This window comes from Apodemus sylvaticus, chromosome 13, assembly GCF_947179515.1.
Source record: "Apodemus sylvaticus chromosome 13, mApoSyl1.1, whole genome shotgun sequence".
In the NCBI taxonomy this organism is placed as follows: Eukaryota; Metazoa; Chordata; class Mammalia; order Rodentia; family Muridae; genus Apodemus; species Apodemus sylvaticus.
Genome location: NC_067484.1, coordinates 46,351,070 through 46,423,158, shown reverse-complemented (window position 1 = coordinate 46,423,158; position 72,089 = coordinate 46,351,070). Strand labels below are relative to the sequence as shown.

General features: G+C 37.2%; 1 protein-coding gene across 1 annotated transcript; it reads left to right on the top strand.

Moving 5' to 3' along the window:
• The first annotated feature begins 31,385 nt into the window (after positions 1-31,385).
• On the top strand, positions 31,386-33,127 carry LOC127663642 (E3 ubiquitin-protein ligase Jade-2-like). Its single transcript, XM_052155295.1, is given in 3 exon segments — positions 31,386-31,502; positions 31,975-32,838; positions 32,840-33,127. Coding segments are annotated over 3 exon segments (1,194 nt in total). The 3' UTR covers positions 33,053-33,127.
• The last annotated feature ends 38,962 nt before the right edge of the window (positions 33,128-72,089 follow it).

The window sequence follows — 72,089 nt, the reverse complement described above, 5'->3', positions numbered from 1 at the left end:
GATAAAATTCTTTCCTATCAAATAAAACTTTGCTACTTTTATTCAAAAGACATTTCATTATATTTAGCTTTGTTAACCTTTAATTTTGCTTTATGATAGCCACTTTTAAGTGAGACCCAAAATTCATCAGATTTTTTTGTTCTCTGTAATTGAGGGTTCAATTAGGTCACATAAAAATTACTTTTCCTCTATTTTTAATTAAAAATATTTTTTCAGACAATATATTTGATTACACATTTCCCTCCCCTATCGCATTCAAAATCTTCCCCACCTCTCCTCTTATTGTCTATTCTTAGGGGGAAAAACAAAAGAGACATCTATAGAAGACCAAAACAAACATACCAGACTAGGACAAAACAAGCAAAGAGAAAAAGCATGTGAAATGCACATAGATACAGAGACTTTCATGCACATCTACACAGGAATCCCTTAAAACATAAAACTAGAAGCCTTAATATGTAAACAAAAGACATGTGAGGTAAAAGAAACAAGCAAAAAACAAAAACAGAACAAACCAACCAACCAACCAAGCAAACAAACAAAACAAAACAATATCCTAACAAAAGAAAACCACTAGAGAGATGGCTCAGTGATGAAGAGCACTGACTGCTCTCCCAGAGGTCCTGAGTTCAATTCCCAGGAGCCACATGGTGGCTCAGGACCATCTATAATGGGACCAGATATCCTCTTCTGTTGTGTCTGAAGAGAGTGACTGTCCACTCACTTACATTAAATAAATAAATAAATAAATAAATAAATAAATCTCTTCAAAGGAAAGAAAGAAATAACCAAACAAACAACAATTTTGAGGCAAAGAATCACAAAAGATGCCACTGAGTTAGTTTTCTGTTGGCCATCTATACTGGGAATAGAGACTCGAATTAGGAGTGTTTTGTATCCTAGGAGAGACACTTCAATAGAAAATGCTAATTTTTCATTTGCTGGTGGAGGCAGCTTCTGGGTTAGGGATGGGGCTTTCGTATACTTCTCTTTTCAGTGCTGGACCCCATCTGGAACATCAACACAGGGGTCCTGTGAAAGTTGCCACAGTCTTTCTAAATTCATATGTGTGTCATTCATGCTGTGCACTGCAAGATAGTTCTTAAAATACTCATCTAAGTTCATACAATCCCCATCATAAAGTCCATGTATCATACAATTACAAATTAGTCACCAGTAATCACTTCCTGGTGATTTTAACATTAGCTAATTTTTTTCTCTCATTAGACAAAATATATATTCTTCATTTTCTACTCAAGGAAATTCACTCCTCACTATCTAAAACTATATTCAATCACCGTATTTTCTATGTAGTAAACATGTACTTAGCTATATCTATTATTCCTGTATCTACAAAACTCTGTTCCAATGTTTAAAAGGTTTTAGGATAGTATAGATAGCATTAGGATAGTACCTTGTACCACTACTCCCTATGTATAGTTTCAGGAAACTCTTCTGCTATCAGAAATTATTAGCACAATTTATTGAGCAGTCCTCAGTTTTCATATCTCCAAACTCTTCTGTTCTCACAAGCTTGCTTCTAATTGACTTACTCTTCAAGCAATTCAGCTTAATTTGTCTCTCTATTCTAACCATATGACTGCCTTAGAAATTGGTGGTGTTGCGAATTGGTACAACCACTCTGGAAATCAGTCTGGCGGTTCCTCCGAAAACTGGGCACCTCACTTCCAGAAGATCCTGCTATACCACTCCTGGGCATATACCCAGAGGATTCCCCACCATGTAATAAGGATACATGCTCTACTATGTTCATATCAGCCCTATTTATAATTGCCAGATGCTGGAAAGATCCCAGGTATCCCTCAACAGAAGAGTGGATGCAAAAAATGTGGTATATCTACACAATGGAGTACTATTCAGCCATTAGAAACAATGAATTCATGAAATTCTTAGGCAAATGGATGGAGCTAGAGAACATCATACTAAGTGAGGTAATCCAGACTCAAAAGGTAAATCATGGTATGCACTCACTAATAAGTGGTTATTAACCTAGAAAACTGGAATACCCAAAACATAATCCACACATCAAATGAGGTACAAGAAGAAAGGAGGAGTGGCCCCTTGTTTTGGAAAGACTCAGTGAAGCAGTATTCGGCAAAACCAGAACGGGGAAGTGGCAAGGGGTGGATGGGAGGACTGGGGGAGAGAAGGGGGCTTACGGGACTTTCGGGGAGTGGGGGGCTAGAAAAGGGGAAATCATTTGAAATGTAAATAAAAATATATCGAATAAAAATACAGAAAAGAAAAAAGAAGAAATGAACTTGATATCTTTTATTTTCTATTACTGAATTTTTTCCTACCCTTGTTACTTCTATCACAATAAAACATGTATGTAATGGTTCCATTTCTACTCAGTTATCATCACAATGATTGTATATCATATAAACACATGTGTTTATAGTTAAAATGTTTTGATTTTTGTCTGTTTTTGTTTTCCTACATGCCAAATATATAGAAGGCAGTGATCTATCACTCAATATGTTCTTGCTCCATACTAATCCCCTAGCTATCGTTTTATATCTGTGCTCAAATACTTCAATTATATTAATTCTTATCATGGCTTCATACAATATGTAACAATGTTAGAAAAGAACATAACATCTGTATTTCCATCTAACTCTGAGGTTATAATGTACTTGTTTTGTCCAGATGCCTTCAGAATAACATTTTAGGTTAAAATTGTTTACTTAAATAATGGGAACATGTCATAAAATCATGCAATGTGTAATTAGATGTCATGTTTCAAGTGCAATGAATCGCAATATTTAGGAGTAGCAATGTTTGTGAAAGAAGTGTTGTTAAAGAAAATTTGTGATGAAAGGTATTTAATAATCATGTTACTTAAATTTCTTTATATGGAGTAAACGAATTCAGTGTGGCTGGAAACATTTCACTGTAAATTAGCTTAGAATGAATAAACTGTATGTTTTAATATGCTCAACATATTTATACCCAGTGATATCAAGTGAAGATTATATTTGGGGGCTCAATACCCGTTCATGCACAACAAGATGCAGAAATTGTTTCTATTCTTAAAGGTGAGGTGGTACATGCAAATGATGTAAGAAAGTTCAATCACAGGTATACTCGAATCCGTGGTAAATGCTTATAACAAAAATACAACCATCATTTTCTCCTCTTCTTGAAGGAAAACACTAGAGTAACAGACACAGTAGGAGTCATTGTCATGAGTTGATACCCATGTTTAATTTTCAGATCACACTGTAGAACTTGCCAGAACGGCTGGAGACCTACCTTTTCATGATATAACTTAAATGCAATTGTCATTATTTAAATCTGAGTAAGCTGAAGATCTTTCTAGTGATTAAACTTTGATTTTATTTATTGAATATGAGAAAAATTATTTTCTTGTTTGTTGACATTGTGAACAAAACCTATTTTCTTCTTATAGCTTTTAACAATTGTATGAAGGGACAACAGCTGTCTTTATGATTCATAATCTACACCAGTAAGTCAAATGAAGGTTCATGAAATAGTAAAACTGTTTTGTTTCATGTTAATTTAAATGTAACCTCTACTTTCTACTATAATAGGTTGTATTTCTGATGTTTGTAAAGGAAGAAGGAATAATCAGCTATGATAGACAATAGTTTTTAGCTAATACCAGAGCTGTAGTTTAACAAGGATTACAGAAAAATAACTCGAGCCTCTCTTCTGTTGGTAAACCCAAATTTTCCAGTTCCACAATCATGAGATGTATATATAATTCTTTGGTGGAGATGTTCAGTTTAATCTAAGTCTGTTTTGTAATGTGCACTTCCTAAGAACTAGTGGTTATTCTTCCTTCAGTAACATCAATGGTACATGTCTCAGACATCTCCTGGTATAATTTTCACTCAGTACCAGGGAGGGTGAGATTCCTTGGTGTAGTCAATGCTTATCACACATGCCTGTACTTCTGCTACTTCATGGAAACTGTAGAAATTTCTGGAGTATTCTGAGCACTAAAATAGAATTTATTTTACAAGAACATCATAAATGCATCCTGCTTCTTACAGCCTAGGCTTTCTCCATGGATTTTAAGTCTTTAGAAATGTATAGAGCAGACATGGAGATATGGATTTTTATATATACATATATTATAGAGTTTATGAGCCAAGTGCTTTAAGAGATAGCTCTCTGTGACTGATTACATTCTAATGGTTGCATGACGACAGAATTCAGTAGTCTATATATTATGCCTTATCTATGCAGGAAATGAAGTTACTGCTTCTTTTAGCTATTATCTCTGCTTATTGACGGTGATTAACTTATAATTTAAAGGAAAGCAATAAATGCACATATTTTTGTTTTTTGAATATTTGCTTGCATATGAAGTAGAAAGATTTTTTTACTTTTCTGTTAGATGGATATAAGATGTGAGATTATAATGGGAAGTAGAAAAGAAGAATTATATTTAATTATTGTCTCTTATTAAGAGTCAATACAAATGGTTATTCATTCAATTATCATTGTTACTTTATAGAGATGAAATAATTAATTGTATGTTGAGTTCAATCTTTGAGCTCTGCTAAAAATATTTTATAATTTTAATATTTGTTGGTAAAAGACTGCAGTAAGTAGACCATCTTGTCATGTGCATATGTAAATATATTTTGATTGGAGAAGAACTGCATTAATTTAATTAGTGTTTAAGAGTACTTATTGTTCACAAAATACAATAGTTTTGAAATTAACTGCACATTACACAACTCAATAAATTTATTATCTGAACTTCTTTTAAATATTTGGTTATTGTGGTAGGAAGATAGCTTATTGGGTAAGAATGTTTGCTATGAAAGCAAGGTGGCTGAGTTTAAATACACAGTACTCACATGCCTTTACTTCTATCACACACACACACACACACACACACACACACACATGTATATGCATATGTACATGCACATGCACACACACAAATTAAAATTTAAAAAAGAATGACATAAGATCTGTGATGTGAGCTATGTGAAGAACTGGATAATGATGGCAAAAAAAAACTTAGTGGAGAAAAATATCAACCACTTGACAGATGATGAATGACTGAGCAGACATTCTATCTCAGTGGTAATTTGACAACCCAAAGTGCACAAGAATGCATTAAAATACATTATTCAGTATCTATTTTTCTATCTACAATCATTTCAAATTTATACATAACTGTACATTGTTATATTTTAAAGCCAGATGATATGATTTTTGTTTAAAATATTACTCCCATATTGATAATCAATATTTGGACATTAGGATTAATTTTGAAATGTGAAAGTCAAAATAGGTACAATGAAATAGTTCCTATTCTCCGTCAATATAACAGATGAAATTAAAAACTTAAATACAATAATGTTACCCTGTTTGTGTTAATGACAACCTTGGTATTAATAGTGAAACAGTTAAGTGAATGATGAAACATTGTAGTATTTATTCTGTGTCATAATGACATGGATAATATCATTTACAATGACAATAAGTAGGTGAAACCTTATGAAAATATTGTAAGAAAGAATCATTAATAATGACAGGCAACTCAGAAGTGCTGAGAGATACAGAAACTGTTTTCCCCCAGGTAAGAAAACACACAGATTGGCTATTCAATACCAAATGTGCATTCCTAGAAACACACAATCAAATAACACTGTATACATTTAGCAGGCTGCCCTTAAGTATTGAGAGTCCGTACATTTGAAAATAAAAAACCAAGGGGCATATGGTTCCCCAAGTTCCTTACATATTTGGCTATGGATTTCTACCTTTGTTTCAATCAGCTGCTGGGTGAATCCTGTCAGAGAACAGTTATACTAGGGCCCTATCTGCAAGTATAGGAGAATATCATTAATAGTGTCAGGGATGAACCCTCTCTCATGGCCTGGGTCTCAACTTAGGCCAGTAATTTATTGGTCATTTCTTCAAATTCTGCTCCATCTTTTGTATACCTTGTAGGCAGGACAGATTGTGGGTAAAAGGTTTTGTGGATGAGTTGATGTCCCCGTCCCTCCATTGGAATTCTTGTTTGGCCATTTCAAGTTTCATATCCTCTATTGCTAGGATTCTTAGCTAGGGCCACTCTCATATGTTCCTTGGGAGCTTCCCTTATCCTAAGTTTCTAGCTCATTCCAGAGATGCCCTTCTTACTAATTCCAGTTTTCTCTCCTAGTTCTCCCTCCATCCTCCTCAGACTGCATACTTGATGCCTCTTCTTACCCTCCCCACCACCTTTACCACCATTTCTCTCTATCCATCCACCAAGATGTCTATTTTATGTCCTTTTCTCTGGGGGATTCAAGTATCCTCCCTTAGGTCTTCTTTATTATTTAGCTTCTTTGGGTCTATGTATTTCAGCATGGTTATCCTGGAGGAAGAATTAAAGGAGCCACAGGGGTTAAGAACATGACAAGAAAACCTACAGAATCAACTAACCTGGACATATAGAAGCTCATAGAGACGGAACTACCAACTAAAAAGGATGCATGGGGTAAACTAACCCCTTGCACATATGTAACAGATATGCAGCTTGGTATTTATGTGGGACCCCCTAACAACTCGAGCAGAGACTGTCTCTGACTCTGTTGCCTGCTTTTGGACCCTTGCCTCTAACTGGGCTACCATGTATAGCCTCAATAGGTGAAGATATACCTAGTTCTGCTGAAACTTGACATACCAAGGAAAGTTTATATTCATGGAGGGCCTCCTATTCTCTGAAGAGAAGGGGATGTGGGATGGAAGAAGAAGGTGAGTGGAGGGACCAGGAGGAGAGGTGTGAGGAGAAACTGCAACTGTAATATAAAATAAATAAACTAATTGATTAATTAATTAAAAAGGAAATACTATCAGGGTAACTGTAACTCCAGCAACACAGACATTGATATTTTTATTTGATAAAATATTGAGAAGAAGAGGGCATATGGGAGAGTTTGGAGAGGAAAAAGGGAAGGAGAAGATGACACAATTTATTATAACCTAACAAAATCAAAAAATATTGTTTTAAAACCCAAAGTATTTGTATCTTTTTTTAAATTTGAAATTTTCTAATAATTTGCAATTCAAAGCAATGATAGGGAGAATAGAAGAAAAAAGTCATATTGGGTAAATGTTAACAGAAACTATACAATGAAGCCCATCATTTTGTAACCTAATGGGAAAGCTAATTTCAAAGTCTAAGCATATATGTATGTATATATATCAGTTAATACAGCCTATTATTGAAATTCCCAAAGATATAGATCTATGCTCAGCATCTGGTGACCACAGAGTGACTACTCGCCCTTAGCAATGTGGTTCAGATAACATTCTAGCTTTGCCCATGCCACACCTCTATTATGCCTAGGACCTGCCATGGGTTTGCAATTTGTTTTCACTCCCATTTTCAGTTTTCTTCTCCTATCGTGATGACAAGAATGATCGGCTGAACCTTTTCACTGGGGCCAGATAAGCAGATCATCAAATTAGTATATGGAGCCTCAGTACTGGTAATGCCTGATATGTATGTCATTCAAAAACTGCTTAAATGATTGAACAATGGTGGTCCAGTTAGAGCTCATAGCAGATATCATTTTGGTTCTTAATGTTCTATTGGCCATAGCTAAACTACTACAGACCATTTCTGCCTGGAAATGAGACCATGATGTATCAAAAAGCTCACTTTAAGGCCAGGAGCTAAGTACTCCCTGACAGACCCATACTAGCTTTAATTCATTCCTCATTGCAGGCTTATGTTTCCATAGGAGCCATTGGGTCTTAAGGTGTTTGCCAGAAATTTAAGACATTCCACTTGACACGGTCTTTAATATTTTATGTTATATCTAAATGTGAAGCCTGTGTTGCACAGCAGGGTGAAAAAGAATACCCAGGTTTAGATAAATATGTGTGAGCCCTCAATAGATGAGTGTAAATCACATAAGTTCTATGAGCCTTGCTTTCTTCTTCTGTAATATAAAATAGGAAACTCATGTTGTTCTTATATTTAAGAAATGAGTCATGATATAATTGCATAAAGCATCGAGCACTGTATCAGCATGTCAGTATATTATGTCACTCTGTCCCACTGGGAAGGCAATGAAGCTTCAGAAGTAAAGAAGCTATACATTGGTGTTTTCAGATTTTAAAGAACAGACAAACCTGATAAGTTTGTGTACTGAAAAAATGCTTTTACAATTTTGGGACTTCCTTAGACTTTAAATGTAAAATTGTATCTAATTTGTAAAAAATCTTGTTAAAGTCCCATCTGGTGAATTTAATGGTAGTCCACTGGGCACAGCGACATGTCATGAAAGGTTGTTTTAATGGAATGGATGAATGATGAATATAGTAGCTTTGGATAAATGCAGCTGGGCAATATATGGGTGATTTGTTCAGGCTTGTGCCTATATTTCATGGACTCCAATGGCCTTAAATTAGCCAGACTCACTTACAGGGTGTTAGAAAAAGGAATGGTATTCTAAGAAGATAGAAGAGTCAGGTTAGATGCTGATAACACTGATTCATTACAGAAGCACTTGTCAAGATCACACCTTACACATTCGGGACACTTCTCAGCATAAGCGGGACCTCATAAATACTGTAGCAAGTCAATTTACTTTTAGAAAAGTAGATTGCAATAGGATATTATGAAATATTAGAATTGGTGGTGAATAAAGAATATTTATTTACAAGTCTGTGGTCTCAGGAAATTCTGTGATGCTTCTGATCAGTTATCCCACCAGAGTTCACTGCCACATCAAAGCAAATATCCTTTCCTGTAGCAAATTGCCAATTAAGAGAACATAATAAGCAACCCTGGTCACAGTTTTCTTTTGTAATGAAAGTTTAGGATTTATCAATAAGTAGGGTATAAAACAGATAATGTTAACCTTGTGTGTATGATATCAATAACTTTATTTTCATGAACCATATTTACAGGTAAAGACTATTCAGAAATAAATCTACAAGTTAATTTGGTGTGTGATATTCATGATATCTCATAAAAGAAACTAAATACAAATATCTACAAATGTATTTATATGTCTCTATCAATCTACCATCTAATACACACACATAAATACACACACACACACACACACATAACGTATTAGAAAGAGAGACACACAGAGAGAAACAGGCAGACAGACAGACAGACAGACAGACAGACAGACAGACAGACAGAAAGACAGAAAGACAGAAAGACAAAAAGACAGAAAGGCAGAAGTTGAGAGGCAAATGTGCCAGGTCTGTCACAAAGTTATTAGTAAATTCTTTAAGAACAGAAACTGTGAGTTATACATTTTCATCCTTGTGCTGAGTTGTCTCAGAGTTTCCCTTCTGCTAAGAAAGTATACTCCCCCTGAGCTATTCTCTTCATTTCCTTGAAATATCACTCAATTTGCAGAAAATGCTTGTGGTTGGAACTGACCCAGTTGTTTCATGAATTAGGAGAGTACTAAATACTTTATGTCTTTATGTGCAGATGATAAGTCTGAGAACACTCTATCACAAGACCTACTACTGTACTGACTATGTTGGTCAGGACTAAGTTCTCAGATATAAGATTGGCTTATTGTAGACCTGTGACAAATAACACTAATCACCATGAAAACGGGATCAATCTGTCTGGGTAATGGAAAGATTGTTTAGGCTGTGAGAGAGGATAAGGATAAAGAGACAACAGAGGAGTCTATGTAATTTCAAGGACAAATAGATATAAGCGCCATACTTTCTATGTATTTTTCATTGCCAGAAATATTTAGCGAAGCTCACAATATATTCTGTGAGAGGTTCATGAACACTTACATTAGAACAAATAAGACAGAACATAATATAAAGACCAAAACATGTAAAACAATAAAAAAGAGATATGGGAAGTATTCTCTGGGATTAGCAGAAATCAGTGAGCCTTCTTCTTCTTGTTGTTGTTTTTTATTTTAATCACATGACTCTTATTTTATTTCTGAAAGCAGAAGGGGCTCTAGAGAACTGTAAGGTGACACATGTACATGCATAACTACTGAAGAAGTGTTTGCTTTTGGAGTGGTCTGTACAAGGAACAGGGTAGGCTTGACTTCTGAGAGTTACTGAACCAGCACCATACACAGTTACTAGTCTCTGCATCTCTATAAGATGAGCATAGATGTGACTCAGCAGTGATTTAATGACCACCTCTCTGGCCTCAAGAGAATTTATGTGATTCTCTAATGCCACCTTCTGCTATGGACATCAGCAGTGGACTGGAATTTCAGGGGAATTGCTTGCACTTTTGAAAGAGAAGGAAAGTGAAATGGATTAGATTTCAGAAAGAATTGCAGGATTTTTTGTTTTTTGTTTGTTTCTGCGTGTGTGGTCTATTTTCTAATAGAGCCCAGAGCTTTTGTTTTTATAGTGTATTTTCAACAAAATAGTTATCCAACAACCAAGACTGTACAGTGTGTTATTCACATTCATAATACACACACACACACACACACACACACACACACACTTCATATTGATCCTCTATGGTTTCTTACCTCTGAGCTCAGGGGTGCTGAACCCAATTCCATTTAATCTACTCTCTGCACTTTGGACAACTTTCTAGGTTTTTAGTTCCTGTCAATGCCTAATAGGTTTATAGCATTTCTAGTCTACTGAATTCAGAAATACTCTATGATTTTGAAAGACATTAAAATTTATTTTTCTTATAAAGCAAATTAAGGTATATTTGATGGTTTATTATAAATTAGAGCATCCAACATTTGGTTAATTTCCTTTCCATACTGCTAATTCTCTTTCTTTCACATAGTTCTTATACATAACTCCCTCAAGGCAGAGATGTCTCATACTGCTTGGTATGCGGAGTTGAACTGGCAGGAGATGACTCTTTGCTGAAGTGAATGGCATAGTGAAGTTGTTTGTGTTGCTACTGGGTATTTCTTTATTATTTTTTATAGCCTTCTTTCTGTGATGTGACAGAAAACACAGGTATAATCTCATATCTCTATAGTAAGGCCCTGTTGCATATATTAAACATACATGAATCTATATTTAAACAGACTTCCCACAAAATATTATAACTTAAATAATAAATCTTGCTTCCTTCCAGGTGTGGATGTGGGTGTGGCCTATGCCACAGCCTAACACAACATTTCTATGCTCAGTGTGAATTCAGGATGCTACTGGTAATTTTCTCACTAAAACAAACAAAAATGTTGTCCAGTCTTATTTGGTTCTCAGTTAAAGAGATACAGAGTTATTACAACAGGGAGGGGATGAATTGTCAAATAATTAACAAAGATAGGTAGATAGATTTTATTGAAAATAAACTTTCAAAAGTATAATCTATTTTAATAATGGCTTGCTCTCCTGTGACCCCCTCCTGTATCCCCTGCTCGTCTTTACCCACACAAATTCACACTCTTTCTCTCTCATTGAAATACAAAGAAGAATCTAAAATACTACTACTGTAATAATAGAAAATAAATGAAGGTATGATAAAAACTAACAAACAAGAAAAAAATCCAAAAATTTGCATAAGAAACATGTGGATGCAGAGACATGTACTTCATGCCTAGAGAAATCCCATAAAATCTCAAAGTTGGAGACCATAAAGTATACACAAAAGATCTTTAAGGAAAAAAAGTCATTGGCAAAACCTAATGGGACAAAACAAACAAACAAACAAAAAAGAAACAAACAAAAAATACTTGAAAATGGCATAGAGTTAGTTTTGTGTTGGTTATCTACTGCTGGGTATGGAGCCTGGTCTTAAGAAGTGGCTTGTATAGTAGTGAGACTCCCTTGGATAGAACTAATTTTCTTTGTGAGTGGTTATCAGTTGGAGATAATTTGGGGGTAACTCAGATGAGCCGTGTCCACTCTTTCTCTTGCTCCTGAGATCTATCTGGCACAGGCCTGTTCAGTCCTTGTTCATGCTGCCATTGTCTCTGTGAGGTCATACATGCTTTGGTTCTCTGTGTCCAGAAGACCTTGTCTTTGTATCCTCTTACCTCTGTTTTCCTAAGAATCTTTCTTCAGAGTTCCTTGAGCCCTGAATGGTGCGATTTGACAGAGACATGTCAGATAGGGCTGACTATTACAAGGTCTCTCTCACTCTTTGCACATTGTCTGACTGTGGGTCTCTTTATTTGTTTCCATGAAATACAGAAGGAAGCTTCTCTGGTGATGGCTGAGTAAGCTACTAGTTTCATATAACAGAATGATGTTATGAGCCATTTTATGGCTATATTCTTTAGCAGAACAGTAGGTTCTAGGACTATTTAGTCCCAGGTTCTTGGTCATACAAGCAGTGTCATGGATGGACTCCATCTCATCTATATTGGATTTAGATATTTTCATAGGCTTTGTATTATTACTAGACTAGATCAACTGACAGGTAGATCACCATTGTAGATTGAAGAGTTGTATCTGGTTTGGTGTTTACATTCCTCATCTGATAGTATGCAGAGAACATTCTGGTACTATGAACACTAGTCGTTAGTGGTGAAGGCTCTAGGTAGGCACCCACTCAATTTCTCATATAAAATAATTTATGTAAGTATGGAGTTTAAATGTGTCAATTTGTAAAGATTTTCAAAGCCCTTTGGTTTGCAGTGAATTATGTGAATACGAACCCCCCTCCCCCCAAAAAACTAAGACTTTATTTAATCTCTCATTAGGTTTCTATTTGTGACTATATGCAAAAGAAATAATCAAGTGTGTATTTGTGGTGACACATAAATTTGTATAGATTATACATGTAGTTATATTGATATTATGCAGCTATGCTCAGTTCAATTCATCATGCAAATTGTAGGGGAGGGAAAATTCACAAATGCTTCAAACATATTTTGAAAAAGTGAAATACTAAAACATTACCTGAAACTCCTTCCTAGACTTGTATATATAGATGTATTGGTGAGACAATATAACATGCTGGTGTTTGTGAGTGGACATTAATTTTTAGAATTCAATACATCTTAGGGATCCTCTAAGCTTAGGAAATGTGGGTAGACTTCACCTGACACTGTAACTCCCTGAACTGTATAGGCTTAACATTTTCCTACAGACTTTTTATTTAGGACAGATTATTATAACCTTTAGGTTCTGTCCACTGCAGGAAGAATTCTCAAGACATATTTAAACAATGCCTTTTCTGATCATTTTGCTGAAGGTTAGTGACTATCAATGGTCTGATCCCTTAATCTCCTATACAGCACATCCCTAGGATCCCTGGGCTCAGATGCATCCCTTCTCTCTTGGAGCTACAGAGGTCTAGACCACTCATTTCATACTCTAGATCTTGGCTGAGAGCAGTCAGGCTTACAGCTCTATTTTTGTTTATTTTTTAAAACTATACTATTATTGTTACTTTTGTCTGTGTGTACCTGTATGTACATGGGCATGTAGGTGATATTAGAAGCCAGAAGAAGGTTTTACCACCCCTGAAATTGAAGTCACAAGTGCTGTGAGCTGCCTGATGTGGGTGTTGAGAACTGAACTCTGGTCCTTTGCAAGAGTAGCAAGTGCTACTAACCTCTGAGCCATCTCTTCAGCCTTCATAATCTTAATGTTTTCTTATAATAACTAAAGGATATTTTCTTCAAGCATCCTTGATATCACTTGCAAGCCTTTTTGTGCTTGGTGTCCTATCACATACAGGTATGTGACAAATCAGAGAGAAGTTATACGCATGTCCTGTCATCCTAGATTAAAAGCCCAGAGCATCACAAAGTATGGATATCATCAAAGTCAAATTTAGTTGGCCATTGAGTTTTTAGGTTACCATCAGTTAAGTGGTTATTTACAGAGGCAAAAATAACTCACAGAAAGTTGCATTTGTGACAGCTCACAAAAGCTTGGAAGCAGATCAAATTGTATAGTCTAAAGGCAGATCAAATTTGGTGACTGCCCTTTCCAAGTGATCTGGTTTAAACCTGTTTGAGACAGCTCTGCTGGTTTCTGCTTCATCCCAAGCCACTGGTCTGGTCTTAGAGTCTTCTTTGCAACTTGGATTGTCTGAAACTCTTAGCTTTTATTATTCGATGGCAAGGAGGAGCCTGGTGAATCTCATCAGTATCTGGAACTTCTTGAAGATATTTGAGTTGTTTATTTTCCTATTTAAGGAGAGTCTATGGGATGGAATATTTCAATTGTGGAGGAAACTTTTAAGCAGCACACACATACACATACACATACACATACACACACACATGCACACACAGAGACAGAGATAAACAGAGAGAGACAAAGAGACAGAGACAAAGAGACAGAATCAGATAGGCAGAGAGACAGACAGGCCGATAGACAATTTGCAGAAAACTTAGGATTGCAAGAATACTAAGCAGAAGGTGCAGAGATGCTTCATAATTCCTTCTGTGTTGCAAATGTCACTTGTCTAATATTAGAACCTTTTAGTAAAGTGCTACATGAGTTATAGATGATTAATCTATATGGATAATCTACTATCTAGAGCTTGCAGTTTGTATCAGAGGTGATTCTTAAGTTGCCCAGCCTGTGGGTGTGCACAAATATGACACATGACCACCATTACAGAATCAAGAATAGTTGTATGGCACGTAGAAAGTATGTGAAGCTCTGCCTCTTCATTCATTTCTTAAACCATAAATCTTTCTAAATTAGTAATTAGACCTTCTCTGGAATGGCATATCTTTCACTCAATCAGTCTGGGACTTTATCATACCATTCTTTCTATTAGTGTGCATTAAAATTCCATCCATGTCTTTTCTTGTCACATTTTATCTGCAACCTCTCTTTCCTTTGTTAGAAGTTATCATAAGACAAATATCCCTAGTTAAATAAGGCTAACAATGTGATATTGTTTCAAGATTTGTCTTAAATATCATCATTATTATAAATTTTCTACTTAATAGAAATATATAACATCTAGTGTACCTATCTGTCACTAGGTAAATTGTAATCTACTCAGTGTAGTCTATAACATTGGGGTTTCAAGTCAGGCTCTCTTACACTGCATGTATCTTAGATGAACTACTCTGTGAACACTATTTCCATGTTAAAATCAGAATCAAAGTCAATGACTTTCCACTGGGATGTCATAATCGTTAACTCTAAAATGTATAAAATGTCCCAAATTTTACACCCCACATTGCACGGTTTTAAGATCACTTCATGAGTTAAAAGCATATGAATAAAATTTCTTATTCAATGAGTGACTTAGGAAATAATTACTAAATCAAAATAACCTTTCATTTTGAATTTAAGAATTAAAAAATGTAGTATATTTGCTTTACTGAAAGTTATGTAGCATCAGTATCCAAAGCAAACCAACAATTTATTTCTATAGTTTATATCAACCCCAGATCTCCAGGAAAAAATGTATGCCTTGAACAAATGCTTTTGCTCTTGGTCTGCTGAACACCAGTGGGAAAGTACTTAATGTTCAAGTATGAGCACCAGACTTTGTACCTCCAGAACCCATGTAAAACGAAGGGGGTGTGGTGACTCATATACAATTCTAGCATGAGGTAGGAAGAGGCAGAGTTTCTTTAACAATTTGACTATTCAACTTTGCTGAAATTGTAAGCTCTGGCTTCAGTAACTAAGGTGGAGAGAAATTGAAGAAAACACATGCATCAACTTTGGAACACTAAATATATACACATGCATATGACCCTAACACATAAAAACATGCATACATCCATGTATATACGTATGAAAAATTGATTTCTGCATCTTTTGGAAGTAATTGCAGAGCTGAAGTTTCAAATATCTTAGAATACATCCATGCAACCACAATATACCTACCCAAATAAATACAATTTATATTGATTCATTGCTACATTTAATCCTCAAATCCTATTCAAGCTATACCAGTGGTTTCTATGGAAACCTCTTATCATTGAGAGGTTCCAATTCAAACTCAAGCATTGCAGAGAGTTGTATTGTTTTGTTAGTCAAAATCAATTTGGAAGAATTTTAAAGCTTTCTTTTACTCTTATAACTTCGGGTTTTTAAACATATTATAGGCCAGGCCCACATGTATTTGGAATTTCCTCTCTTCTATAATGATTTAAAATTTGCATGTTTCTGAGTTTTATTCAGCATCAATTACAGTTTAGGCAACTTTGGTCAGGACAGGATAAATGGATGATTTACTATTCTCAATTCAATTTTCAATTATACATTTATTCATTGGTATCCATTTTCATTTACTACTGAAAATAACATGTATTAGTAAATTTCTTGTTCTCAGAGAAAATACTTTATAAGGGAAACATAAGAGAAGACAGATTAATTGATGCTCATAGTTCAGAAATTTCTGCCTTTAATCCTTGGCTTTCTTGATTGTGGGTCCAAGATGAAAAGGAGCATCATGGCAACAGAAGCGTGAGGTAGAGGCTGCTCTCATACTGGTGTGCAGAAAGGGATGAAGGGCCAAGGATAATTCCCAATTGCCTAGTTTATTACTAACTTTGCAACTTCTCAAGATTCATTGCCTGCGCAAATAGTTTCAGAAGCTAGTAACCAAGCCCTCAAGGATGTAACCGCCCTATCACGTTGGGCAAATACTTTTTTACTCCAGACATATAATACATGCACTGCTTAGATTTTTTTCTGTCTCTTCTTTGGCACTGGATCCAAGGCTTTAAGAGGGAATAAAATATAAATGTCCCATTTAGAGTTAAGCATCCTGTAGTTTCTTATTATTTACAAAGTGAACCATTGTGGTTCTCTGTATTAAGCATCATTTCCTGGAAAAAGAAGTTTCTATGATATGAGATTCACTCTTTATATGTACAAAGGTAATAACTTAAAAGACAGACTATATACATACATATATATATATACATATATACATATACATACATATATATATACATATATACATATACATACACACACACACACACACACACACACACACACACACACACATATATATATATAGTCGTGTGTATGTGTATTTGTATACATATATATCTTAACAATAAATTTACCCCTAGGGTCTATAGTCTTGGCAGACACTGTTTTTGGTCCTGTTAATAGTACATTTCATGCTTTAAATCCAATTATAAAGTAGATGTTTTGTACCATAACATTTGTGTCAGAAGTGGAAGGCAAGTTTGGGGCCAGTCTTGTCTATTTTATAAGTTTTAGGTTAACCAGCTAACCAGGAATAGATGAAACCTTGTCAGCATCATTACACACACACACACACACACACTCACACCCACATGCACAGGCACACACACAGACACACAGACACACACACACACACACACACACAAACACACATACACACAGAGTGACAGAGACAGAAACACAGAGAGACAGGAACAGGGACAGAGACAAGAGAAACAGACACTAGATTATAAGATTCGACTGAGAAAAACTGAGTGAAAAATAGAACAGATAATTTTCATGTCATTGCATGTAGATGCACATTAGTAGCATTAGTAGGATATTCGCAGGTTATAACATTGGGTGTTTATTCCTTCCCACAGCTGCCTTGTTATCTGAAATTCTATTTAGGTCATCTTCAAAGATGTATAGACTTTAGGAAACTCCCACTTTATTAGGCTTGCATACAACCTCTTAAATGGCCCTTAGTTGTAGCTGCCACTGCCTTTCTTTTCTCTCCTCCTCTTTATTTGTACCTCACATTCCTGTCCTGCCCTGTCCCTCACTTCCCTTGTACAATCATAACTATCTATTCAGTTTTTATTTCCTATGAATATGAGGTTTTGATCTTTTTTTCATTTCAAGTTGTATGTATAATTAATATAGCTATGGCACTAATGATTCCAAAATGTCTCGTGATATTTCAAATATTTAGCTTGAATTTCAAAACAATGATACTATGCAATAGATCATTGCTTTAAACATAATACATAATATGGTCACTGTTGCAATGCCCAATGGTCTTGTACCTCTGGGTTACTGGTACTAGTTTCTTAATTCTTCTCATTCTGTTCATTTTAAAAAGAAATTTATTGAGAAATATTTTAAAATATATATCTTAGTAACTTTGTACTTGTGTGTGTATTATGGAATCATAAACATCCATATTGATAAACAAAATTTAAACCTGCAACATGATAAATAAATATTCCTGTTCTGTATTCTAGACACAAATCTAACTTAAGCATATCCTATAAACCAAAGGCATATATCAGATGAAATACCAAATGGCACATAATCAAAAATCAAAATGAATATAGAGATGCAAATAATTCAAAAATAAATTGGAGCAGGTAGCAAGCAAAAATATAGAAAATTAATGCTAAGATAGCAGCTTTCAGTCTGCCATTTTTGTATATATTATAAATATAAGTTGTGCAGATTAAATAATTGAATAAAATAAAAATAAGAGTAAATTCTTATAAAGTCTAAGTGTAATTATGCTTTTTAAGGAAAATACATAATCTTTGATTCAGGTTAATCTGACTTCATGTCAATTTAATAAGATTTATTTCTATTTTATGTGGATATGATTTTTGTGTGTGTGTCTGTCATTATATGTGTTCCTGATGTCCATGGAGGCCAGAAGAGGGCAAATTACCTAGGACTGGAGTTATAAACAGTTATAAGCTTCTTGTGGCCACTAGGAATCAGAACCTGAACCTAGTCCTCTGGAAGAGCATCCAGTGTCCTTAACTGCTGTACCATCTTCCCATCTCATTGTTTTAATATTTATAAATTCAGGGTGTTGTGCTTATATTTTAGTAAGAAATGGAGAATTCAATGTGAAATAAAATAAGCACTATCAGAATGCAGAAGCTTCCAAGAAGAAGAATCTGTAGGGGATTAAGCTTAAATCTATGCAGTGTTTTAAGGAGGTAAAATGGTGGTGACCTTTCAAGTCAGAAATGTAGTTTGTCCTAATTTCTCACCCAACTTTGTCAGAATTTGCTGGTGATTAGTTGATGGTTTGCTTTCCCTTTTACCTCACGGGCCTACTTCCCTAATTCTCTTTTTTATAATTAAGATTTATTTGTAAGGTCTACCTTTTAACAAGTCAGATGAATCACTTATAAATCAAAAACAATTGCCCACTTTTTGTTTCTCCTTTTCAATAAAAACAACTTTTCTGAACACATCAAAAAATTCATAACAATTTAGGGCGTGGGAAGTCTAAAAGTGTTAGCATATTGGTTTTAACCTGAGCTCATAGCTCAGTCTGTGTGGTACTTGCCTAGTATGGCTGGCTTCCAGTAGATCCTCAGCATTCCATGATCAGGCATGATAGTATATCTACAATCTCAGCATCCGGGATGGGAAGATTGGATGAATGGAAGTTCTATGTTTTCCTTAGCTCTACAAGGTGCTTGAAGTCAGCCTGAACTACAAAACAAGCATAATAAAAACAAAACACCCATAGTTTCATGGGGAACCCCCCAAAACACACACTCGTAACATTTTTAGTGCATCATTGGAAGCATTTGTGATGTCAGGCTACCTGATTTCATGTCTTCTGTCTCCTGCTCATCTATGACTGATTCTTCTGGATAATGCTCATTACCTGAAATTGGTGTTCTTTCTGATCCATTGCTGTTCTTTGAGTTTTGATCCAAATGACTTTCTTTTACACAATTGCTGTGTTATATTCATATAAGACACCTCTTGGAAACCCTACTTGAATAGCTGAAACTTGTGAATCACCCGAGGCATTTACATATTTCTTTAGCCCATGCCTAATGCTTCGAGTATAAAATGACTCCGACTTTCTGCTCCCCAGGAGGGTAAAACTGAACACAATGTTTAGTTCATTCAATTTTTTGTAAAAACTCACATGCTTAGTCTTTTCAATAAATTGAACATGAAAGGAGCAGTCCTCCTAATGCTGCAGACGTCCTTTTCAGCAAGCATTTTGCCACTGCACATTTTGTGAAAACACAGTACTTCCTGCTAACTCTACTCAGCCTGACTGGGAGAAGAGTTTAAAAGCCACCAAGAGGATTGTCTGAGAGTAGGTGATTGGTCATTAAGACATCATTGATTTTAAAAGCTAAAGAATAACTGCTGTGCCTCCTCTTTACTTTTTGCCTTCAAAGGAAACCCACATTCTGTTTTTTTCTGGATATAAACTAAGGCATCAGAAGGTAATAAACTGAGATTATAGTGGCCTTAGTATTACCAAAGATTTAAAGAAGTCTTTGGGGGAATTATGCCCAGTGGGGGCCTCCAAGTCATGTTTAGACTGGCTGTCTAGACAGTAGGAAATGAAAATTTGGCAGTGCAGCTGTGTAATAGACTGTTTATGCATGCTGGGTTATGGTGCAGTTATAACCTGAGAAAGTCTCCATGGGAGCTAAGATAGATGTAGTTTGTTCCTCCTTTGCAGTGCTGACTCCCATTACGGCATACATCTAATGTATAGAATGGCAAGTATGTTCTGTGCCCCACACAATGTAAATGCTTATTTTGTGAAAGCTTTACACAAGGGCCAAATATGTTATCAAACATATCCACCAGAAACATTTATTTTCTTCTCTTATCTTTAGAAAATAGAACATATAAAAATACACATATCTGTTATTGGTTGTCAAATACTTTTAGTGGAGAAATATTTCTTTTAAAAAAATTTTTAGATTAAAATAGTTACACCACTTGTTCCTTCCAGTTCTTTCTTCCAAGCCTCCCTACTCTTTTTCAGATTCATCACTTTTTTTATTACATGTTCTTGCATGCATATATATTATATAATATATATGTAGTATGTAATATATTTTAAACATAAATACACTATGTGTAAACATATAACATGATATGTTAAATATTACTTCATATGTAATATGTACTTTATAAATATATTCCTGAATATATCCTGCTTAGACTATATGTTACTTGCATTTATTGATTCATTTATAAAATACTATTACACTTAAAAGTTCAGGGAGCGTTATGGAAGAAGGGGAAGAATGACTATAAAAGCCCAAGGATCAAGGAGTTTGCTGTGAAATTTTGTCTCCTAGTAATATCAAGCCACACCCATAACTTCTCACAAAGATGTCTGAACAAGGTCAAAACTGACAGACATGCCAATAATGATGGAGAGAAGCTCACCAGGCCTCATCCCTACACAAAGAGCTTCTGGCAACTAATGGGAGCTAGGAGCAGAAGAGGTTGTCTTTCCCAGAAGAGAGCACATCAATTGGTTGTCAAGTTGCTCAGCCCTGAAAATGTTCATTTATAACATAGGTTTCACTTCAAAGCAACTTGGCCTAGCTAGTGTAATCTATTGCAAAATTCTTAAAGAATAAACTATCATCATTTTGACTTGATTTGGGGCATATAATGATTGTTAACACTATAATATTAAATTTTTTTAAAATAATGAAATTTCATCTTTACTGACCACATAGATTTTGTCTCAGTTTTGTACATATAGCATATAATTTATGCCTAGCTGATCAATAAATATTAATGTTCCTGGAATGTATTTAAATTGTCATTTGATTATGAAATTACCCAGATGTTCAGAAATATTCTAGTTACTGATATCAACAATCAAACAGAAAATGATATAATTAAACATTACAGGATATGAATCTATTTAAGAAATGCTGATGAATAGTTACTTTTGTAATGTTTTTTTAAACTAATTTGTCCTCTCACATATACATCACAATACAGTTTCCCCCTCCATCCTCTCCTCCCATTTCCTTCTCCCACCTTCTCCCTCCCTATCCTTGCCTCCTCCATATCCCTTTAGAAATGGGCAGTTCTCTCAAGGATCTCAATCTAACATGATTTATTAAGTTGCAAAAAGACTAGCCACCCAATAGAAGGGTGGACAAGGCAACCCAGTAGAAGGACAAGCAACCAAAAGCATCAGAAACAACCCTGTTCACTCCATTTGTAGCCCTACAAAGACACCAAACTACATAACTATAACATATATGCAGAGGGCTTAACTTAGACCTATGCAGGCTCCCTGAGTGTCAGTTTAGTGTCAGTGAGCCTCTGAGTCCAAGACTGTGTATCTTGACTCTTCTGGCTCTTACAATCCTTTCTCTCCTGCTTCAGGGTTCACTGAGTTCTTCCTAATGCTTGCCTGTGAAGGTCTCTGTTTCTCTTTCCACCAGTTGCTGGACAGAGCTTCTGTGATGGATTTTGCCAGGCTCCTATCTATGAGTATAGTAGGATTTCATTAGGAAAGGAGGAATCAGTGTGTGGATTCATTTCTGGATCTTCAATTCTATTCCATTGGTCCACTTGTCTGTCACTGTGCCAATACCATGCAGTTTTTAACACTATTGCTCTGTAGTATTGCTTGAAGTCAGGGATACTGATTCCCCCAGAATTTCTTTTGTTGTTGAGAATAGTTTTAGCTATCCTGGGTTTTTTGTTATTCCAGATGAATTTGAGAATTGCTTTTTTTAACTCTGTGAAGAACTGAGTTGGGATTTTGATGGGGATTGCATTGAATCTGTAGATTGCTTTTGGCAAGATGGCCATTTTAACTATATTTATTAATCCTGCTGATCCACGAGCATGGCAGATTTTTCCATTTTCTGAGGTTTTCTTCGATTTCCTCCTTCAGAGACCTGAAGTTCTTGTCATATAGATCTTTCACTTGTTTGGTTAGAGTCACACCAAGATACTTTATATTATTTGTGGCTATTGTGAAAGGTGCCATTTCCAAACTTCTTTCTCAGCCTGCTTATCCTTTGAGTATAGGAAGGCAACTGATTTGCTTGAGTTGATTTTATAACCAGCCACTTTGCTGAAGTTGTTTATCAGCTGTAGGAGTTCTCTGGTGGAGGTTTTTGGGTCAATTAAGTAGACTATCATGTCATCTGCAAATAGTGATAATTTGACTTCTTCCTTTCCAATTTGTATCCCCTTGACCTTCTTATGTTGTCTAATTGCTCTAGCTAGAACTTCAAGTACTATATTGAACAGATATGGGGAAAAGGAAGAATCATTTCTTTACTTTTAAAATTTTATTTATTTATTTGTTTTTGGGCAGGCATGTCAGGCAAAACAAACAGAATTCAAAGAAACCTAGGGCCATCCAGCCTCTGGTTTCTTGTCCTCCAGGCCGTGGCCAGAGGTAGGTTCCTTCTCGTGGCATGAGTCTCAAACTGGACCAATGAATCGTTATTTTTAAATTTGGTGGCTATGAGTACCTTTTTAAACTAACATTAAAAATTAATTGATTTTCTTTTATTTATTGATTTACTCAATATATTTTTTATTTACAGTTCAAATGATTTCCCCTTTTCTGGCTCCCCACTCCAAATTAGAAATAAATGTAATCAAGGTAAAATTTGTTTAAACTCAGATATTTGACTTTAAATAACTGGCAAGGAGTATTCATATTGTTGGTCCTCCTATGGGGTTGCAAACTCCTTCAGCTCCTTGGGTCCTTTCTCTATCTCCTCCATTGAGGACCCGGTGCTCAGTCCATTGATTGGCTGTGAGCATCCACTACTGTATTTGTCATGCACTGGCAGAGCCTCTCAAGAGACAGCTATATCAGGCTCCTATCAACAAGTACTTGTTGGTATCCACAAGAATGTCTGGGTTCGGTAACTGTTTATGGGATGGATCCCTAGGTGGGGCAATCCCTAAATGGCCTATCCTTCAGTCTCTGGTCCACGCTTTAACTCTGTATCTCCTCCCATGAGTATTATGATGGCCCTTCTATGAAGAACCAATGTATCCACAACTGGGTATTCATTCTTCTTGAGCTTCATGTGGTCTGTGAATTGTATCTTGGTTATTCCAGGCTTCTGGGCTAATATTCATTTATCAGTGAGTACATGCCATGTGTGTTCTTTTGTGATTGGGTTACCTCATCAATTAGGATAATATTTTCTATTTATAGCCATTTGCCTAAGAATTTCATAAGTTCATTGTTTTTAATAGATGAATAATAGTATTCCATTGTGTAAACATACCACATTTTCTATATCTATTCCTCTCTTGAGGGACATATAGGTTCTTACTGTGTATTATAAATAAGGCTGCTATGAACATAGTGGAGCATGTATTCTTACACATGTTAGAGCATCTTCTGTGTATATGCTCAGAAGGGGTAAGAGCTGGGTCCTCAGAAAGTACTATGTCCAGTTTTCTGAAGAACCACCAAACTGATTTCCAGAGTGGTTTCACCAGCTTGCAATCCAACCAGCAATGGAGGAGTGTTCCTCTTTCTCCACATCCTCACCAGCATCTGCGGTCACCTGAATTTTTGATCTTAGCCATTCTGAGTAGTATGAGATAGAACCTCAGGGTTGTTTTGATTTGCATTTCCCTGATGATTAAGGATGTTTAACATTTCTTTAGATGCTTCCCAGCTATTCGGTATTCCTCAGTTGAAATTTCTTTGTTTAGCTCTGTTCCCCATTCTTTAATAGGGTTATTTGTTTCTCTGGAGTTTAACTTCTTGAGTTCTTTGTATATATTGGAAATTAGCCTTCTATCAGATATAGGATTGGTAAAGATTTTTTCCCAATCTGTTGGTTGCTGTTTTGTCCTATTGACAGTGTTCTTTGCCTAACAGAAGCTTTGCAATTTTATGAGGTCCCATTTGTCAGTTCTTGATCTTAGAACATAAGCTATTGGTGTTCTGTTCAGGAAATTTCCCTCTGTGCCCATGTGCCTGAGGTTCTTCCCCACTTTCTTTTCTATTAGTTCCAGTGTATCTTGTTTTATGTAGAGGTCCTTGATCCGCTTGCACTTGAGATCTGTAGATAAGAATGGCTGGGATTCCACTTCAAGAAACAATTTGCACACAGGGAATTTCATGAACGCACAGAAGCTTTATGGTGCTCCACATCTTCAAACCTACCAGGACTGTGGACTGGAAGCCTGCAGTAGTATTGAAAAATTATGTTCTCTTTTATTTTATAATTGCTATACTTGTGTTTTATTATCTTTACTTTGTAATTTTTGATAAGGTTATACATGTATGTAATGTATTTTGATCATATTGATGTCCACTACTATCCTGTTCCACTTTACTGTCCTACTGAAACATTAGTATCTCTCCTACTTTTATGGCTTTAATTTTCTGTGGGTGAGACTCACTGTACTTAATCAGGGCTTCATGTATGATAGTGAGCTGAGGACTATTCATTGATATTTGAGAAACTTACCAGTGGATATATACTGAAGCAAGCGATCCTCATTCCCCAGCAAGTCATTGAGTTTCTCCTCAAATCGCAATGGAATATCAACAGGTCCCTTCTAGTGTTGATTTGTACAGGCAACTTAAATACTATGGGTATGTTTGAATTAGCATTGTTAATTCATCAAATAAAAATACAAGGGTATTGTTATTGTCATTTGCACTTTATAGTAATTATTGATGCCAAAGTTATTTTTATATAGCTGTTGTCAATTTTCATGTCTTCTTTTGAAAAATGTCCAAACAAGTCCTCAGCTTATTTTTAAAATAATGTTATTAAGAAATGTGTCCTTCACTAGGAAAATAAGGCCCACTAAAATAACTGAGCAAAAGTCATATAAACTCACAGATACTGAAGCAGCAATCACACAATCTATATGGGTCTACTAGGTCCCCTGCCTATGTACTATAGCCTTCAGTTTATTATTATGGGACATCTGAATATGAGAATGAATGGGCGTCCAATTCTTGTGCCTATTTTGGTTGTTCTTTTATTTTTCAGTTGAATTATCTTGCCCAGCTTCCATATGACGTTTTTGCTTTATCTTAATCTTTTTCAACTTCATGTAAATATCCATTTTTCTCAGTATAGTTATCAAAAAATATTTTTCTGGAATGTATTTTATATCAACTTTATTGATCAAAAGGTAGATTTGTATATGTAGATTTATTTTTAAGCCCACTAACTGTTTTCTTAGTCTATGTGTTCATTTTTATTTCAATAATAGGGTTTTTACATGCATTACTATGATTTTGTAATGTGTATTAGAATCAGGTAGCATGATATCTTCAGGTTTTTGTTTTTATACTAAAAATTGTGGTTATTTTTGAATATTTTTGTGCTTTCATGTATATTTTTAAGACTGTTCTACATAGTCAAGAGTATCATTGTAATCTTACTGTAATTTCATTTAATATCAAATTTTGAGAGAGTTTAGATATTTTTACTATGAATCCAAGGACACAGACCATTTATTCTACTTCATTTTGACTTCTTTCTCCCATATTTTATAGTTTTTGTTGAAGACATTTTAGTCTTTTCATTGTCTTTGCTGTTTATTTTTTTATTGTGACTATAACTAAAGTTTCCCCATTTTTTCTTAAAACCCCATGTTGGATAGAGGTTAAACAATACTCTACTCAATAATACTTTGGCCAAAGAAGAAAGAAAGAAAGAAAGAAAGAAAGAAAGAAAGAAAGAAAGAAAGAAAGAAAGAAAGAAAGAAAGAAAGAAAGAAAGGAGGGAAGGAAGGAAGGAAGGAAGGAAGGAAGGAAGAAAGAAAGAAAGAAAGAAAGAAAGAAAGAAAGAAAGAAAGAAAGAAAGAAAGAAAGAAAGAAAGAAAGAAAGAAAGAAAGAAAGAAATCGAAGACTTTTTAGAATTTAACGAAAATGAAGGCACAACATACCCAAATCTATGGGACACAATGAAAGCAGTGCTAAGAGGAAAACTCATATTCCTGAGTGCCTTCAAAAGAATCTGGAGAGAGCATACACTAGCAGAGTAACAGCACACATGAAAGTTCTGGAACAAAAAGAAGCTAATTCACCCAGGAGGAGTAGAAGGCAGGAAATCATCAAACTCAGGGCTGAAATCAATCAAGTGGAAATAAGGAGAACGATACAAAGAATCAATGAATCAAGGAGCTGGATCTTTGAGAAAATCAACAAGATAGATAAACCCTTAGTCAGACTAACCAAAGGGCACAGAGACAGTATCCAAATTTACAAAATTAGAAATTAAAAGCGGGATATAACAACAGAATCTGAGGAAATTCAAAAAATCATCAGATCCTACTACAAAAGCCTATACTCAACACAACTGGAGAATCTGGTGAAATGGACAATTTCCTAGACAGATACCAAATACCAAAATTAAATAAGGATCAAATAGATCATCTAAATAGTCCCATAACCCCTAAAGAAATAGAAGGGGTCATAGAAAGTCTTCCAACCAAAAAAGGCACAGGACCAGATGGTTTCATTGTAGAATACTATCAGACCTTCAAAGAAGACCTAACACCAATACTCTTCACGATATTCCACAAAATAGAAAGAGAAGGAACACTACCCAACTCATTCTACGAAGCCACAATTATGCTGATACCAAAACCACACAAAGATTCAACAAAGAAAGAGAACTTCAGACCAATTTCCCTTATGAACATTGATGCAAAAATACTCAATAAAATTCTTGCCAACCGAATCTAAGAACACATCAAAACGATCATTCACCCTGATCAAATAGGCTTCATCCCAGGGATGCAGGGATGGTTCAATATATGGAAATACATTAATTCAATCCACTACATAAACAAACTCAAAGAAAAAAAACACATGGTCATTTCATTGGATGTTGAAAAGCATTTGAAAAAATTCAGCATCCTTAAAGTCTTGGAAAGAACAGGAATTCAAGGCCCATACCTAAACATAGTAAAAGCAATATACAGCAGGCCAGTAGCCAACATCAAACTAAATGGAGAGAAACTTGAAGCAATCCCACTAAAATCAGGGACTCGACAAGGCTTCCCCCTCTCTCCATATTTTTTCAATATAGTACTTGGTACTAGCAATTAGACAACATAAGGAGGTCAAAGGAATACAAATTGAAAAGGAAGAGGTCAAACTATCTCTATTTGCAGATGATATGATAGTCTACTTAAGTGACCCAAAAAAATTCCACCAGAGAACTCCTACAGCTGATAAACAACTTCAGCAAAGTGGCAGGTTATAAAATCAAGTCAGGCAAATCAGTAGCATTCCTATACTCAAAGGATAAGCAGGCTGAGAAAGGAATTAGGGAAATGACACCCTTTACAATAGTCACAAACAACATAAAGTACCTTGGTGTGACTCTGACCAAACAAGTGAAAGATCTGTATGACAATAATTCCAAGTCTCTGAAGAAGGAAATGGAAGAAGACCTCAGAAAATAGGAAAATCTTCCATTAATATAGATAAAATGGCCATCTTGCCAAAAGCAATCTACAGATTCAATGCAATACCCATCAAAATCCTAACTCAGTTCTTCATAGAGTTAGAAAGAACAATTCTCAAATTCATCTGGAATAACAAAAAACCCAGGATAGCTAAAACTATTCTCAACAACAAAAGAAATTCTGGGGGAATCAGTATCCCAGACCTCAAGCAGTACTACAGAACAATAGTGTTAAAAACTGCATGGTATTGGTACAGTGACAGGCAGGCAGATCAATGGAATAGGATTGAAGATCCAGAAATGAAACCACTCACCTATGGCCATTTGATCTTCAACAAAGGAGCTGAAAACATCCAGTGGGGAAAAACAGCCTTTTCAACAAATGGTGCTGGTTCAATTGGAGGTCAACATGAAGAAGAATGCGAATTGATCCATCTTTATCTCCTTGTACTAAGCTCAACTCCAAATGGATCAAGGACCTCCACATAAAACCAGATGCACTGAAACTAATAGAAAAGAAACTGGGAAAGACCCTTGAGGACATGGGCACAGGGGAAAAGTTTCTGAACAGAACACCAATAGCGTATGCTCTAAGATCACGAATTGACAAATGGGACCTCATAAAATTACAAAGTTTCTGTAAGACAAAGGACACCATCAAAATGACAAATCAGCAATCAACAAATTGTGAAAAGATCTTTACCAACCCTACATCTGACAGAGGGCTAATATCCAATATATACAAAGAACTCAAGAAATTATACTCCAGAAAACTAAATAACCATATTAAAAATGGGGTACAGAGCTAAACAAAGAATTTTCACCTGAATAATTATCAGAAAAAAGGAAGTGAGATTCACTATGGAATCTTGTTTTTATGGAAGTATCTTAAAAAATGTTCAACATCATTAGTCATTAGGGAAATGCAAATCAAAACAACCCTGAGATTTCACCTCACACCAGTCAGAACAGCCAAGTTCAAAAACTCAGGAGAAACCAGGTGCTGGTGAGGATGTGGAAAAAGAGGAAAACTACTCCTTGGCTTGAGAAGTTGCAAATTGGTACAACAACTCTGTAAATTAGTCTGGCTCTTCCTCAGAAAACTTGGCGCATTACTTCTGAAGGTCCCTGCTATATCACTCCTGGGCATATACCCAGAGGATTCTTTAGCATGTAATAAGCACACATGCTCCCTATTTATAATAGCCAGAAGGTGGAAAGAACCCAGGTGTCCCTCAACAGAAGAATGGATACAAAAAATGTGATATATACACAATGGAGTTCTATTCAGCCATTAGAAACAATGAATTCATGAAATTCTTAGACAAATGGATGGAGCTGGAGAACATCATACTAAGTGAGGTAACCCAGGCTCAAAAGATCAATATGGTATGCACTCACTGATAAGTGGATATTAGCCTAGAAAATTGGATTACTCAAGTCATAATCTACATATCAAATGATGTCCCAGAAGAACAGAGAAGTGGTCCCTGGTTCTGGAAAGGCTCAGTGTAGTAGTATAGGGGAATACCAGAACAGGGAAGTGGGAAGGAGTGGATGGGGGAACAGGGGGAGAGAAGAGGGCTTATGGGACTTTCTGGAGAGTGGGGAGCCAGGAAAGGGGAAATCATTTGAAATGTAAATAAAAATTATATCAAATAAAAAAAACAACAACTTTGCATTGCTAGGACTATTGATGCTGGTCAGCTGGGGCTAAGAAATTAGAAGAAAAACATGTTGGCGTGATTGAATCTGACTAAAATTTAAATAACTTTATTTAATATGAAAGTATTAGAGGGTGTGCATTTTTGTTGTTGTTGTTATTGTTGTTAGAGATTAGAATCAAATGCTTACATACCTCAGATTGACATTTAATTTGTGATCTTTCATTCCACTTTCTGGAATTCTCAGAATGTGTGTGTGTGTGTGTGTGTGTGTGTGTGTGTGTGTGTGTGTCTGTTCCATCACCGTGAATAATCGCCTGGGAGTTCAGATAGATCTTTGGTGGAATGTTTAGGGTAATAAAATGGAGCAGCTTATTTTTTTCCATATCTCTGAGACAAAGCTTTTAACATTTTCCCATTTGGTGTAATATCGACACTAGGTTTACCATGTATAATACATTTATTCTTTGTCTGTTGAGTGATAGTTTTTATGCTTGAGTCTATCAAGTGAAATATCACATTGTTTTACAAATACTGGAGCATTTCTACATTTTCAGAATGAGTCCATAGATCATGGTGAATGATCTTAATGAGCTGTTAATGTGCTAGCAGACTTGTCAATTTTGCCTCTATTACATAATTTTGTTCATTTAAAATATAGTCTAATAGTTTTACTTTATGCAATGCCTTTGTCTATTTTAGCATCAAAGTAATACTGGTTACATTAATTGTTGTGATATTCATATATAATAGCTAAGATACTTTGCTTCCTGTTTAAGAGACCATAAAAACAAGATTCCATAATGAATCTCACTTCTTTTCTTCTGATAAATTTGACTGTAATTCATCTGAGAGGCTATGTTCCCTCAGGAAGTGTCATCCTCCTGACAATGACACACTGAGCACAATGAAATGGATTATACCCAGTAACCATCTTCCTCTGTGCAAATCAGTAGAACATCTAAGTATTTGAGATTTTCTTTCTCAGTCTCAACATTTATGTCAACATGTCTTAGCCTCCTGTGAATCAATCATGATGCTCTCCTTAAGTAGCTGCTATTTCACTTTCTGTCTTCTACTAAAATTATTTAGTAACTATGAATAACATTCTTGAAGCACAGGTTATTATCACTGAATAAAACTTAACAAAGAAACTAAAGTGAATCATAAGTCTTGCATTTAAAATATTTTCTGCATCACATTATTTATCAACTTCTTAAAGTTCAGCTATATTAGGCACAGGTGAAACTAAATGGGTTAGAATTTTGAAGAATGTAGGAAGATCAAATTGTAGCAAAAAAAAAAAAAAAAACCCTTCACATATACTACAAACTTATGCTATGGTCAGTTCTTCCTGTATTCTATGCACTATGTTGATAGGACACAGTCATCATTTTCCTAGATACATGTAGACTATGAGAGAGAAAGGTGAAACAGAATCAGTGAGCCATAAAAAGTTTCCTCCAAAGAAGCATTCATACTTCATTTTAAGTTTTATAACTTTAATTATGCAATCAACCAACATGGCTATTTTGAGTAAAATTATGTATTACTTTAGTTCATATGATTAATTTATGTATGCTATTACTGATTCCCATCAAACATTAGAAATTCATTCGTTGAAATATTTATAGACAGTATTGAGATTTAAGGAGTAAATGAAAAACTGAATAAGAATATTAATAATGTAAGATTGTGATGAAGAGTGATAAATTTAAACATGAACAGATTGATGTGTGGCATTGTAGTACATCTCCAATTGACGAGTCTAATGATGAGGCCCTAGAAGACTCTCTTATAAATAAGAGTCATTGTGTAAACCCTTATCTTGGGTGAAGTTGTGGAACAAAGAATTGTCACTGTCCTAAATCTTTGTTCTCTGTGTGAACATAGAAAACACAAAAATAATGGGAAGCAGGGACAACTTGGGAAAGTCAAGGCTAAGAAAACATTGTTGACAGACAACATAGATAAGACTTTAAAGGTATTCAATGAATTTGCCAATATTGGAATGAGTGATGACTTTTCCAAGAAGAAGGAGCATGTCAAACTGTAGTTGTTTTTCTAATGCAGAAGAGAATGACATCAGTACAGGATAAGAATGAATTTTTTAAGAAAAACAGGGAGAGAATACACAGTCATCCATAATAGTGCCTAATGTATAACTTGTTTGATTTTTAAGGACTGAGATGACTTTGTATCCAAGAGTCACATAAATAAGAATCATGGATTGGGACATATCTTTCACACTCTTCTGATGCCAGCTCTTTGGAGGCTGAGATAATAGGAGTATAAGTTCCTGGAGAGGGTGAGGAACCTGTGCTACATGGTGACGAGGCGGGAGAGAACGAAGCACGCCATCTGTAAGCTTCAGGAACAGATATTCCATCTGCAGATGAAACTGATTGAGCAAGATCTTTGCAGAGAGCCTTCTGGGAGGAGGTCAAAGGGCAAGAAGACTGGCTCAAAAAGGAAGGACCGAGAGGGCCCCAAGGGCAGCAGTCCTGAGAAGAAAGAGAAAGGGAAGGCTGGCCCGGAGTCCGTTCTGGGGCAGCTAGCTCTGTCCACCTCATTCCCCATCGACGGCACTTTCTTCAACAGTTGGTTGGCACAGTCGGTTCAGATCACAGCCGAGGACATGGCCATGAGGGAGTGGTCTTTGAACAGTGGGCACCGGGAGGATCCTGCTCCAGGTTTGCTGTCAGAAGAACTGCTACAAGATGAGGAGACATTACTCAGCTTCATGAGGGATCCCTCACTGCGACCCGGTGACCCTGCCAGGAAGGCCCGAGGCCGCACTCGCCTGCCTGCCAAGAAGAAACCACGCCCGCTGCAGGATGGGCCCAGTGCACGGACCACTCCAGACAAGCCACCCAGGAAGGCCTGGGCCCAGGATGGCAAGGGCACGGAAGGACCACCCACGAGGAAGCCACCATGGAGGACGTCTTCTCCCTTGCCGTCCAGCCCTGCAGCTGGAGACTGCCCAGTCCCAGCAGCACTGGAAAGTCCTCCAACACTGGTGTCTGAGATCCTGGATGAGACAACCCCTGTGGCTTCCGATTTGAATGTCCAAGTGCCTGGCCCTACAGTGAGCCCCAAACCCTCGAGCAGGCTCTGGCCACCCCAAGAGATGAAGGTCAGTCATCTGACCTCCGGGTGCTAGGTCTGATGCTGGGACAGGACTGCCATCTGCTGTGGCTGAGAGGCCAAAGGTCAGCCTGCATTTCTACACCGAGGCTGACGGCTACTTCTCTGATGAGGAGATGAGCGATTCTGATGTAGAGGCAGAGGACAGTGGGGTACAACGGGCTTCCAGGGAGGCAGGGGCAGAGGAGATGGTTCTTATGGGGGTGCTGGCCTCCTAACTCACCCAGGCCCTGCCCTGGTCCCCTACAAGGCCTCAGCCCAATCACGACTGCCATTTCCAACTGTTGAGTACCTCAGACCCACCACTCTGTCATGGTTTTATTTTTAATATAGAGAGAGTTCTGAATTCCACTCCGTTGACTTTTCTTTATGCTGGCCTAGGACATTAGGACTCCTCCCGTGGCCCCGGCCACAGGGACTATACCAGGTTCTATGTGCCACCTCTGTCCCAGCCCATGCCACATCGCCGGGCTTCTGGCTTGATGTACACAAGGTAAGGGAGAGAGCTCAGGGCTCCTGCCCACGGCCACTGGGTGACACAGACTGTCGTTTGGGCATTATTTCATGGCAGATGGGCCATCCCAGGGCCTGCCCCGCCTTGTCCCCTCCATATTGCACTGGGGTCCATTTTGGGTTGGGGGGGTGTCCTGCTACACTCCACTGATCCCTAAAGGAAGTATAACAAATGATACCCAGCCAGTCTATTCACTGTCACAAGCACAACGAGTTTTATGAGAAAGCACTGAGGGGGTGCAGGTGGCCCGCCGGCTCCTGAATAGCCCACAACATCTGAGGCCTGCCCGCCCACCCGCAATCCCCCCACTCCCTTGCTGCTCTGTCCCTGCCAGTGCCCAGCCCAAGCAGCTCTGAGAAAGGGTTCCCAGAATCCTTCCTGAGCTGTGTTCTTTACTCAGGGGACTCCCCAAACAGCCCTGCACCTGTACAGGCAGAGGGCTCCAAGGGAGGGCCAGTGCCCAGCCCGGGACTCGGGGCTCAGATCAGCCCACTGCAGAGAATCACTCTGGGACTTTAACTTCCTATCTTCCTTTGGGGCCAGTCTCGGTCACAGTCTTGCCGGCTCCAGACAGAGCTGGCCAGACCAGACCGTCTGCCTTTTGAAGTTTCCTAGTCCTGCTAAGAGATGAGCTTCCTCATTTTCCTTCTGGAAACATCCTTCCAACAAGTATAGTAGGATCCCGGGGCCCAGGGCAGGCCAGTGGTGGCCTGCTGGGGCTGGTTGAATTGTTGCTGGATCTTCCTGTATTCCTCTGTCCCTTAGCGCCTTAACCCCCTTTCCCTCCCTACTGTAACCCCCCTTTCCTATTCCTCTTCAAATCCTCCCTCCTCCAAGCCCCCAGGTAGGTTCTGAAGGGTTTTGATGGAGCGGCCCCAGGGTGATAGATAGCTCAGGGAACAAAGGAATTCCGTGAAAACATGTTTTGTTTTTTTTTTTCTTTTATGAATTACTCTTGGGTCACTTCCGCCACTGGTAAAGCCAGATCTTCTCCAGCCAGAACCTTGAAAAAGTCCAGTGAACCAGTCGAATCATTCTAAGAATGCCAAAGAATCTTTTGACCATAATACACAGCACAGCCCGGACCTGACAACTGTCATCGACTTGAACTTCCTTTTCAAAGGAATTGGTTAGCAACAAAGTTCAGAGACTTGGTTATTGCACACACCTACAGAGAAGGGCCCAAGGCCTCTGGGGAAGGCTGCTACTGCTGCTGCTGCTGTTGTTGGTTTATGGTTCCTGGGCTGAGCCACTGTGAGTGTGGTCCTAAACTTTGAGGACTCCCTCCCCCTTTTGAGTGGGGGAGAATCCTGACTGTGAGCGTGGTTCCCCCATAGCCACCACATAGATACACAAGGAGCAAATACACAGGACCTTTAACCACCTTGACTCCAAAACTATCAAGGTACGACAGTGAGTTTAAGCAAAATCAGAAACAAAGATAATGACTTCAGTTAGGTGATTGGACCAATGTGTCTTATACAAATGGACTCCGATGGCATGGGGTGGGCTCCAAGGATCCTGGGCATCCAGATTGCATCAGCTACCACATAGACTTAGTCTGCCTGCCCGTCTTGGTAATAGTGACAGCTCAACGCCAAGCGTCATCCCCACCCTGTCTCTTGTTCACTGCCTTTCAACGGACCTTCCTTACCCCTGTGCTTTGGGTCACTTTGGGTTGGAATCTCATCTGCTAGACCACCTGGTGATCTGAACTGCGGGACACGAAGGGCATGGGGGGCTTAAAGGACAACCAAACGCTGCAGGGGAAGGAAGGGAATGTCCCTGACCACTCTGTCCAACAAGGCTCTGCCACAGAAGCCCAGTCTGGGATAATGGCTGGCTGGTTAGCAGACCCCGTCACTAGGCCAAGCCCCATGCCAGTCTTCATCCAGCAGCTGTCTCTCCTTGTAAGGTGTCCATCAGGCTGCAGGGAGGATGAGGCCTCTCTTTAGTTCCAGGCCACACTGTCTGTGCTGGAGATGGCTTTGCCACACTGTGACCAAGGCACCTTTTCCAGACCAGAGTCAGTGCCCACTCTTGCCCTCATCCATAACCCCTCCCTAGGAAGGGAGAAAGGACTCTGTGACTTGTGCTGGCTAACGTATCCCTTCCACCTCATTTCCTCATCACAGGACACAGGCTAATGTGCAAGGAAAGTATTTTTCTGTATCATAAGTGTATTTTGAAATAAAGAAAGATAGAATACTCGTTTACTTTATTAAATGGGCTCTGGCTTTGTGAAAGGCAAGAGGGGTCTTTGCAATGCAAGGTCCTCAGTCACCCAGGTTCCCGGGCATAGGTATTGGACTGTGTGCGAATGCGTGCATGCGTGTGTGCGTGTGCGTGTGCGTGTGTGTGTGTGTGTGTGTGATAGGGTTTTATATTATAGGTATAGGACTGTGTGTGTGCGCGCGCTCGCGTGCGTGTGTGTGTGTGTCTGTGTGTGTGTGTGTGTGATAGGGTTTTATATTACAGGTATTGGACTTTGTGTGCGTACATGCACGTGTGTGTGTGTGTGTGATAGGATTTTATATTACAGGTATTGGACTTTGTGTGCGTACATGCACGTTCATGTGTGTGTGTGTGTGTGTGTGTGCGCGCGCGTGATAGGGTTTTATATTATAGATATTGGACTTTGTGTGCGTACATGCACGTGTGTGTGTGTGTGTGTGTGATAGGGTTTTATATTATAGGTATTGGACTGTGCGTGTGCATGCATGTGTGTGTGTGTGTATGTGTGTGTGTGTGAGTGACTGATAGGGTTTTATATTATAGGTATTAGACTGTACACGTGTGCCTGCCTGTTTGTGTACATGCGCGCGCGCGTGCGCGCGTGCGTGTGTGTGTGTGTGTGTGTGTGTGTGTGTGTGAGTTTTGTACAGATGTGTGTGCAATGCATGGATACCCTATGGCACTTGCCATAAGAGCCAGAGGTGTTGGAATTGGGGGACCTTTGGTCGTTCTTTAAGCTGCTTCCTGCCACCTTCTCCCAAGGATGCACACTTGTGCTCCATCCAAATAATTTGGGGGTGGCAGTGGGGAGGGTGATATGAATGTCACAGGAGGAGACACCTTCTGTCTTTGTTTCAAAGAAAGTGATGTGCCATTTGTTAATATACAAGAGAACTATTGAAAAAAATATATTGAAAAGAGCAATTTTAAATTATTTTTGGCTTATGTTGCAATATTTATTTTCTTGTATTAGAGAAGATTTTTTTGTAGAGAAAAAAATGTATTTTTCATTACCGCAAAGACCTATTTCTCCTTTTTGTACATCGTCCTTGTTCGTGACCCTTAACGAGCAATAGAATGTTCGGCCACCCCCGCGTGGCCAGTGCCCACTGTGCCCTTGCATGATTGTGTTGCTGCTGCTGCTGCTGCTGCTGCTGCTGCATAGCTTCCAGCCCCGTCCTGTCCTGCTCACTCACTGGGGCACCCAGATTGCAGGCCCCCATCAGGCTCTGTGTCTAAGGAGCCCACAGCACTCCTCGTGTGTTGGCAAATTCAGTTAATAAAGCAATGTTTTCTGTGAAAAAAAAAAGTTTCAGGCAACCTGTCTCTACACCCTACTAATAAATAAATAAATAAATAAATAAATAAATAAATAAATAAATAAACCGTTAAATAAATAAACAAACAGATAAATAAAAAAATAGGAAAGACCAGAGATGATTTTGGGGAGCACTAAGACTTTAGTTCCTTGAGAAGTAGGAAATGTTTCCTTCTTCCAACTTCCTTAAATCTGTCTCATGCTCTATATTGTCAAGTTTTTACTTTATTTGCACAAGCATGAACAAACCCAAAGAATGTTACCCAACAACAAGAAACAAGCCCTTGCAAAAGCTAACTACCATATATTTAACTAACACATATGTGGTGCATTGAATATGCTTCTTCCAGGGAGTGTCATTATTAGGAGGGGTAGCCTTGTTGAAGTAGGTGTGGTCTTGTATAGGAAGTGTATCATTGTGGTAGGTGGACGTTGAGACCCTCCTCCTAGCTCTCCAGAACTCAGTCTTCCCCTACAGGCTTGAATCATTATGTAGAACTCAGAGCTCCTCCAACGCAATGAGACCCTGGATGCCGCCATACTTCCTCCTTGATGATAATGGATTGAACTTCTGAACCCATAAACCAGCCCCAATTAAATGTTGTCCTTAATAAGAGTTGCCTTGGTTATGGTGTCTGTTCACAGCAATAAAACCCTAAGTAAGAGAACATACAATCTAAATATTGGATCAAATGGACATGGAGAATGGTGTAGTGGTTACCAAGGGTTCAAGTGGTTTGTAGGTGTGTTGGGGTTTTGAGAGTGCCAAGAGGATATCAGTAACAGGACATGAAATTTTAGTTATGCAGGTCATAAAAATTTGAACAATCTATTAAAATACAGAATGTTAGCAATAGTTAAGAAAGATATGTTGCTGAAAATGCTAAGGACAGATTTCATGATTTTTCACAGCACAACGTTACAAGCATGATGAGTAACCCACGTATCACTCAGGTCAACTCAGACACTCTACAATATAGCTCATATTGTATAATATTTTCATTTGTGATATTTTATAATGAAGTCTACTATTAAAAAAAATTAGTTGTGTAAACTTTCTAGTTGGTAAGGAAACTCTAGCCAGGCGTTGGTGGCATGTGTTTGTAACCAGAGCACTCAGAGGTGTGAGTTGGGAGATGTCAGAGTTTAAGGCCAGTATGGGCTTCACAATGAAAATTGTATAAATAAATAGATAAATAAGATGACAGGAAAATAAAAATAAAATTTAAGATTAGAGGGTAAAAATAATAATTTCAAACACGAACAATAAGAAAAATGAACAACAAAGAAATATTTATTGTCAGAACATTTCTTCTATTGGCATTTCCTGAAGGAATCTGAGATCCTTCCCTTTTCTCAAGGCAAAATGAGATGTGGCAAGGCCTCCTACAAAATGCCAACCCCCTTTTCCTCTCTGTGTTTGTCTGTGTGCGTGTATGTGTGTGTGTCTGTGTGTGTGTGTGTGTGTGTGTATTTAGTGCACATGCACCCACCTATACATATAGTATATTGTTACAGAAACTGAAAGATACTCTGCTACTTATTTATGAAATATGGAATTCTGGACAAAGCAATAATGCAGGTAGAGGGTCTGTCTCCAAGGCTTCCCTTTATCAGTATGCTTGAAACCAGTTTTTGCACATGATGTCTATTCAGCAACACCTATGTTTTCAATCAATATTTAGTCTCTAACATGATTTAACTTAAGGTTACTGAAAATATAAGTGGTTTCTAGTTTTAGAATGTTTATTATCCTTATTGGGAAAACTTAGTCATGCCAAGAACAAGTTTTATCCATTACTAAGATTGTATTTATTATAAAGAGCCCTTGAATATACATTGAGTGGTATTGTTTGTATCATTTGAGATGAATGATGGCACTTAAGACCATATTCTTTTCTGACATAATAGGGATGAGGGGTCAGTCCAACACACCACATGGTGGCCTTGGTAATCGATTGTGTAATAAAACACAGCAAGATAATTTGCTTTCCAAGCAGAAGCCAGATGCCATGATTCATAGCTTGATGTCCAAACCCAAGCCTGATGTTCTTTGTCATATTAATCCCAGTGGCTATCCCTCTCAAAGTGTGAAGAACAGATTTTTAACAGCCAGAAATATTTTATAGGGGTTTTAATTAAGCAGAAAAACACGAATTACTTCCATTGACACACATTTTCATTCAAAACAAGGTTGAGAATCTTTACATGTTGCTCTCTCATTAAGACAGGGGTCAGAGCTGCTATGATCATTGGTGAAATTAATCAGCAGATGCAGTTAAAGGGTGGAAATATTCCCACATCTATAATCTAGGCAACTTGATTTTTTTCTACACTGCTTTAGTTGTTTACAAAGAATTCTATAGGAAATATGCCTTCTTTCATTTTTAACTCACTGTAGTCAGAAAATGGGCTGGCTACTGAGGATCATAGAGAGTTTTCATGAATGGTAGTCTATCCATTCCACTGTTCTGTAAGAGGAAAGAGGTAAATTTTCTGAAACCTTTCAATTAAGCAAGATTGTTACTAAGAAAAATTCTCCTCTTATCAGAAACAGGTAGTTAGTTCTTTTCCTCCTCAAAACGGAATGAGAAAATAAAGATGTCAGAAAGATCTCCTGAAAGGCTTTGAAAGGATCCACATGACTTTGAAAACACACTTAGACCTGTCCCAAACAGGTATAGTCAATACAAGGAAAGTGAATAAAAAAGACATGAGAGGAAGTAGATACGGCCCAGGATTCACCACTCAGTGAGGAAGGAGTATGAGGAGAGTCCCTGGGAAGCTGAAGCTGTAAAAAAGAGCTCTGATGTAAGTAGCCCCTTCCAGAGGAATGCTTATCAGGAAAGCCACACTATAAGGTATGGGCAGCTACAGATGGAAGAGGCTGACTTAGGACCCGGTAATGCATGAAAGAAAAATACACAGGTTGAAGATCTTGAAACACATTCTCTAAAATCAGCTCTGTCACATAGAAAAGAATGAGGACAGGTGGTAGTGAGGGCGTGGCCTAGAAGATGGAAGCTCTAGAATGCAGTAGTTGCTACCCAAGTGATGTCATTTGGCCCCTTTAACCCTTTCAGTACCTAGAAAGGAAGCACATGAAGCTTTTGCATAGTTTACTTTCACTTCAGATGGCAAGTTTTGCAGAGATTTCTCAATCATCTTTAGTAATCACAGCTGCAATTAGATTCCAAAGGCCAACAAGAAAGGAATTTCAATTGCATCCAAAAATAAAAAAGCAAAATTGAGAAGATGGTAAGAACAGTTTTATACTCTTTAGAACTTTGAGAACAATCCCTAAAGAGACAGCAGATTTTAGAAGCATTATTGACTTCAGCAGACAAGGACACTTCCATTAAGAGAGTTGAGAAAAATTCCACTTTTCAGAACATGGTGCATCACTTTGACAAAGAAAATGTCCAAATGAAACCCACACTTCCCATTTTCTCCCCTGACTCTACTCATAGCTTCATAGATGTCTTCTCTGCAAAATATCATGTTGCTCCTGGTTTTTATGCTTTATTCCGTCTGGGACACCCTGAAGAACAAAGGATATGCTGAGAAACATTATTGATTCTTCAGACCATGAAATTCTGTGAACTTGTGCACATAGCTCTGCAAAACACTAGTGTAATTTACTATGAAACTTACAGTTGGAACTCAAAACCATTCTTCTTCTTTACCATTACTGTCAGAGAATAAGTGAGAAAGCAGGCTACCAGATGGTCTTATGCTGTGGAAAGTCTGGAATGAGAGGGAAGATGTTGAAGAGTGTTCCTTGTCCTAACACAGTCCACTTTGCTAGCAGACGTAGGGATTAAATATGGGTTTGGATCATTGACTTGTTAGGCTTGCCTCAATATTTTGTCTTAGCACATTTTCTCAAAGGGCCGTATCATTCATTATATTGTTCATATAAAGGACATTAGGACCATGCAACCACACACACACACACACACACACACACACACACACACACACTAAGACTATAAATGGGATGGATCTTCTTTTATCTACAGTGAGGCTGCTTACAGATTTCCATCTAAGACAATATTTTTCTATAAATATAGAGGTTAAATATGCCAGTGTGACTTAATGTGCATCTTCAACGGGATAGGTTCCTATTTTGCGCTCTAAAGTGACCTCTGTTTCATGTTTCAGAATTCACATTTAAGGCCTTTCAGCTTGACAGTCACCCCATGTGCAATCTAAACCATTTGTTAAATGGAAAGCCATAGATGTACCTGTATTGTAAAGGATAGGGAGAGGTGCAGAACTTATGTCTTCCCAAAAGGGATGGATGAAAATGACTGAGACCAACTATGAATGAAAGACAGACTGAATGTCTGCAATGGAGACTTCTGGGGAAAGCTGACCATTTACTCTCAGAGAGAAAAGGATTCATTGCCTTGGCATTGCTTTAATGTATTGATATGAAATTCTGTGGAAATGGAACAAAAGTAAATGTTCCCTACTTAGGTGAGCTGACTGGAAGCACTGAGGCTTGTTAGCATTGCTGGCATTGGTGTTTGCATAAGGCAGGCAGCACTCCTTTCAGAGCAATAAAGACCAAAGTTCAACTGATGCCACCTCAGTCAGGAGGCACAAGGTGAGGCTTGCATTCTTCAAACTTTAGGTTTTAATGATGGAGCCAGCACAGTTATTTCCCTTGGAATGCTGACAATTTGGAAGAATGTTCAGTTTTTGCATATTTTACATTTATTTGTGTATGTATGTTTCTCTGAACAATTAGGGAAAGATACCTGTAGTATATTAGTCCTCTTTGTACTGCTGGTCTCACATTTATTCATTTAACAAGTTGAATCACGTTTACCTCTGTGTCAGCCTTCATGGTTCATCACAAACTGCTCAGCCTACAGAACTAGTAAGTTACTGGTTACTGGGATGTTTGTTTTTACAGTTTTAATTTTGTATGGAGTTTATGGCACTTATAATATGCTTTACTTCTTTAATTTGAGTGTGTTTTTACTTTCAGATAATTATCAAGTTTTTTTTATTCGATATAATTTATTTACATTTCAAATGATTTCCCCTTTTCTAGCCCCCCCACTCCCCGAAAGTCCCGTAAGCCCCCTTCTCTTCCCCTGTCCTCCCACCCACCCCTTCCCACTTCCCCGTTATACTGTTTCACTGAGTCTTTCCAGAACCAGGGACCACTCCTCCTTTGTTCTTGTACCTCATTTGATGTGTGGATTATGTTTTGGGTATTCCAGTTTTCTAGGTTAATAACCACTTATTAGTGAGTGCATACCATGATTCACCTTTTGAGTCTGGGTTACCTCACTTAGTATGATGTTCTCTAGCTCCATCCATTTGCCTAAGAATTTTATGAATTCATTGTTTCTAATGGCTGAATAGTACTCCATTGTGTAGATATACCACATTTTTTGCATCCACTCTTCTGTTGAGGGATACCTGGGTTCTTTCCAGCATCTGGCAATTATAAATAGGGCTGTATTTATCTAAGTTGGGATTATTTACATACTTGTTAATAAGTATGCATTTAAATGAATCTCATTGGTAACTCCTTTAAAACCATTTATTTTCCATGTATTCTCAGTAGTACATGAAGCAGAGTTTATGAATGACATTTTTTTCTTTAAAAATTCCCCACATGTCTATCAAACTCCAAGCAATTTTACTGAAAAAGTGAGAGCAATGATGATGAAGTTGATGTTGGTGAGATGTGCCTTTTCATGTAACATCTTATAATTTTAATATTTATAAGTTTTTCTTTCATTCTGGATAGGAAGATAGTCACTTCAACTCTGAAATTTCTGCTTCTTTTACGTCCTCTTTCAGGGAACGAGCAACAGAAATGTGAACATGAGTACAGGAGGCTCAGAGGGTAAGGGAGATGACCTGCTTTCCCTGGAAAATGAGAAACAAGGTATGTCACTTTAAGTTCCATTTTTCCACAGCATTCAGGTTTTTCCCATGATCTGTTGGTGAAACTTCATTAGTCCATAAAACAGAGCTAGTGGGTTCACTCATTATGTCCTCAGAAGAGGAAGAAGGCTCTCCTCTTCATCTCAGTCAACTCCTTTTCCTTTATGTATTCCTATAGATTAGAGATGATGTTTTGCCAATCATTTTCAACTAAAACAGTTTTTGCCTTTACGAATGTTTTTCCATATTAGACTGAACTTTTGGCCCCAAATCCGGATTTTTTACTTTATTTACTCAGTTTCATTCATATCTATCTAAGAGAGGGAGATATAATGTCTAAAGACATTTATTCTGAGGATATTAACTGGACTTTGAATAGTCTCACCTAAAGCAATGAATCTTCCAAATTGAAAACCAGGAACCTAGCCCAAACTTAGTTTTATGGGTAGATGAAAATAGGGAGGGTTGGAGATGAATGTAATAGCTAGAGTAAGTCTAACAACCACAATTTACAGATGCTCAATGCATTTTATCTATTTCATTTCTCATCACAACGGTAATTTATCTATTGATTTGGTTTTACCATTTGACTGGACTAAAGTATGCCTAGACAGACAGTGAAAAAAAATTGTTCCCCTGGCTTTCTTTAAGGATGATCTGGCTACATATTATAGACTCTGCTTTGCTAAAGAACTCTGGTTAATATATATATATATATATATATATATATATATATATATATACACATATATACATATGTATATGTATAATGTATATACATGTATGTATGCATGTATAATAGCTATACATTTCTCTCATAATAAAGGGCTAAATTTTTGACTTGGGGAGTTAGTTCAGTAGGTAATGTGTTATTCAGGTATGAGGATCTGAGTTCAGATTCCATGCACTCATGTGAAAAATTGGATCTGTCCATGTAACAAAGGTGTTGGGAGATGTTAGAGAAAAAGGTGTTGGAGGTGTTAGAGAAAAAGAGATCCCCAGTGTTCATAGGACAGCCAGTTTAGCTAAAACATGGAACTCTATATAAATGCAGTCTTTATTTTTCTTGCCATGATTTTCAATTTCATTAACAGATCCTAGCTTATGCCACAGTTCTTAAAATTAGTATTAATAATTGTGAAGTCAATCACAGTCAGGGGTTGTTCCCATCTCAAAATAATCTGTTGTTCCTACCCAGTAAATGAGTGAGTCTACATTTGACTGTGCCCTGTATATCAGTTATCAAACCATCATAGACAAGTCACATGTGTATACAGAAAGAAATTGTATTTGTTTGATTTCGAAGTTTTGTTTTAGCATTGCATGTATTCTATGCTTAAGATAGTAACTAAAATTAAATGTAGTTAACACACAGAACATGCTGTCTAGAAGTTAGTGGAGACCAAAATATAGCTAAATATACTTTATTTTATTTTTATTGTATTTCTTATCTTCAAACTGTGGTATATTTTAAACTATGGATTCATTGAAAACATTTAAAATTTCAAACAGTCCAGACCTTATAGGCTCTGTATTTTAATACATAATACTTTTTTTTTTCCATCAGCAGAGATAGCTCACATTTATTTGATAGTAAGAAGCAAAGTACATGGGATTTCCTCTGAAATATTTACATATTCTTTTTTTTTTTTTTTGAGCAAACGTTCCTTGGAAGAACATCACCTCAATTTGATGCTTCTATAAGGGTTAGTGTTAGTGTTAGTGTTAGTGTTAGTGTTAGTGTTTGTTAGTGTTAGTGTTAGTGTTAGTGTTAGTGTTAGTGTTAGTGTTAGTGTTAGTGTGAGTGTGAGTGTTGGTGTTGGTGTTGGTGTTGGTGTGGGTGTGAATGTGAGTGTGAGTATGAGTGTGTTAGTGCTAGTACTAGTGCTAGTGCTAGTGTCAGTGTTAGCTAGTATTAGTGCTAACTAACTAGTGCTAACTAGCTAGTGCTAGTGTTAGTGTTTGTTAGTATTAGTTCTAGTGTTAGTGTTAGTGTTTGTTAGTGATAGTATTAGGGCTAGGGCCGGGGCTAGGGTTAGAGCTAGGGTTAGGGTTAGATCAGGAAGGCTCAGGGTTAAGATTAGGGTTAGTGTTATGGTTTGTGCTAGGATTAGAGTTAAGCTTAGGGTTAGAGTTACAGTTGTGGTTACAGTTACCATTATTATTAGTGTTAGGAAAGCTGATGAACTGATAAGAATTTGGAATGTTATAAGATCAGATCCAAATTAACAGAGATATCCTTGATTGCCTCTAACTACCTAATGTTTCTACCAATGGATTTAAAAAAATGCCTTAGGTTATTATTTTATTTGTTGTGTTACTAAAAATCTCTGCCAAATTGCTATTGCCTTGAAACACAGAATTTTGGTAATGATAATCTTGTTTACTGCTGCAACATCACTCTCTTTTTGGCACCAGGGAAACCATCATTTACTTCTGTTGATGTGTGAATTTTGTTTGTGCATTAACCCTTAACATCTCTGTCATATTGGTGCTTTCATATTTCCACACCTAGAAGCACATGGCGAGGAACAAAGTACAAGGAAGGGAACATTTTAGACACCGCATCCTCCAAAAGTACACTCTACAGTCAAAAAGATAAGCTCTGTGAAACATCATCCTTATACTGAGATCTATAAACAGAGCACATCGTGTATGGAAATGCAAGAAGAATGAGGTGTACCTCGTAGGGAAGGCCCAGCCTCTGAAGAATCTCAAAGAACCCAGTCAGTCAGTATGTAGGAAAATCAATCCAAATCAAACACAGCCAAAGCTTATTCTACTTAAACTTTTTTTTGTTTTTGAATCTGCACTCCCTGTTTTGTGACTATTATCATCATTGTTATTGCTGGGCTTATTTAAATTTTTTTCCAGTCATTTAAAATCAATCCATGTCTCGTAACTCAGTTCTTTGATCACTGATTTTACACTCTGCCCTTGATAGTTGGCCTCTTCTTATTCTATATGCTTCACCTGCAGAAATCTGGGTTCCTTGTTCACTGAGGCATAATCTCCTGCAGTAACAATTTTTCCTTGGCACAAGGAACTAGATAAGGAGCATCAACTATTTCTAAGCATGACAATGGGAGCTGAAAAATTCTCTTAAAATAACCTGTGTGTAAAAAATGATTTGTTTTAAGTAGACAAAGAGGAAAACAGTTTGGCTGTGTAAGCAGCACTTGGGAAAATCAGGTTGATTTGTTTAGTTTGCGTTAATGCATCTTTATGAAGGATCTGCTTCAGCCATGTTAGCGACAGATAATTCCCGTGGACTGCCTTTCTTTAGAATGCACAGGGTTTGTTTTTGTGTTTGATTTTGATTTTGTTTTTAGCAGAGCTTGGAAACATAAATTTGAAAATATTCCAGAATCATTTCAAGGAACACAAAGATCCTCCAGAAGGTTTTAGTTGCGTTTAAGACAGACTATGTCCACAGAAAAGTCTGGTTGAAATGTTTTTTCTAAGGAGCTTTTAGTAGTTTTAATTACTGGAAATCTGTGCAAATGAAGAGAATGGCTCCCATAGGCTCATATGTTTAAATACTTGGTCCGCAGTGTAAACCATTTGGTAAGGATTAAGGGGTATGGCCTTGTTGGAGCAATTCTCTCCCTGGGGCCAGCTTTCAGGATTCAAAAGCCACTCAATTTCCAGTTAGCTCTTTCTCTCTATTGTTTGTCTTGAAGATGTCAGCTCTCAGCTACTGTTTCAACATTAATCTACATGCCTGTTCCTTGGCCATGTTCCCTACCATGAGGCCATAGAAGTTTTTTATTCAATATATTTTTTATTTACATTTCAAGTGATTTTCCCTTTCCTGGATCCCCCCTCCCTGAAAGTCCCATAAGCCCTCTTCCCTCCCCCTGTTCACCAATCCACTCCTTCCCACTTCCCTGTCCTAGTATTCCCCTACACTGCTGCACTGAGTCTTTCCAGGACCAGGAGCCACTCCTTCCTTCTTCTTGGGCATTATTTGATATGTGAATTGTGTCTTGGGTATTCCAAGCTTCTAGGCTAATATCCGTTTATCAGTGAGTGCATACCATGAGTGTTCTTTTGAGACTGGGTTACCTCACTTAGGATGATGTTCTCCAGTTCCATCCATTTGTCTAAGAATTTCATGAGTTCATTGTTTCTAATGGTTGAATAGTACTCTATTGTGTATATATACCACATTTTCTGTATCCATTCCTCCGTTGAAGGACATCTGGGTTCTTTCCAGCTTCTGACTATTATAAATAGGGCTGCTATGAACATAGTGGAGCATGTATCTTTATTACATGCTGGGGAATCCTCTGGATATATGCCCAGGATTGGTATAGCAGGGTCTCCAGAAGTTTCATTACCAGTTTTCTGAGGAACCGCCAGACTGACTTCCAGAGTGGTAGTACCAGCTTGTGACCCCACCAGCAGTGGAGGAGTGTTCCTCTTTCTCCGCATCCTCACCAGCACCTGATTTCTCCTGAGTTTTTGATCTTAGTCATTCTGACTGGTGTGAGGTGAAATCTCAGGATTGTTTTGATTTGCAGTTCCCTGATGACTAAGGATGTTGAACATTTCTTCTCAGCCATTTGATATTCCTCAGGTGAAAATTCTTTGTTTAGCTCTATACCCCATTTTTAAGGAGGATATTTGGCTCTCTTGAGTCTACCTTCTTGAGTTCTTTGTATATCTTGGATATAAGCCCTCTGTCAGATATAGTGCTGGTAAAGATCTTTTCCCAATTTGTTGGTTGCCATTTTGTCCTTTAGACAATGTCCTTTGCCTTACAGAAACTTTGTAATTTTATGAGGTCCCATTTGTCAGTTCTTGATCTTAGAGCATAAGCAATTGGTGTTCTGTTGAGGAAAATTTTCCCTGTGCCCATCTCCTCAAGGGTCTTCCCCAGTTTCTTTTCTATTCGTTTCAGTGTGTCTGGTTTTATGTGGAGGTTCTTGATCCACTTGTACTTGAGCTTAATTACAAGGAGATAAGAATGGATCAATTTGCATTTTTTTGCATGCTGACCTCCAGTTGAACCAGCACCATTTGTTGAAAAGGCATTTTTTCCCCCACTGGATATTTTTAGCTGTTTTGTCAAAGATAAAGTGACTATAGGTGTGCGGGTTCATTTCCAGGTCTTCAATTCTATTCCTTTGATCTATTTGCCTGTCACTGTACCAATACCATGCAGTTTTTAACACAATTGCTCTGTAGTACTGCTTGAGGTCGGGGATACTGATTCCCCCAGAATTTCGTTTACTGTTGAGAATAGTTTTAGCTATCCTGGGTTTTTTGTTATTCCAGATGAATTTGAGAATTGCTCTTTCTACCTCTATGAAGAACCGAGTTGGGATTTTAATGGGGACTGAGTCGAATCTATATTGCTTTTAGCAAGATGGCCATTTTAACTATATTAATCTTGCCAATCCATGAGCATGGCAGATTTTTCCATTTTCTGAGGTCTTCTTCAATTTCCTTCTTCAGAGACCTGAAGTTCTTGTCATATAGATCTTTCACTTGTTTGGTTAGAGCCACACCAAGATACTTTATATTGTTTATGGCTATTGTGAAGGGTGTCATTTCCCTAATTTCTTTCTCAGCCTGTTTATCCTTTGAGTATAGGAAGGCTACTGATTTGCTTGAGTTAATTTTATACCCAGCCACTTTGCTGACGTTGTTTATCAGTTGTAAGAGTTCTCTGGTGGAGTTTTTTTGGGTCACTTAAGTATACTATCATATCATCTGCAAATAGTGATACTTTGACTTCTTCCTATCCAATTTGTATCCCTTTGACCTCCTTGTGTTGTCTAATTGCTCTGGCTAGAACTTCAAGTACTATATTGAATAAAGATGGAGAGAGAAGGGCAGCCTTGTTTAGTCCCTGATTTTAGTGGGATTGCTTCAAGTTTTTCTCCATTTAGTTTGATGTTGGCTACTGGCTTACTGTATATTGCTTTTATTATGTATAGGTATGGGAATACTCTGCAACTAGAAACCAAAAATTGAATGTATTATGTTTTAATTTGACTTGGTCATAGTGTTTTAACCTAACAATAGAAAAGTAACTAAGACCAAATGTGAGGAGTGAAAAATCTTGCTTTTAATAAAAAATGTAACAAATCGAACCTCTGTTTTTTAATATGGTATAGTACAATGGCTCAATAAGGCACATATTACATAATGCTTTCATTATGTTAAATACATTTAGTTTTCAAAAATTTATTACTTTTTATAGTGAAAATATTCAAAGTTCATTCTTTAAACATTTTTAGATATACAGTATCTTGTATTTGTCCTTTTCACTACATTATACAGTGTCTTTCCAGAACTTCATACTTCTAATTTCAATCTACTTCCCACTGGGCAACCATTTTTTCCATTCCAAAACACAATTCTCTTTGCACCTAGACAACATTGTACTGCTATCAAGTAATAAGAGATCAATGTTTTAAAATTATTTTTATTTAATTTACATCTCAATCACAGCTACCTCCCTCTTCTCTTCTCAGTCTCACCGTTTTGTTTGTTTGTTTGTTTGTTTTTGTTTTTCCAGACAGGGTTTCTCTGTGTAGTCCTGGCTGACCTGGAACTCACTCTGTAGACCAGGCTGGCCTCAAAATTCAGAAATCCACCTGCCTCTGCCTCCCAAGTGCTGGGATTAAAGGCGTGTACCACTACTGCCTGTCCTCAGTCTCACCTTTACAAATTCCTCTCCCACATTGCTTCACACTTTCTTCTCAGAGAAGACCCCAACTATGGTACCGTCCCACTTTGAAACATCTAGTTCCATCAGATCTGCCACATCTTCTGCCACTGTGGCCCAACCAGGCAGTCCATGTAGGAGAACAGGATCCAGTGGCTGGGAACAGAGACTGAGACTTGAACACCCAGCTGTACATTTGTTACAGATGTATAAGGCATCTAGGTCCAGCACTTTCATGTTCCCTGGTTGGTGGCTTAGGCTCTGTGAACCCCGTGGTCCCATGTTAGTTGACTCTGTGGATCTACTTGTGGCTTCCTTGACCCCTTTGACGTGTTCATTTCTATCCCCCACTCTTCTACAGGACTGCCCAGGCCCTGCCTGACATTTGACTGTGGTTCTCTATGTCTTCCTGCATCTGATACTGGATGAAGCACTTCAGAAGACAGTTATGCTAGGTTCCTATCTGTAAACATATCAGCATTTCATTAATAGTGTCAGGGGCTGGCTCTCTCACATGGGATGGGTATCAAGTTGGGCTAGTCATTGTTTCACTGCTCCCTTAACCTCTGTTCTATCTTTATACTTATACATCATGTAGACATGAGAAATTTTGGTTTTCTGGGTGGATTGGTGTTTCCCTCCTCCTCTAGAATTCCTGCCTGATTATAAGAGGTGGCCATTTCAATCTCTATTTGTCCCTCTGAAATCAGCAGTGTTTGATTCAGAGGTTGAGGTTTATAGCACTTTACTACTTTGCTGTGGCAGTCTGTCCACTTGATGGGCTGTGTATCACAAAACTGGATATATCCAGATCACAACATTCAGACTCACAAGTATACTTCTGTGAAGCATTGTTATATACCTAGATGCCATTTTATAATGGGATATAGTTAAATTTGGCAATCATTGGAATCTAATCATTTAAGTGACTGAAATTTCAGTATCAAAAATTATCTAATTGTCTTGTGGCAATATTGGTATTGATATGTCATATCACATGGTAACTAGGTGTTTATAACTAGTGTCAATCCTGACAGGGAGATTAGATACAGGTTATTGTACATTATTATGGAAAACTTTTCTAACTTGTTTATAGAGGACATGACATAAAACTCTATAAAGAGCTCTGGGATTGAAAGGGATCAGATTAACATCATCACCAAAAATGTAGGACAAATGGACTTCTGACTTGGATTTCAAATTTGGTAAGCATGGTGTGGTGGTTTGAATATGCTTAGTCCATGGGAAGTGGCGCTGTTAGGAGATGTGACCGTGTTGGAATAGATGTGACCTTGTTGGAGGAAGTTCTCATTGTCTAGTCACATTTTAAGGTCGTCTAGTGTTCAAGGTCAGCCAAGGGTAGAAGAGGGATCCTTTCCTGCTGCCTTTGGATCAAGATGTAGAAATCTCATCTTCTTATCCAGCATGATGTCTGCTTGCATGCTCCCACGCTTCTCAACATGGTGATAATAGACTGAACCTTTGAAACTGTAAGCCAATCCCAATTAAATGTTCACTTTTGTAAAAGTTACCTTGGTCACGGTGTCTTTTCACAGCAATGAAACCCTAAGACAAAATTGGTACTAGTGACTAGGGCATTGCTGTTATAAATCTAACCATGATTTCATTTGGAGGGATATGAATTTGGGGACTTTGGATTTGGAAAGTAGTAGATTACTTTAAGTAGGGCTATGGAATATGGAAGACATTGATGCTGAGGAAGATTGGAACTCTGCTGGCCTGGCTCAATAGATTTCAGAGGAGAAATTTAACGTGTTGCCTAGAGATCATTCTTGTCATATTTTGTTGAAGAGTAGGGCTGTTTTTTCCCTTGTCAGAATAATCTGCCTGAGGCTAAGGTACAAATATTTATATTAATTAAAGGAACTCTCAAAAAAGCCTAGTTTAGACTTTGTTCTGTGGTTCACATTTATGAGGACTATTCTGAAGCACAACAAGCTTTAAAAGCAAAAATGAGGCCTCTAAGAACAAAGTGGAACATGTGCCCCTGTGGCATGGTGGAACATCTTTTCAGTATATTCCCAAGTGTGGTATTGATGGGTCTTCAGGTAGATCTATTTCCAATTTTCTGAGGAACATCCAGATTGATTTCCAGAGTGGTTGTACCAGCATGCGATCCCATCAGCAATGGAGGAGTGCTCCTCTTTTTCCACATCCTTGCCAACATATGTTGTCACTTGAGGTTTTCATCTTAGTCATTTTGAATGGTGAAAGATGGAATCTCAGGGTCTTTTTGAATTGCATTTTTTCTGATAACTAAGGACTTTGAACATTTCTTTAAGTGCTTCTCAGTCATTTGAGATTCCTCTGTTGTGAATTCTTGGTTTAGTTCTATACCTCATTTTTTTATTGGTTTTCTGTTTGGTGTTTTGGTGGTTAGCTTCTTGAGTTCTTTTTATATTTTGGTGTTAGCCCTCTATCAGATGTGGGATTAGTGAAGATTTTTTTTCCAATCTGCAGGTTGGTGATTTGTCTTATAGACTATGTCCTTTGTCTTACAGAAGCATTCCAGTTTCATGAGATACCATTTATCAATTCTTGTTCTTAGAGCATGAGCCACTGGAGTTCTGTTTAAGAAATTTCCCCTTTCTTTCCCACTCTCCTTCCCACTTTCTCTTCAGTTAGATTCAGTGTATCTGGTTTTCTGTTGAGGTCCTTGATCCACTTATACTTGAGCTTTGAAGAATGGATATAGAAAATGTGGTTCATGTACAAAATGGAATACTACTCAACTATTAAGAATGAAGATATCCTGAGTTTTGTAGGTAACTAGATGGAACTGGAAAATATCATCCTTAGTGAGGTACCTCAGACACAAAAGGACATGCATGGTATGTACTCATTCATAAGTGGATATTAACCAAAAAGAAAAAAAAAAGGTGCCGAATACCCAAGATATAGTCAATAGAACTCATATAGGTCAACAAGCTGAAGGGCTCATGTGAGGACTCCTTAGTCCCACTTTGGAGGGAGAAGAAAGCAATCACAAGTGGGGAGGGAGGGACCTGGGAGGGAAAGTTATCTAGGGTTAAGGGGAAGAGGGGAACATGATCTGGTATTGGGTGAGGGAAAAGGTTTGAAGCCCTGAGTGCCAGCAGAAAGAATTGAAGCAGGCAACCTCAGGTGGTAGGAGGTTGGGGAACCCTCTAGAATGCACCAGAGACCTGTGAGTTGAGAGACTCTCAGGACTCATAGGGAAGGACATGCCTATGAAGGATGAAATGCCCTGACAGTAAGGAGAGGGAACTTATAGAGCCCACTTTCAACAGGAAGACAGGGCATCAAGTGAGGGAGGAGGTTGCTATTCCACAGTCTAAACTCTGACCCATAATTGCTCTTGTCTGAAAGAAATACAGGGATAGAAATGGAGAGGAGCCTGAGGAAAAGAAGGTCAGGTGACAGGCCCTAAGTGGGATCCAGCTCAAGGGGATTTTCCAAGACCTGACACTATTACTGAGGGTATGGAACAACCACAAAAAGGACATATTATGACCACACTCTTGAAGACCCAACAAGCAGCTGAAAGAATCAGATGTAGATATTTGCACCCAACCAGTGGACAGAAGCTGCTGACCCCTTTGGCTGAATTAGGGAAAGGCAGAAAGAAGCTGAGGAGAAGGGCAGCCCTGTAGGAGGATCATCAGTCTCAATTATTCTGGACTCCTGAGATCTGTCAAATACTGGACCACCAACCAGGCAGCATACACCAGATGATATGTGGCCCTCAGCACATATACAGCAGAGGACTGCTGGGTCTATGTTCAATCAGAGATGATGCGCCTAACCCTCAAGAGACTGGAGGCCCAATGGAGTTTAGAGGTCAGGTGGGGTGGGAGTGGGGACATCCTCATGGAGACAGGGACTGGGGGGGTGGTATGGGATTTTAACAGTCAGAGGTGGGAAAATAAAATCTGGAGTGTAAAAAAAAAAAAAGCAAAAATACAAATTATATGGTTCCAAGAGTAAAGGAGCACCTGTAAGTGGAATGAAGCTAAATCCTGTGTTTTAGGATATTAAATGGAATTGAAAATATACTGACCTCTGTGCAAGGTCCCACTCAGTTAAGCTTATTGTTTGTAGTTGAGCAAGGGATACTTATATTATGTTAGGAGTTATTGTGACCCAGTTATTGTTTTCATTTGGACATAAGGAGAGAAGATTATGTGACAAATTGACAAAAGATCATTTCTGATAGCTATTGTCTCCTTTGTCAACTTCACTATAGCTGGAAACAACTAAACTCCAGAACTTCTGAGTTAAAAAGATAACTCAGAATTTCAGAAGATAAAAGTCTTCTGAAAAGGAAAAGGGAAGTCTTAGGTCCAGGCGTGGTGGTCCATGCCTTTATTTAATGCTAGAACTCAGGAGACAGTGGAATGCAGATCTCAAGATTAGAACTTGAACTTGAACTTGCAGAGTTCAAGATTAGTCCACAAGGCAAAGTTCCTGGACAGCCAAGATTAGACAGTGAATGAAATGATTAAAAACATAGAGCTGGTAAAGAGGTGATGGAAGAGGTAGACCATGTTCCAGCCCCAGTGAACAACAGAACGCAGCAGCTTCAGCCATATGGCTCTGGATTTAGAATCAAGAGTAGAAGTGGTTACTGGGAAAATAGATACTGGTTGCTTGGACCTCAGAAATTATGGTGGTTAAGAAGAATCTAGCATCACTGAGGTGAAATCTTCTGTGAAGTGTTTATGAGAAGACAAAAAAATAGACATCATGCAGGCAGCCAGATGTGGTAATATGTAAGAATCACCCAGGTTTTGAAAGCATTAATGGGTGAAGGAGTGCAGCCAAGGCTTGGCAATATGAATGGCCAGGAAAAGCCTTTGGTGAAAGTGCAGCCTCTATTGCACTTGACAGTCCAGGACTGAAGAGGTCATGAAAAGAAGCTGAGGCTTGGCACCATGAAGAAAGCCTATGAGAGGCTGTTGGTGAAGCCTAGTTGCAGTGGAAGACCCTAGCATATTGGAGATTCCAGTATCATGGGATTACCAACAAGCAAAGCAGAATCAGTGGAGCCGGGTCAGCCAGTACTTACAGTGCTACAGAGGACAGAGCTGGAGTACCAACCCAGCCCTTTAGAGGATCCAGAAGATGATGTGTAGGTGCTAAGCATTGGGTACCTGAAGATATTAGAGGTGCCAGAGCCTCAGGATACTTGCTGAGGAAAGCTGTTAACAGAATGTGGAACCAGCCAAAGAGAAAGAAGTGTGTTTCTGTCAATAAAGATGAAAGGAGTTAGAGATCTGAAGAGTGCTTTAACATCAGACATGGAGATGCAGTTTAGATTTTGCTTAGCTGGATTTCTGTGTTATTTTGGTCCAGTATTTCTGCACTATGTCATTTTTGGAATGGTTATGTATATCTTGTGATGTTGGAAGTATGTGATCCGTTTTGTGATTTTATAGGGGATGGATTATAGTTAAGAGATCGGATGAATCACAGAAGAAACTATGGTCATAATATCTTCACAGCAATGAAATCCTAACTATGACACCTGGTACTGAATCTCACATGATCAATTATGGTAATATTAGCGTGATCATTGAAGCTAGCAATATATTTACATGAAAGAATAGAAATGTATTAGATTTAAATTATTACTGATGAGATGTCAATTTTTTGGAATTTTGTTTGTTTGAGAATTTTTTAATTAGCTATTTTATTTACATCCCAAATGTTATCCCCATCCAGGCTCCCCCTCTCAGACTTCTTCAACCCATCCCTCTTCCCCTGGCCTCTAAAGGTACTCCGCCCTTCCCTGGGACATCAAGTATCTACAGGATTAGGCTCATCCTCTTCCACTGAGGCCAGACAAGGCAATCATCAGCTACACATGTGCCTGAGGCCTTGGACCAATCTCTTTGGTTGGCGGCTTAGTCTCTGGGAGCTCTAAGAAGATCCAGGCTAGTCGACATTGTTGGCCTTCCTGTCATCCCCTTGAGGTCCTTCAGTCCTTTTCCTAATTCTTCCACAGGGATCCTTGACCTATGTCCAATGGTTGACTTTAAGAATCTTCATCTGTCTCAGTCAGCTGCTGGTAGAGCCTCTCAGAGGACAACTATGCTAGGCTCTTGTCTTCAAGCACAACATAGCATAGTAATAGTGTCGGAGTTTGGTGCCTACCCATGTGATGGACCCTAAGTTTGGCCTTTCCTTCAAATTCTACTCCATTTTTATCCTTCCATCTCTTAGACAGGAAGAATGATGGGTAACAAATTTCAAAGGTAGGTTGGCATGTCTATCTCTCCACTCAAGTGCCCATCTAACTGTTGTAGGTGGTCTCTTCAGATTCTGCCTACTGTTGGATACTTTGGCTGAGGTCACCTCCCTTGAGTCCTGGAAGCCTCTCACATCTCTTGTCTCCAGGTCTTTCTAGTTGTTTAGTTTGAGAATGTTTTATACATTAGCTCTGTATCATATCATTCCTGCCCTTCCTTCTCCCCACTCTAGCCAGCCCCTCAAGTACCTATCTGTTAAATTCATGAACGTGTGTGTGTAAGCTAGAAGAGGACATCAGACCCTCTGAAGCCCAAGCTATAAACAATTGTTTGCCATCTTGTGTGGATGTTGGGAACTCAACTCAAGTATCCTGCAAGAGCTTAACCACTGTGTGCTTAACCACTATGCCATTTCTCCAGCCCCTAATTTGTGTTTGGAATTTAATTAACTTCTCTTATACTATAGTGCTTCACTAAAGGATGAAAAAACAGACATATTGGTGCATTCCTGCAATCAAAGCCCATTTGGGAAGCAATGGGGGAATGTCACTTCCAGTTGCAAATCAATCATATAGGTGATTATTTTCAGCCTCAAAAGAAAATGGAAATACATTGTTCACAGGATTTCTTCATTCCTATCTCATCTTTGACTCAAACACAGTGAATGGCCTAAAACGGATAAAGATGATTTCAAGAAAAACATTATACTACATTTGCATTTTAATTCAAATTATGTTTCTTTCAATTTCAATAGATTCTGGCTCTCATATGTTTATCTGCATGTAAGTGATTCATTATATTCTTCTGTAGACAAAAATTGGTTGGTCTAATTTATTCATGTCAGTTCTATTAAGAATATTTAATGTGACACACATTTTACAAGCATTATCTCCCTCTGTAATTTCAGTCACAGAAAATAGGTAGTATGCTTATTCTGATCTGCAAATGAGAAGATTCTGCCACTGACAGTTAAGTAACTTTCCCACAGTGAGAATTCTCCAGAGATGGGATTAGAATCTAAACGCAAGTATTAGAAAGTTAGAGAAAATAAAAAAGAGACTCAAGATACTTTTCTTTGTTGCTTTCTTAATGGAAGTTAAAATATGTGTATTTGAACTGAAATGTTCAAGTTAAATTAAGACAATTTTTTCAAGTTTCAGTTAACTTCCCCAGCCAACAATGATAACTAAATCATTTAGGTGTTATATTTTAGTAATACAATTCCCAGGTCACTTATGAAATTTCACACTATTCTGTTAGCAAACAACACAGACACAAAGATAATTCCATCACTGTCAAATTTAAAAATTCTGCCTTTATCTTTGTATCTTTGCGCTCTTTTCCTTTGAAATTGTTGCTCCACAATAAATTATGAATAACCAAAAGACACTTGAAGTCCTTTTGAGGCTCAATAAAAATAAAATAAATAAAATGGAGCTTTGAAGACTAAGAGTTTGTTTTTACCTTTGGATTTGGTAAGAATAAAATAATTTATATTGCATTTATATAATATCACGAATAAGTCAGGGGTATTGGTTATACATTCAAAAATGAGTATAATTTTTATTTTTAGCAATTTTCCAATAAATCTCCAAACAAAAATATATAGGAACCTTTTATTATGGGTAATGATTTAAAAAGAAAAGACGACTAGAATTTCACCTGTATATTTCCCATTCATTACTCTGACAATTATTGGCAATATATAATAAACACAATATTTCTACTTATGAAAATAGTTCTTGTGTTTTGATTATATAAATGAATATAAATAGCTACAACCTCAAGCTTTGATTTTTCAATGGCTTGTGAAATGTTACTATCCATATTCAGATTTAATTCTTTTGCTTTTTATGCCATTGGTGAACTTCAATAGAGACAATTTGGTATTGAGTTTCACAACCTCATTGTGCAAATGTTAACCTATGTCTATATTATAGTACTTATAGTACTTATTTCATAAAATTCAGTGTCCCCATGTTCAGTTAATATTTGTTAAGAATGTTCAGTTAGAATTTGTAAGTATGGATACTTTGGTCCTTCTTAAAAGGGGAAATTAAATACCCATGAGAGGAGATTCAGAGACAAAGTGTGGAGCGAAGACTACAGGAAAGACCATCCAGAGACTGCCCCACCTAGGGGTTCATCCCATACACAGTTACCAAACCCAGACACTATTGTGGATGCCAAAAAGTGCTTGCTGACAGGAGCCTGATACAGTTGTCTCTTGAAAAGCACTGCCAGCTCTCAGCGCCTAAACCACCAACCAAAGAGTACACGGAGGGACCCATGGCTCCAGCTGCAGAGGATGTAGCAGAAGATAGCATTGTCTGGAATCAATAGGAGGAGAGGCCATTAGTCCTGTGAAGGCTTGATGCCCCAGTGTAGGGGAATACCAGGAGGGAGTGGTAGGAGTGGGTGGGTTGGGGAACACCCTCATAGAAGCAGTAGGAGGTGGGATGGGATAGAGGGTTTCCAGAGGGGAAACCAAGCAAGGGGATAACATTTGATATGTAAATAAAATATCTAATAAAAATGAATGATTATGTCCTCTTGATTACCTTTCTTTCTGTTCTTTCAGTCTGTAGAGAGGGACCTTCTTTAGCTCCTCTGATTAGTTGGGTTTGAGATCTATGTTTTTAGACAATTATATGTTTCCAGTCACTCTGAATACATTTTTCATCTATTCTAAGGTTGCCTGTTTCATTGATTAATCTGCTTCTTTGGGAAAAAATTTTAAAAATATCTATTAACTATTGAAAAATATAACATGCTAGCTTACTTAGCTATTGAAAAATATAACATGTACTAATTTTACAGTTATTTCTTAAGCTCCAGACATACCATTTCTGAGATAGAATAGGAAGTAAAGTAAATCTTTAGATCAAATGAAAAATAAATGAACAACCAAAAAGCACTATAAAGATTTTTAAAAGCCCTATTTCAATATGAATTTAAAATCTGTTCTTATCCATAGTTAAATGTTTCCATTACTTTTTTCTGGACATAGGTGCTATAAATTTTAAAACAATATATTTGTATGCCGTAGTATTGCAACACTTAATTTAGATATTTCATTTCTTAAGGGCTTTAATAAACTAGAGGCTGAAGCATCTCAACTATTATTCAATGCCAATCAAGTTCTCACTTAAGTTCAAATCAGGAGTCAGACTAACTGGGTCCAAATCACACCTCTTCTTATCCTTAGCCATGTGCAACCCCAGATAGCTTCTAATAATCATGGTATCTGAGCTGTCACACTGATAAATGGAAATAATAATCACAATCCATCATACAGAGCAAATCTTAAGACTGGGTGATAATGGTTAACAACTGACTAGTACGTTTTATTATTGCTTTAATTAAGAAACAGAGCAAAAAGCAAGATAAATGTAAAAAATAAAACCAACACAAACCCTCCATCAAATTATTACACACATTAACTACTTTGTCTCCCAATAAAAACTGATCATGGAGTCCCTCCTTAGCCCAACAAGGCTTCTCAGTTAACTCAGTACCACTGCCATCAATCATGGGGAAATCTGCCACACTGACCTTACAAGAACGGTCTCAAAGCTTTGCCTGCTGAAATAAGTTATTATGAAAAATTTAATTTGCAAATATAAAGTATTCAAAGTTTTTATCACTTCGGTACCTATCAATTAATTCTAAAATGATTATGGTATATACTACCTTTCATTCTTAAAGAATATCTCAATTTTAGCTACAAATAGCATGGCTACTTTATTCATACCTTATCATAAAATCCATAAAATAAATTATTTTAAACTAAATGATTTTGTGCCTTGAGTAACTGTTGTAGAAACAAACAACAGAAAAACAAATTTTCATGATATATAACTCATATCTATGTACATAAAGCGATTACTTCATTGGCTTTTCAAAGTCCTGGACACTTAAAGTTTTAAACAATTTTGCTTTCTGAAATATCTAATTCTTGTGCATATAATAATTAGTTCAAATTCCCGTAACCCAAACAATTAAGTTTCATTGAGTGACCTTTGTAAGCCAACTTCTTGACAAATAATTAGAACTATTTATCATTCTTAGCAGTGATAGTATTTTCTTTTTTTCTACAGGCAATCTAAGAAAATGTTTCCAATTTACAAATCATTAGAAATAATTTTGGAAACAAATCTATAATTTTAAGATTATTTTGATATGATATCTTTTTACACCATACACTAAAGACATATTTGACTACAATACTTTTTTTTTTTTTTTTTTTTTTTGGTTTTTTGAGTCAGTGTTTCTCTGTATAGCCCTGGCTGTTCTGGAACTCACTCTGTAGACCAGGCTGGCCTCGAACTCAGAAATCTGTCTGCCTCTGCCTCCCAAGTGCTGGGATTAAAGGCATATGCCACCGCTGCCTGGCAATATATTAAATTTTTAAGGTTGAGATAGACTCCCTACGTTAAAAATAACGCAATAATAATATTTCTATTCACTTATGAATACTGACTGCTAAGGAACTAACTTTCCCAACCTTCATCTTCCTATACAACTTCTGAATTAATTACAGACAATACATATTTGAAAATATTAATCACTAAATAATTTATTTTTTTTCAGTATTGTATATTATATTAGATATTTTCTTTATTTACATTTTAAATGTTATCCCCTTTCTTCATTTCCCTCTGAAAACTCCCTGTTCCATCCCCCTTCCCCTCCCACCCTCAACCCCCCCAACCCCCCACCCCCAACCCCCACTGTTCTCTTATTAGAACCTGAAGACTAAAAAACAGTAGAATATATTGAATACAGTTTCAGCATCATTTATGTTTTATGTAACCATTATTCTATGACTCCTATCATAGAAAAACTATACTATAAAAGGTCGAATATTTTTTTTATTTTTAGTTGTGGAAGGTATCATTTTGTTAACATGATACAAGTTAGTTATTTGGAAAGAGGAACATCAATTAGGAGAATGCCCCTCTCATAATGGTAGTAAGTTTAGGGCATTTGCATGATTAATAACTGATGGAGGATGATCAAATGGAGGTGTTTCCTCCTTGAGGCAGGTGGTTCTAGGTTGTTTGGGGGGGGGGGGCGGTGCAGGCAGAACAAGCCAATCGATCGAGGCCATAAGTACAGTTCCTTCCTGGATTCTGCTTCAGTCACTGTCTCCTTCTCCTTGTTCATTGATTTCCTGCCATGACTCGCCTCAGTAACAGAGTGTTACCTGGAAGTGTAAAATAAAATAAACCCTTTATTCCTAAGTATCTTTTTGCAATGGAGTTTTCTCACTGCAGTAGAGACCCTAAAAGAATAGCTGGATGTGAATTCTGCTCCCACAATGCAATTCTTCCAGATGTACCCATTAGTTGCATACTTAGATATGATCTAGCAATGAGATTTGGAGAAAGTATCAGACTGGCACCATTTTAATACACACTATTCCATGGCCTATTTTGGTTACATTATGCCTCCTAAAATGTGGTAAAGAATTCTGATAAAATCAGCTGAAAATGAACATGGCTTGTCAGTTACAGAAAATCAACTCCCTATTTTTAATTTTAGTTGACTATCAAAACTTACGAACATCTACTGTGAGTCATTTTTCTCAGCAGATTTGGTACTGTGGAACTCTGTACTATGGAAGGTGTGAGCACTGTTGTTTTAAGAGAATCCTTCATAAAATGTACATATCACAGGGCCTGACACATAATAACTGGTCAAAAACTTCTCTGATGTCTCTACTTCCTAGTCTCTCTTCTCTTTCTCTCATTTCTCATGCCTCCACCACTTCTCTTTTCTCATGTATCATTAGGAATATTAAAGACAGAAGTCTTTTAAACTAAATTTAAAACACCCGTGTTCAAAATGCAGAAACACGTTAAGCTGCTCCTCTACATAAAGTAGCTTTTCAAAATGTTTTAGAAATTCAGTTTAAGAGTGAAGTTGAATGCAGAACGTACCAACAATTTCAGTTCGTATGTATGGCTTTGAGTTTTCTGTTGTTTTTCTGCTCTCAGAAACAATATACATTTGTCCATGTTCTATTGCTCAAGTATGTAGTGTCTTCAGCAGTAAGATCTTAGCATTGAGTTCTAAGACATAATCAGGAACAATTGCAATGTCTTAATGTTTTGGGGATGGGGTCCTCGGAACCCCATTGTTCAACAACTCAAGAGAGATAATCCGTATATGTTACTGAACTTTGTATTTCACAACCTCCTCTTCTTGGGGAGACATTTTCCATCTATTATAGGGTAACACTTTTTACACCCCTTTATGTGTAAATGTTAAGGGACTTCTACAGTAGTAGGCTTCCTTGTGGTGTTTTCAGGTCTTTAGTATTAGTTATCACTCCCAATCTCCCCTCTTTTACCTTGGTCTCTCCTTCTGAGCTCTATTTAATTTAATCCTTCCTGCTCCATTATCCCTTTCCTCCCACCACATCTGGTTTACCTCTTTGCCTTCAAATTTCCTCCATGGGTCCTTAACTAGTTTGCTGACTTCAATTGACACTCTGATTTAAACACAATCATCTAAAGATTCTAAGCTAGCACTCACATGTGTGAAAGCATGGAGCATTTGTGTTTCTGGACCTGGCTAACCCACCCAGAATGGAAATTTCCAAATCTACCCATCTACCTATGAGTTTCAATTTTTTTCTTTACAGCTGAGTCATATTATAACACGTACATATGCAAAATTTTCTCTGTCCTCTCACCAGGTGATGGACCTTTTCTGTTTCCACTTACAAGCTATTGTTAATACAACAGCTATGAACATAAAGAATGTTTTTGTAGTATTACTAAATATTCTTTGGAAATATGACTGGGTCATATAGTAGGAATATGTGTAGATTTTTGGCCCTATGGATAAAACCCAAACTGTTACTTAGAGGAAACACATGAAGTTGGAGAGACAACAGAAAGGAAAGAATCAGAGGTGAATTTTATCAAAACATACTGAGTGCTTATATGAAGTAACCAAAAATATCAACAAAATAGAACCATGTATCATCTAACTTAATTGTTTCTTGGTGTCACTAGAAATACTATTCAATGTTGACTTGATGATACAGGCCTATAATTTTTCCCCTGCCATTTGGGAGACTGAGATGTGTGCCTGAAAATTTAAAGTTAAGTCAGGGCACCGTAAGTTCATTGATAGCCTGGAAATTTAATGATAACTTGTCTCAAATAAAAAGTAAAAAGGCGTCCAAGAATTTAATGCTGTGGTAGAATGCTTGCCAAAAAGCTTAAACCTCAGTCCCTTCATAACCAAATTACTACTACCTGTCCATGCTGTAGCAATTAATTTGTCTAAAGAACAAGTGGTTGTAATTCTATCATATGCTAAAAAGGAGCAGTGCAGAATGGCAGCGTAACTGTGTGATGCACACATGCATGTAAACAGAGAACCTCGCACACGCTATGGAACAAAAGGCAGACGGCAGAGAACAGATGAGGAGTCAGCTGTGTTGATGTGTGCTTCTCACAGACTGTGAAGAGCAGAGAAATAATCTTCATGTTTCTGAGAAACAAATAACATAATGGATAAAATTTCATCTACAATTAATGAAAAGTATGTCCAACCAAAAAAATAGAGTTTTTATAAACATGGCCACTGATTTGTATACAAAAATGCCCAAGTGGGTCCATATCTTACAGATTAAATTCTCAATCACAATATAATATGATTTAAAAGTAACAATAACAAAAGCCATAGTAAAAACTCAAAATGCTCAAGATGATTTGGGTTTCTTGTGAAGTTTATAGGTGAAGGTTGGGCATTCAAGTACTACAGATTTAGTAAAGCAAAAATATTTTGTAATAACAAGCAAACTACTGACAGAGATAGGTAAAGAAGAGGAAAAGTCAAATACCAAAACCCATTTCCAGAAATAAGCACAGTTTACATCTTAAAAGCTGTCAAAAGTTCTGGAGTTTTCTGTCTTGGATAAAACTGTGAAATAATGCAAGAGCCAAATAAAAATTAAAATATGATCATGTAAAAACAAGAAAATGGTTTCTAATAACCTACAATGAATTTATTAAAGCTGTTGAGATACTTTCTTCTCAAACAGTGCCAAGAATAGGATTGCATGATCAGGATGGCTACGTAACATATTGATGCTCCTCAAGAAAACAAAAGTATAAGGACTAAATCATAAACAATGAAATTGTAACTAAAGAAGACTAAGATGTGAACTTAGCAGTACTGTTCATTTTATACCAGTAACAAAATGATAAGCAACCTTAAAAATGATAAAACAAAATCACGATGTGTTTAATGGTTGGTTTACCCAAGAATATACAAACAATTCTATTTTACATTTTACATATAAGAATGCCATCTAGCATGGAATAAATAACAATGTATCAATTACGTCTAATTTAATTTTCCCATTCTCAGTAAAACTTCCCTTTGAATGAATTGAATTGAATGAGATTCATTAATATAATCATGGTCCTAGCCTGTGTTCCTTGAAAAAAAATTATATTTATTTTTATTTCTTATTTGTATGTGAATGGATGCCTGTATTAGCTTGAAGAGTCTTTCTGATCCTCTATAGGTGGGGTTATAAGCAGTTGTTAAATGATCCCTTTAGGTGCTGGGTACCAAACTTGAGTCCTCTGAAAAGGCAGCAAATATACTTAAACACTGAGCCATTTCTTTAGAATGATCTTTAGAATCACTGAAAGCTCTTCAGCATTCCTTTTGCAATCTCATGTAAACATAAATAATACTGCCTGGGAAGTTGCTAGTGAGAAAACTCTATCAGCACCCTGCAGTTCAGATCCTTTAATTATTTGTCTCCTTAAACAAACTAGCAATATAGGCTAAATCAGTTCTTTAGAAACCATGGAAAACCTTACAAATAAATTGATCGTAACAGCATAATCTATCTTGTAATTAATTTAATGCAGCCAAATCAATTCCTGATAAACAAGGCACCAGACTGGTTGTGGTCCACATTTCCAGCAGGACTCTGCTTTAGCTTTTCATTCCTGATTTTACTGATTTATCATAATAATAGATGCAGTTATTTTTGCAGTGCCTGATATATGTGAGGTGTGTCTCAATAGACCACATAGGGAGGGAGATTTATGTAAATACCCAACATCAATATGTGGAAGGACATGACCAAGTATGGCAGGTAAAAATGGAAGTATGATATCCACAAAACATTTAACAATTTCTTCAATGGCAAATACAAGCCACCTGAAGAAAGATTACAAAACAACTTTATATTGGCTAAACAAGCAGCAGGAATTGTTATGTATGAGAGCTACCTTAAAGTTATTGAACAGTCATGAACTGAAAGAAAAACAGTTCAGACAGAAATAACTAATATGTGGCAGTTAAAGTGGAAAGTAATCAGCTGTTAAGTATAAAACTGGATTTCTTGAAATGTGGATGTTGTTCAAGTGAATCCTGGACAGTAACTCATTAAGACATTTGTGAGGTAATAAATCTATGAAGAGCTTTTGCGCTGGATAACTTTTAAGCCTCGGCAAAGATAAGTAGGGCCCCTCAGTTACAGATACAATGATTGCAGAGAAATGGCAGTTTGTGGCATACCACTTAAAAATGGCAAACATAAATAGAAGCCCAGTGACAACGGCTTCATAGAACAAAATAGACACATGATCTTTGGGTAGCCAAATTTTTTTTTCAGAACAGATAGTGTAGGAATGAAAGAATACTTTGAACATGAAGAAAGAGATTCCAGTGTTTCTGCAAAGACCTGATAGGTACAACTCTCTGTAATTTATGGTAATGGAAAGAGAGGGTGATTCTATTAGCTTAGAACATATATTTTTATAATCTGACAGCTTATAATATTGAAATAATAAATGTATCTGCAGGATTAAAGGAGCAATTTCATATGTAAGATCTGGAATATTGAGGATTCTGTATTTATCTTCACCCAATAATATTAGTCATTATTAGTACAACTAATATGAAGTTGAGTTTCTCTGCCAGTTGCCTTACACTTAGGGCCTTAGTGTCATGACTGAGTGTACACTTAGAGATTGTTGTGTGCATGAAAGGATGCTGTGCCACTCTTTATAGAACAAGAAAAGAGCGATAGGAACGATTCAGAGACGAAGAGCCAAAATTTCCTTTCCGAGTCCATCTTTCCTAATCACTGAGAGGGTCCTCTGGGCGGGGGTTGGGGGGGGCACCCTCAGCTGCCCTGAACAGTGTGCTATTCCTGCTGGACTCCATCCTTTACTCACCTCAGCACACCTTCATTAGACCTGCTGATCTGGAGCCATAAAGCCCTAGGTACTTGTTAGAGGTCTGCCACACCAAGATAACCTAGATTAGGCCCCTTCTCAATACCTACTACAACAGGAACAGCCATGGACTACAGCCATCCAGATGGCTAACAGACCTCCAAAGAATACACTCAACAGAAGCAAGGACAATGTTAAACCTTCAGGGGGCAGCTAACCTACTACAACCAGCCCTGCATATACTTACACAACAAAAGCACAAGAAAATGCTTGCCTTTAATCCAGTCTTACAATGATAATAGAGGCCTTTAAAGATGAAATGAATAAATCCACTAAAGAAATGCAGGATATATACTAAAAGAGGTAGAGGCCTTCAGAGTGGAAACAAATAAATCTCTTAAGGAAATGCAATTAAAGAGAGATGAAGAGGCTGAAGCACTTAATATGGCTAGTGCCTTGAGGGTTCCAATAATGCAAAGAAGATGTATGAGTTACCTTTAGCGGTTATGGGGAAGAAGCAATAGAGGAGAACCACAGAGAACTGAAAGCATGCTTACAAAGAGAACCAGGGCTCAGAGGAACAGCGTGCCAGAGAACTGTTCTCTAGTGCTTGACTGTATTTGGGTGCTTACATTATTGTTTACCTTTGAAATAATCAAAATGCAGATGCTAATTTATCCTGTGATCTTCCAGATGATTGAAACTTTCCTGAATCTAACATTGGACTTTGCGAATGCCTATGCAGAACTTGGGAACATGTCCTTACTTAACTATGTGTTTTTTGTATAGAAATGGAAGTTTGAGGCTAGGCAGTGCACGTTGGTGAAATAGGACCACAACGCTGTTGGTGTTCTAAGTTCCTCCTTTATTCCTGCATAGTAAAACATTTGACCTTAAGTAAATTTTTACATGCATCTTCCCTAATCATCCTACTGTGCCTGTCAGCTGTTAGCCTGGGCAATGTCAAAGCATCATATACAAAGATGAAATGCTAGTACAAAGCTGTGTCATATTGACTGACAGATTAGATATATCAAAATAATGCAAAATATATCCAAATTTGATATTTATTATGCAGTTGAAAATCAAAAAGAACCAAAAACTAGAATCAAACATGATTTAAAGTTTTGATTGTTCTTTTTATGAAGTTATTTATAATTCACACTTATTCTGATTATTCTTCACAGGTAAGGAGCAGCAATAGGCGATTAAAGAGAATCTATTTCACAGGGATATGTCTGCATTCTTTGTGAATCAGAAAAACATACTAAAATTCCATATTGCAAACCAATTGAGACCCCCACGTAAGTATGAGCAGCAAGGAAGGAGAAGAGGAAAGCTAAGAAGGTAACAATAATGGAAGATATCATGCATTCACAAAAGGCTGACTGAAGAACTTCAAGGAAATTGAAATAATCTTCCTGTCCCTCTGTGTTATCTTAAAGACCTTATTTTATTTTATTTTTTCCGTTAAGTCAGTGACCAACATAAAATATCCATGTGTCTCCAGTGGATGCTGCATTGAAGAGATTATTGTGAGAGCAGGAACCCAAAAAAGCCCTTTGATCTCAGATATTCTCATGATGTATTTATTAGACAAATAGTATAGTTAATATAAATAAGTCATGGCATGAATAGGATAGATGACTTTTGTTGTCATAAAATGTTTTTGTCTTTAGAGATTTGGTAGACAGTAAAAAGAGAAAAAACATTCTATGGTGGCTCACAAGAAAATAAATCAATGTTTCATAGGAATGGGTTAGGGTACAGTTGTAGTCAGAACTTCACTTAACCTCTTAAAACATATTTAACAATCCTTTAACATTATCCAGTTAAAGAAACACATACACGCGTGCACACACACACGCGTGCGCGCGCGCACACACACACACACACACATGCACATGTACATGCACATGCATGCATATGAACATGCACACGCATACATATCTTAGGAGCATGTTGGGTCATGGTACCAGTTGGGAAAGTGTGTTCCATGGTAAGGCATATGCTGATTAAGGTATCCTCTTCTGAAACTAGAGGAACTAAACAACACACAATCAAATTTCTGTAACTTATATGTTCAGTGTACAAGGTAATCTCTAATGATTTTGTAAATAATGTGATTTACATTTCTTAATTTTCAATTTCTTTTATATTTATTTAGTGTATGTTGTATGTATATGCACATACTTACTGTAGTATACATATGTCAATCAGAGAACAACTTGCACAGTCAGAAAGTTTCTTGCCACCCATATGAGTTCTAGACTCAAGTTTCCAGGCTTCCCAGCAAGTGCCTTTATCTACTGAGTCATCTCACCAGCACAGATTTAAATATTTTATAGATATATATGAACAAAGTCCTGGTTTATATCATGTATAATGTCATATGTATATTAAAGTTAATAACAAAAGAAGTTGTCATTTTAAAGAAATAACTTGTTAAATTTATTACTAGAAGCAAACTTTTGTCTTTTGTCTAATGATCTTTCATTACCAAGTTTAAGTTATATATTTAGGTACTATTGATATAATATTAAGAATTACTATGAAATATTAGATATTAGTAGGTAGTAGTATAAATACATTTTGTATAATAATTAGTTCTTAATTTCAAAAACCTTAGAATGGATAAGGTAAATTACTTACGATAAGTATTCTGGCTATAGATAATGAATAATGATAGCTTCTACAAGTACAATAGAGAATAAGGTTTAATCCTTAAATGTGTAGCATGATTTTTTTCAGCTAAAATTGTCAATATCAGAAAAAAAAAGTTTTTCCTTCCTTGTAGTACTAAAATTGCCTAATTGTAGTAGTCTTAGGGTTTCATTGATATGAGTAGACACCATGATCATTTCAGCTCTTACAAAGGCACACATTTAATTACATATTTAATTGGGGCTGGCCAACAGTTTCAGAAGATTAGTCCATTATCATCATAGCAGGAAGCATGGCAGCATCCAGGTAGACATGAGAAGCTGAGAGTTCTACATCTTGATCTCAGGTGGCAATAAGGAGATTGTGAGACTGGGCATAGCTTGGACACATATAACCTCAAAATTCACCTCTACAGTGACACACTTACCTATTTCAACAAGGCCATGCCTCCTAGTTATGCCAAGAACTCAAACACATAAGTCTATGGGGGGTCATACCTATAAAAATCACCATAATAATCCATAATATTTGAGGGAAGTTAAAAGGGAATATCAAAGGTATAAATACTTGAAGATATACAGCTGATTCTATATCAGTAAATTCTGGGGATGAACTATGAGAAGTGGAAAAGTACTTGTCCTAGTAGCAGAGAAATAAAATGAAATTTCAGAATAAAAGAACAGGAGAAAAGTGGTCCAGTCCCTTCCAGAGGTCTCAGGCCCAAGAAGGGAGTGCTCGGCTATGGTGGGTTGATTGAGTCTAACTATAGAGGATTGGAACCACAGCTTAAGACAGAAAATTCACAACAAGCTGTCAGCATCAGAGAAGGAAGGGAGCAAGGGAGTGATGAGGAAGAGTTGGGTTGGGCATATTTATGAGACAAAAGCTTCAAGCAGAGCAGATGCAGAATGACAAATGGCTCCCAAAGACATGAGACTCAAAAACAAAGAAACAAAAAACAGGCTTGATACATCACTGATCATCCATCAAAGCAGAAATGTTGAGCCATATATTTTATAGCAACTTGCTACATATTTACTACTTTTTCAAAGAATCAAAGCGATGGACCTCCATCCGGGAATAGTTTATTTGGAGGCAAAAGTGCTATTGTTCTCCTAAGAATATTTTACTTTATATCAGTGCACTCGATTTTTCCCTATATCATTGAATTCTCCTCTCCACTTGGCACTAGTGTCTTCCATAGCAAATATAGAACAGAACACTCTTCCATGCAAATATTAAACCTCCAGAGCCAGCATTTCTTTTCCCTAGACTTTGACTATTGCAAATGAATTCTCCAGAGTTACTCTTACTGGATGTCTAATTTCACCTACATCAATAACTCAGTGCTTTCTTCTGGGTTCCTCACACTCTTTAAGTAGAATGTGACTCACATAGCATCCCCTTTATTTGTATCACCTTTAATGCAATATTTCTCTATTTCCCAAATGTGCCTTTCTGTTGGAGGATCTGCCTCTGCTAAGAGTTTAAATATTGTAATGACCAGCATGGTTCCAGGTTCTGGTCAGTTTCCCCATGTATATTTTGTGGTTTGTATTGCTGAGTCATCCTACCATAATACTAGCTGTAATACAAAATGTCCTCGCCGGCAGACTCTCTCAAGTTCTGTTATGAATCCTTATTATCAACTGCTTCTCACCTTTTGAAGTGATTATGATTCACATTATCTGCATTTGTGTCACAAGACTATTTTTTCTTTAAAATTTCAGATCTACACCCTAGTACCACGTCTTCTCTATAACATGGAGATTTTAAGAACCTCTTAGTCTTCATATAGGCAAAAATAAACTTTGTTTATCCAGAAAATATCCCTAATCTTTTTTTTTATTTATTTTTCTCTTTCTTAGTGTGTTATCCATATGGAACTAATTAAGCCAGAAACCTGATGTTATTGTCAACATCGTTTTTATCCAATTTTGATTTTCATAAATATGTATACTTTATAGTATAGCATACTTTATATTATAGCATTGCTATTCTGCCTTCATCCTTGTATAGAATGCCACTACATTCCTTGCTTAATGAATTTATACTGTGCTTTTTATCTCTTCCTCAAGCCATTCATCTCTAATGCCTGGCGTAGTTTTAATTAACAACCTCTCATACTGACTTTTCTTCCTTTCTTTTCCCCCAATTACCTTGGTGTAGTTGACAGATGAAATCTTTATCTATTTAAGCTATGCAATGTAAAGCTTCAGTATGTTGGGGGATGTTTTTTAGTGATCACTTCACTATGTTTTAGGCATGTGTGTGAAGAACATTGAAACTTAACTCCCTCAGCAAATTCTCAGTGTAGGAAGAATCCTAAGTGTACGCATCATGCTGTGTAGTAAAGCACAGGACTTCATACAGACCACACCTGCATGCTTCAGCTGTGATCACTGATCATTTCAGTGCTGTGCATTAGAGCTATTGTGAAGCCAAACTTCTTACTACCTATAATAACCCTGAAAAATCTGGCCCTGAATTCCTTCTCTAAACTCGTCTCAAATATCTCTTTCCTTCCTTTGAAAGCCATAAAGAAAACAAACAGCTTCAAACAACAAATCACCATAGAGAGCAGCCAACAATTACCACCATAAGTCTGTAAAACTACAGTCTGTTTTTCTGCAACATTTTAGACATATTTAAGGAGTTTTCCATTTCAAAGGCATTTAAACTACTTTTTTTTCTTTTTGACCTGGAACTGACTCACTATAAGTATTGTTTTTTTTAGCCCCAGGGTTTATCTTTAGTGTCAAAAATCCTTTCCTTGGCTTTTCTGTCTGAGATATTTCCCCAGATACTTTCCATCAGTGCCTGCTTCAATTTGCATACTTACCAAAACAGCTAACTCTGTACTTTAAAATTTTTGCTTACTAGCTCTTCCATTAGCTAAAACAAGAATAGTAAGAGGGCTAACGCTAGATTTCCTTGTTAATTTTAATTGGGATAAAAGATTATTGTTTCAAATATGGTTAAAGCACTAAGACACGTAGGCTATTATTAAAAGAAATTGACTATATGGACTCTTTTAGAAATCTTGTATCAGCATAAATTCCATTGGACAAAATATCACACTGTGAAGAAATGTTCACTGATGACAAGATAAAAGCATATTTTTAAGGATAGACTAGATGATTATTTCCTTGTACCAGGATTCAGAGATATGTAGTACTCAGGTGTTTGTGGTTTGACAGAGTTGGATATGTGTAGTGTGGTTTTTATTATTAAAATCATTTTAACAAAGGGAACTATAGTCTTATATATGTTTATAGTGTTTTTTCTATGCCCTTTCTTTTCTTAATTAATTCAGCTGCCTCATTGGTGCTATTATCTTAGGAATGCTGATTATTCTATTGATATTATTATTTATCTACATCATCAACAATAGGTGGTGAAATGACTTGTATGCAGGGTCATGAGTTTAACACACTGAAGTCATTTATTCA